Source organism: Opisthorchis viverrini (assembly GCF_000715545.1).
Source record: "Opisthorchis viverrini unplaced genomic scaffold opera_v5_526, whole genome shotgun sequence".
NCBI classification, from domain to species: domain Eukaryota; kingdom Metazoa; phylum Platyhelminthes; class Trematoda; order Opisthorchiida; family Opisthorchiidae; genus Opisthorchis; species Opisthorchis viverrini.
In genome coordinates, this window is record NW_008752187.1 from 12,943 (window position 1) to 85,031 (window position 72,089).

Here is a 72,089-nt window from a genome sequence, read left to right on the forward strand (position 1 = left end):
CGAAAATCTCTAAAATCTGCCTTACCCGGGATAAAATGCGTTTCAGTTAAGCCCCCTCCGAAATTTTGGCTTCCGCTCAGTTTCAAATTTGCACTGCTACGATTCAGCAACTTGTGGACTTGGCTTCAGGTGTGATTGTTGAAAAATTAACACCTGTCTGGTATTTATTTTTGGCAGCACTTGAAAAAGTTTCAAATGAACGCAGGGGGTTTGATCGTGTTGCATTTGTTCGTGAAACGCGTGAAGACGCTCTAATAGGTTTTGCTTTACGAGTGGGTTTGCCACAAATGCAACAAGTAACTCCAGAAATCAAGCAAAAGTTAAGAAATCAGAATTGTTCAATAAGCTGAGCACATTTGATAATGACAGACGGAACGCGGATCACCGGCACCCAGTCCAATTTTGTCTAAGGAGGCGCGGAAACCACCTATCGGTGACTTCTTATTGTCTCAGGCGTACTCGTATAATGACTAAATATTTGTTCGGTAGACTTTTTGTAAATCGATCTCTAACCGAAAGCAGCTGGGCAGCTACGATGCACTGCTGAAATATGAAACGCCTCAGTATGAGTTGCGGCAGTTTGTGTTCGACGAACTTTCCACGGTTCCAACCACTGGGGAAATCCTAATCCCTCACCAGGAGTGTCGGCCTGCTCATTCGCGTATATTTATGGTTTGTTACGGCAGATGATGTGCCTTCGGTCCTGGCGAAACTGCACGAGTCCGGAAGAATAATTGTGTTTAAGTTATGGGAAGGACCACGCATCCACATATATTTCGCCGGAAGTTAACATATAGCGCTGTCTCGATACCTCTCAGATGTAATGAATTTAGATTTAACACACACGGCGAACGAATTTGGGTGTGCATTCTAATCAACTAATATGCGGTTCGCAGACGCAGATATTGAACATTCCTAATCGCAGATGGCTTGGGAACCGGGCTTTCGGGCATGTATATCTGCGTAGAAAGTGGGCAGTTTTCCTACATATGTAAGTCGTTCAGCGTGTTAAGGGAGATACTGGTCAAATATCATCGGGTGAAAACAGACTGGCGGCACAAATGCGGGCGGTCGTAGTAGTGGCCGGCCGAGCAGGTATGTTGTACTATTTCCATGTCCGCCAAGTTCTCGAGATAATACGAGATGCGCATGTCGTATGACTGTGGCCGCAGGGAAATCCCGGAATGTGGCGGCTGCGTTGTACAAGTTTGCTGCCAAAACACTACGTATACGTCCAACCTCATTTTGCGGCTGGGACCAGGACTCACAGGACCACATTAACCTCATGCTAGAACTCACAAGGTGAGGTAACTCAGCCTATGGTTCTCAGTGAAAGCAGGTTATTTTGCTCCCGGTGGGCAAAGCCCGTTTCCCTCACACCGGGCGATGTGGCTTCTTTGTATTTATTTGCTCGCGGTACTCAGAGATGGATCCGTCCTAAGCGGCAAGATGCACTATTCACAGATATTTTCTGGATCTTTTCCCCACCCACCAACTGTAGTTGTCTGCCCAAAAACCACATGATAAAAATGTCGCTCATTTTTGTTTCCAAGCCACCGCCATCATCTTCTGATCGCCTTCGTAAAGAACTTGAACGCGTGGCAATAAAACCCCAGCTGCTAGAAATAATGAAATCCACTAGTATCATTAGGCGGTGGGTTGTGCAGGGGCAAATCCTACCGCGCATACGTTCACCATCCGTGATGGACCACCTACCGCCGGTTAACGTGGACGCATACCTCAATTCAGGTAGGATGTTTTGGGATTCGCAACCCACCTAAATTGCAGTGACCGTTGGTGTCCAAGGGATTGCTCATTATATTACATCAAAGGCCGCGATAATGATTACAAAACTTGATAAACAAATACTCGTTTATCGTTTTATATTTCTGGACTTCAACAGCTCAAAGAAAACTACACACCGTGGAAACCGGGTCTTGATCACTTTTAACTAATTAAAATTCAACTTTTTATCTCGCTTACTTTGGACCATTGACTTTTTCGGTCAAAGTGGGTGGGAGCGTGCTGTTTGTATGCATCAGCTACTTTTGCTTATCTGGCCGCTATGATAGAAGTGGGTTTGTTGGTAGTGTGAGGTTAAATCTTAATTGCTGATTAGGCATTTTGGACTCCTAGCCATCTGCCCCTCAGCTGAGTTCAAATCCCTGTATTGTTCAAGCAACGTGGAGCATACGCAACTGAGAATTTCAGGATCTCCCTTGAACTAAAATGGATAGATTGTTATTAAATTCAATAGATTGTGTTATTATTGGCAGCTTGCTATGTAAATCTCCAGCTTCCAGCTATCTTGCAACCCCCCCTGGAGGCTACGGAAAGCTCGTATTCTTTGCCGTTTGTAATGGAGGGTTTTGCTGCCGATAAACAGGACCTGAATATTTACAGGGCCACATAGGATACCTTACCGAAAATATCGGCCTACGAGCATATGTCGTCTGTAACTGGTGACATCCAACTTTTCTGTCCATTGAAGAGAAATGATGTTGGTACGGGTTATATGTTGCTAGTCTCACGTTTTTCGTAGCCGGCACGGGTTATCGGGGGTTAATGAATGTTTATAACCAGGACGAATACTGGCAGTAACGCTTCGCAAGATAAAAGGATGGGCTCCCGCGTTCGTCCACTCAAGCACAGGCTACCGGATGAAATCTAGAAACGGAGTGATTTTTTCGCGTATTTTTATCAGCAAGCGTACCATTGGCTCTTGCAAGTTTCACAAATTATTGTGCCTGTGGAAATCCCCGCAATTTTTGTCCATTTTAAGAGGGCTACATTTCCCGGCAAGTCTGGTAATTATGTTTTATTAGGTATTGATTTCAAATTTCGGAACTTTTGACATTAAAATTTTGCTCATTCAAACAAACCATAAACACGGGCAATTTTCAGAACGCATCGGACACATAGTTTAACTATGATTTGATAAACACGAGAAGTTCGTAATTTCTGAAACATCATTTCCGTTTGCCGGATGCCGATTGTCTTTCACGACGAGGAGAAGAGCGCCGTGCCCCAACTGCTCGTCTCCGATTTGCTGAGATTCTGACCAAACAGGGTATGTCTTTTCTCACTGTGTAACCGCACCGTGGTGCTTTCTTCTACCCGACAAGTTTTAGAGCGGCCAAAAAGGCTTGCCCCCGGACACATCAGTCTCAGCAGCGCAGTCCATCCGACCACCGCCCTGATTTGCTTTGTGGCAGCTCAACAGGGTGCCGGAGCCGATGGTTCTGGCTCAACTCACGACTTGAAAGGCTTGTGATGGCTTTCCGGTGATTTAATTGACAAAATACTTTGTAAAGTAGATTTGTTCGGTGCGAGTGTGCCTAGCATCAAACTTTTACCGTGAGCTTCACGTGGCCTACGACCCGCTTCCACCTGCGTGACTCGTACGATATCTCAGGGGCGGTATATAGTTTTCATGGGACTGGTGTGGTGTTCTTCTTTCCGATGGTCTTGAATTTCTGGGCAGCAGTGGAATGCTCTGTGTGCTAATCAGACCGCGGACTAAATGGGTGAGACCGTATATGTCAAACTGCAGTTTATTAGCTGAAACAAAATAGAACATATATCGGTGTCGGATGTCAAGTGCTGAGTGGACACTGTATCGTATTTTCTACCACTTGCCTCCGGTGTGGCCAGACCCGCGGTAACCATGAAATCCACAAGGCGTGGTGTACCTCACCGTGAACTTACTTTAGTCACCTGTAGTCGAGGGGACGTTCCAAGAGTTGGAACCCATCATTCCAACACTTGTCACGAAGAGTATATCCTGCATCTTTGGCGAGCTAGAAAGAATTCCTTAATTAAACTCCATTGAAAAGTTCACCTTTCTGGCTAGTTTGAAGCATACACCAGGAGTCAAACGGAAGGTGCAACTTGTGTGGTAAAACTTAACGCTTTCAACCGCCTTTCACGTTCACATTGAAATCGGGGTGGGGTCAGAATCTGCACCAGTTGGAAGATGACCACACTACTGTTGATTCACACTGTGACGAAGGCGCTTGAGTCAAGCTGTCAATGAGTACGAGCACTCTCGTTACACAAGAGGAATTGAAAGTCGTCCACGTCGTGCTCAGAATATCAAGCTGCGGCAAATCAGGAGGTCCGGATGGCCCTTTCCGGAATGTGTTCCATCAAATTGCACGTTAGGCCGGTAAACATTTGAAGGCGGGGCGGAAAGTTTGTCACTAGTGTCACTATTAGCGTGATAGTTGCCCCCTTCCAAGTAGAGGAACGTTTGCCTTCGTCGGGTGGCCAGCAGAACACCAGGTATAAGTGCTTTGCCAGTGTAAGCGACGTTCCCTCCAGGATTCCCGGACCCGGGCCTCAACTGACCTAAACGCCCTGAAAGGACTTTCACATATTCATGGATTCATGGATTCATTTAGCAATACCCAGGTTCCTGGACTTCGCCCAAGTCCTTCTTGGTTTCGTCCTTCCTGTTCAGTGGCTGCAGTTCACCTGAAAGGCACTATCGCAAAAGTGTGTAACACTGCTCATTAAGTTCTCAACGCAGTGCAGTAAGCTTGCCAGCGCGGGAATTCGCATGAAAAATTGTCTAATAATGCTACAAACTGGGTACTAGAAGTAGCGTGGAGAACGGTCGGTCATTGTACGCAGCATTTACCGGAAAAGAGAAAAAATTGCCCAATGAAAGTGTGCGCTTTGAGCTTGAAAATCTTTTTACTATGTTCACTGGTGGTAAACCTGTTGGCCAAACATGGTTCAAACAGGGCACAAGTGAGTACTAGTTCTCCTCGGGGACAGCGTTACCCCGGAAGAAAGAGGCCAAGCACCGCGAGACACGTTTTATCGTCCCCGGATTTAAGGCTAGCAAACATTTTCGTAGCAGCTCACTGGACACGCCAGATAAGGGTTACGTCTTCGTGCTTCCTGAGTAGATAACTTGGTTGGCATATTCAGGAGGCGGTTTGACATAGGCTGCGTGGAGTATTTGTAAGTCCATGCGAGTAGTATTAATCGCGTATAGAAGTTGTGCCGAAACATCCGCAGAGCAACGACTGCATTTTGACCGATTTTCCATGATGCGGCGGGAAAAACACGTCAGGAGAGAGCCAGACGTCCAAATCCTTTTCTTAATCCATGTCTTCTGGTTCATTCTGACAAAGCTTGATTAAGACGTTTGCTGAGTCTCTCCCCGAATGTCATACGGACGCGTTTTCCGTCGTCAAAAGGCGGGTGCTGTTCAATCGACCAACGGTTCTCAGCGTCTACGTTCAGTTGGGGGATACTAGCATTGAAAGTCCAGAATTTCAAGTCGTCGGCGAAGCGTAGAAATGGATTTGCAAGAACATCTGGTTGATCGTTGACGTATACAATAAACAGCAGTGGTTTCAAAACGGAGTCTTCAGGAAATTTTATGGAAACCGGCGCCGGAGGAGAATAGGTCGAACCTACTTTCACCTCAAATATTCTGTCTGATAGAAACACACTTATCCATCGTAGAATTTTCCCCAAATCCTGTAATACTTGGGTTTTTGGACCAGCGAGGCTTCTAAGACCTTCTCTGGATGCTTCCGAGAGATCGAAAAATGTGGCATCCTTGGCCTGGGTTAAGCTGTCCATAAATACTATCATGTTCGTCATGCAATTCTGGCTGAGCTGAAGGTATCAACTTATTGGTGGTAAGGTGATCTAGGATGGCTTGACTCAGAATGCGTTCTATTACCTTGCACGGCTTGCTAGTGAGGCTAGTGATCCTGTAGCCTTTGGGAGATATTCGGTCATCAGCTTTGTAGATTGGTTAACAACCGCTTCCTTCTAGACAAGAGGGCGACATTCGTTGAGCGACTGGCGAAACATCGAATGGAAACGTTGTGCTACTGTGAACAGAGTTTTCTTCAGGATCTTGGGATTTTTATCGTCCCGGTGCCAACGCGCACAAACGGTTTGTCTCGTGCAAGAGTTCACGAAGGTCCTCCTCCGTGAAGAGCATGTTGGTTAGCGACCGGTGGCAGTCACGCCTTGATAAGTTTGTGTGACGAAGTTGCTGGGAAAGAATAAAGACCTGCAAATTCGTTGCTCGAGAAGCCAGTCAACGCGTGTGACCGTGTGATGGGGATCCAGTGATTGAAGGATGAGCGGCGCTATATCCTGTCTAAATGCGAGCTAATCACACCGCTGATCAGCCGCCCGTGGCCGAACGGTTAAGTGTTCAAACTGCTAGCCAGGAGGTCGCGGGTTCCAGACTCTCCGGAGTTTCGTGAGATGAGCACTGCTGATGATTCCCAATAAGGATGAAACAGCTGTACAGTGCTTCTCATCATTTCAGCATAGATTGGCTTCACTTACAGGACGAATTCTCCACAAAAATCCCACATCTCCTCACACTACCAACAGACCTGCATAGTGTTCTCTGTAGACTTCAGATATCGCTAACAGGTCACCCGTGAAGTCACCGTTCCTGTCCACCAAGGAGAACGCTGTTCTCTTATTTCTGTGACAAATCCTCCCGTTCATGAAAAGCACATTTTTTTAGTGAGATCTAGTATGGTGGCTTGTTTTCGCATGTTCTATTGGAAGATATCTTATTTACAGCTGTTCCGCACCTTACGAAACGCCATTTCATCGTCTGCCGCCTGTGGCCAACTTTGTGAAAAATAGTCGAAACCTCTTCCAGAAGACACCGAACCTTTCTAGGTGACTTGCGGCCCATCCGACTACGTGCTGCTTATTCGGAACGAACTTTGCCTTATCCTCGTGAATTTTCTGGACGACGGTCCTGTATAACACTTCTACTGATGCTGGTTATCCGTAGGTTTGAGGTCGGCTGATATGTTGCCAAGAGGAAGCTTGTTTTTGCATTCTAGCTTGGACTGCTGTGGCTCACTTTTGGCGCCTCGAGGGGTGGTTTTCTGATATAGGGTTGATCTTTGGGTAGAACGTTTGAATGCTGGCAGGTCGCTCTAAGGTCCCCCGTACAGGAATTGAGGAGAAAATGTCAGCTAGAAGCCTAAATATTTGCTTTTTTCACTCAGAGTAACAACTCAGCTTGGAGCAATTTGTATTCAGACTATCATGAAACCAACAAGGAGCGACGATTTTGTTGACACGCTTATTCTGGAGAGCGATGCCAAAATAATCAGTTTGATATCTTTCACGCGCCCGTCCGCTAGAGAGGCCGCGGCGGTCGTGATTACCGCATCAGAGACATGAATAATCGTCTTTGCATTTAAATTACCCAGGATGGAGAGCGCTAGTTACTCGTTCAGAGAGGAAAGTTCACAATCGTCTCTCGTCCAGGCCGCTTCGTTCTTCGTGTTTGCAACTTCCAGAGTTTTATTAGAAAACACGTTTTTCCCCGAGTGTCGCCATCAAAATTAAAATCCACACTGGCCTTTCGGATTTGGAAGGTTATGGGCAGCCGTCTTGATAGTCGTGGAGTGCATAGCTCCCAATATTGAAGCAGCTGGCACAGACAAGCGGGTCGGGATTGTTAAATAATTAGCTTATCTGGTCAGGCTACAAAATTGCATGTGTAAAATGCCACCAGGCTGGGCAAGCTTGACACTGAATTCAGAGTTTTACACTCGATGGACATTCATTTTGTTGAAACCTGTGGTTGTCCACTGATAGACAGATGGAGTCGTCTGCAGTAATCTGGATCGTGCTTGGGTGCATGTGGGTGCACTGCAGTAAATATGGGCGGCATGACAGGGAATTCCACGTACAGGTTACATTACAGTAGGAAATTCAACAAAACGACACGTGTTACGTCTGTAAATAAATTAAACAACGGAAGAACTCTTTCACAGCTTTGCACGAGAGAAAAAACGGAACCAATTTCGATAGTTTCTAAACTCCTCTTCCACTCACTGTGGTATGTCAACAGTCTTGGCAACCTCAGGCAAATTTTTTGGGCCCGAAGAGAAATTATTCATTTGTAGAGGGTTAGTACAGAATTTTCCGCAACCTGAAGCAAGGATCTTTGTGAGGGGGCGAGAAGCGGCGCGCCCCAACTACTCGGTTCTGATTGGTCGAGATTCTGACTGATCAGACCATGCCTCCGCTCGCTGCGTAGCCTGCTCGTGGTACGACGAGGTGTTTGGTTTTTACTACTGCATTCCCAAGACCATGGTCCAATAGCTGAGGATTGGCTGCAACCACCAGCACATCATTCCGTGTGGTCAAAATACTTTTGAAACCAAAGAGTCCGGTGATGCTGAAAGGACACTTGTTGTGCACAGACTCATTAGGATTTGGACGTTTATGCCTCACTCCCTGTGTCCCAGGGCCAGGCCATCCCCCTGTGATCAGTTGTGTCAATTTGTTAAGCCGTTGGGTCCAGGAAAAGTTTCTGAAGGAAACCAAATAATAGTTATTTGGTCGTTCAGATTTGAGCGAGAGGCTAGCGGCAGGCCCCCCTATTAAAACCCTGCATTCCCCCAGTCTTATGGGTCAGGCTTCTGTGCGAAAACTCTAGGTAGGGTACCTCAACCAAAATCCATTCTTAGACCTGGGGAAACGGGACATCGTCCGGCCTCATAACTCCTTAATCAATGACATCCACGTTTTGAACCGAAGCTAGCAGGATCCTGGTGCAGTTAGCTGTCAATTACCCAGCCGTTGCTCCGCATATGAGCTTCTTTCCAGTAAAACAAATAAACAAGGCCTTTATTTATTACAGGGTCTGATCCACATGTTGGTTTTTGCCTGCATACTTTGTCAAATCAGCCAACAGACCTTGTTCGCTCTCTTAACCGATGTATTCTGTCTACAAAACATCCTTACAAGACCCCATTTCGGTCCTGCACCTCGAACCTCAAACGAACCCGTTTTCCTCGCACGTTACCCACCAGACACTCGTCTGATGCACTGTCTCGTCGTACCTGCATGTGGGCGTTGTGCTTAGTCTCAAAGCTGAATGCGCTTAACTAGACTGGATTTTAGTAAACCACTGTCACTTCACAGTCGGGTTGCTTGGTTCAATCAAGACCAGTGCATCTCGACGGGGTAAACATTGTTCACTGTGTCAGCATACTCCAATATAGACATTGTTCTAAGGCTGAGAAAGAGCTTCCGTCGAGATTTGATACGGTTGTCGTGGTCGCAAGAAGTACAGATATAGTGGTTCTGGCAGGTGATATGACATCTGAGTTTGGCCGACTAAGTTCTGAAAAATCCCACCTTGATGGCCGATTCGGAGTTGAAGCTCATCGCACGAACAGTTGGGAGCGATTTCCCCGGTTGTGTGCTCAACATAGCTTATTCTAGACAGAAAATGCGCGCACCCCGTGTGACTTGGAGGCCATCAACTGGAAACTAGCCGCGTCCTCATTTGCATCATGCCGTAACCAGTTACCGGTGGAGAGCCTCTATACAACCGTGTCGTCCATTTGTGAGTACACCACTGGACTCCGATTACTGCAATGTACGGGTACGCTTATCTGTTCGCCTCCCCCTTAGGACACGTCGGTTGGTGCGAAGGCATTCATTTCACTGCCTGTAAAACGTCTCTGCAGCCAAACGTTATCGAGCCGAGTTGTATGAGGGGCTTATGGAACTTGACTGTGATTGTGATTTTCATAACGATTGGAGGAAGGTAAAAGAAGCCATGCCGATGGCTTTTACTACTGTTCTAGGTCGTCTGCAAACTCCGATGAACACGAAGAATGGCTCTTCTTGAAGCCAACAACAAGCGACTGTGACCGTGTACTCCGGATCCCTGGAAGGAATGGCATAAGATGCTGGTTTGTCGTGAATCCCGGGAGGTGGAGAAAGCCTTTGTAGCAGGAAACAGTCGCAAACTGCTCTAGCTAATCCGACCAACTGGTTTGTGATGTTAGTGAAGTAGTCTTCGAGAAAGATGGGGCCTAAATTAATCCTCGGAAACGTCTTGAAAAACAGTTCAGCTGACCCCCATCAACTTACCTTCTGAAAAGATGAAACGAACCCGAGTGGGATGTCGATACCAGTACGCCATCGACGAAGTCCAAATGCAATCTTGTTGCTTCAGCGCAACAGTCCATCTAGTCCAGATGAGTTGTTTCCTTCAGTGTTCAAAGCTGGTAAGTCCCTCATGGCCATCTCGGCGACTTCACTCCAAAGAATCTGGAACGTGGAAAGAAGAGAGCGCCCCGACGGTGTCCTATATTTGGAAAGGGTGTAAGGGCATCGTGTGAAGACCTCCAAGGTATCAGTTTATTGGCCATAGCTTCTCAGGTACTTTTTCCTATTATCTCTCACAGGGGCAAGATGGCTCAGTGGTTAGGGCGCGAATTTACTGACCGGAAGCTCCGTGGTTCGAACCCGACCTCTGCCTCTCGACTTCCCCTGTCTAAGCTTGGGCAACCTGGCAGTATCCCAGCCCTCGTGCTTCTTTTGGATGGCATGGCAGCTAGGCACCGAAAGGGCGTTACAGCTGAACAATTACCTATCTTATTTGTAAAACGGATATTTGGTTATTCAGCAGCAATAACCGGTGGAAGAAATCGAGAGACATCAACTGAGGCGGCCCGGCCATGTGCATGGCATGCCAAAATATCGTCTACCGAGATGGGTTTTATTCTCCGCGACCCTTTCACAGTGGCGCAAATCTCGAGGTGGACAACATGCGACTTGGCAGAAGAAAGTGAAAAAGGGTAAAAGGAGTTTAAGTGTTTTTGGTGCGGTCCGCTTTTCAGGATTGGGTCCCCGTAATACAACTATGCTTAACTGTCGAAGTCTGAGCGCGCTGGTAGTATCGCAGCCCACGTACAACCGATTTTGGTGTGGTCCGTACTGTCGGTTTTTTCTAGATAGTCTGTCCGAGCGCTTGGAGGTGTAGGCAACTCAAAATACTTGCGATAGACCAGCACCAGGTCTCTCACACTTTTCTCTTTCACTTTAAGCCTTAGATGGGTCAAACAAGCTTTATGGTTGTGTGCCAATGTAGCATCAGTGACAACATTTTCTGTCTCTGGTGCTAATGATTATGATGGTGCGGATTTTGTGGCTAAAATGATGTCCTCGTTCACGATGTCCTGCTTTATGGGATAGGTAGATGAGTAACAGAATTCCAAAGCACTTGTGAATTCAAACTCGCTAAGCATCATCTGGGTCTACGCTTGTTCCGTCACCTTAGTATTTCCAGTTGCTGCAGCATCCAACCTCTTGCCCCGGACCATTTTTTGATTCCAGACTTTGGTTGATACTGGTAGTTATTTCAGTTACGTTTCTCGATTTTTCTATAATTCGGACCTTCAGACATCTAATTTTTGCGGAACTACGACATGTACATCAATCTCGTGCTTCAACTTTGGCCATTGTTTTATGCCACTACTACACGGACCCACAGTGTATCAAAACTTTAACCTCTTGGGGTTTTGTGATCCATGCACAGATTTGGTGCTCAGACATGATTTTTTCCGCCTCCCTGAGATCTGTTTTCCCATCGCGTGGACAGCGCGGCAACTCCCCTCTTTGGAGAATATTAGCAAAATTATGATCACCACCACTGTTTGTCAACCATTTACCAGACTGCAAACCGGTTCAGATGCTTCATTTCCGGAAGTGAGAATTTTTTACTCACCGAAGCCAGAGTTAGTATTACTGAGCCTATAACATCCCAGTGAATGGCATAGGTATTAGCCACCAATAATGTGAGTCACAAAAGGCATACGGAGATTGGATACAGTCGACCCATCAACAGATCCACCTATGTTGAAGCATGCCCTTCGTCAGAGTCGATTCGGTTCAATTCATCACCTGTAAACATTGTGACATGGGTACATTGGTTCCACCTGCTACAGTTCACATCACTGGCAGGTGGGAGAGCGTGAATGATTGGACGCACTTCCAGCTGTGAAATATTCAGGACAGTCGACCTGAAGAGTGCTTACCACCAGATTCCTATAACACTACACGAGAGATACTGAACTGTCTCAACAACATCTAGAAATTTCGCTCAATTTTGTCTCATTTGACTAGTGTCGTTGTGCGTTTCAGATGCACAATCGATAACACTCAGAAGGGAAACTTTGATATATTTGCAAAGTAGCCGTACGCTACCGAAACCACAGAATGATCTTTGGCCATCCTTTTCAGTTTGATTAGATCATTGCGATTCATACGTCCGGCGAGACAGTTTCTTCTTTGGGAGCCCCCTTTTCATCCAAGGCTGACCGTATTACAATACGTCGTGTCGCCTTGATCGGTGCTGTATCTCTAGGTACGGTGTCCACGCGTGAACACAGTGTTTCGAATGAGGTGAGAAAAGCGCAGTGCATATTTGTCGGAATATAGGTAAACCGAGTGTGTTTACTGGTGGTTGATCGGATGGCAGTTGATCCTTTCGCCAAGCTTGACAGTTGGCTTGCAAACGTCAGTGCGCACTGACGATGTCTCGTCGAACAGATCAACTGCAATCCGATCAACCACCAGCGCAGTGCATACCTTGGGGTGCCTACTTGTGACCATTCCTTTCAATACAACTATCATGGAGGACCTGAGGTGTCTCGGTCCCTTACTACCGGTGCCGCAAACTGCGGCTGTTCGGTCATAAACAATACACCGAGGCTTCCAGAACGACGCAACGTGCTTGTTGGACCTGGTAAAACTGTGAGGCAGTCTAAGAAACTTTCGGATGCTTTTGATGTTGTTTGCATCTCCCAAGTACCGTTATTCCCCCCTCGCTGCGCGTGACTAGAGACAGTGTAACATATGGCTTATCGATATCCGGTGGCCACCATGTTCTACAATAGTCCCAGTGAGAACTTAGAGGTGTAGGCACCCCAGGATGATTGTGACAAGTTTTTGTCAGGTTTCTATCTTGTCCACTCTTTCCTCACGTCAGCTTGAGAGTCATAACAAACCTAACATTCTTTTTTCATGCGCATCGTCTTTAAATATCTATTCATTGTCAGTGGTGTTTGCCATTTCAATAGTTCTGAAGATTTACTCTGCCATTACATCGCCTTTCGTTTTAGGTGCCTATTTGAGACACTTCTTTTCACGGCTCCCACCCACTGCTTTGTTTGACGAGTGAAAATCAGTAAATCTCTTCTATTACACGTCAACCGTATCAGTAATGGCTCCCGGGAGTTGGGGTGTGGATTTATGGGTAAGTCTGGCGATTGCAACGCGTCAGGTTATGAGAAGAAGTGGATGGGTGTCACCAAGAACGCGAATGCCGTTGCGTTGCCTGTGGTCAGCGATAAGCCTGTTTTCAGGTTGGAGGTAATGTCGAATTTCGTGCCATGGCATGTGTAGCTATAGGGTACTCGCCTAATGTACCGGAAACAGTGAAACGAATTGATATCACGGATGGCATAATAATTCATATTGATGCTTGTTTATATAACGAACTTTCCATCTAGTTCCCGATCGGAATTTTGTCTCCTTCGTTTGTACGACCGGTCCCGATCTCCGATTGACCGCTAAAATAGACGTCCATAGCTTCCATTAGCCGCTGCACTCGATTGATACCTTTTTGTCAGCCTTTTATGCAATACTCTCTTTTGAGCGTAATAAAGAATCGCTCGTTTGTTATGCTAATCAACGGAGGTTGAATGTTTCCGTGCTACGCAGGCGAGCTTCTGGGTTTGGGTTGTACCCACAGTTGTAAGCCTCCTGTCTTTTCCTCATTTGTTATCCTTACTAATTATTTTCGGCTATGGGTCCTCTCTTCCTGTGTGACTGTCTATGTGAGTGATTAAAAAAATTATCGACAACGCAAGTGTGTTCCACCTCATACTTCCATCTCCAAAATATAGCACCACTATCCCTCCGAAGGAGAGACCAAATAGCCAATCTATGCTGATCATTATTGTGGGAAATAACGGTGCCGTCGTTGTGGAGGTGATCGCTTATGTGGACTAAATTCATGAGGTTAATAAGGTAAAACACGTTATTAATGTCGGTGTAGGGTTGTGTCAGCTGTCCGGAGCTGTCACGACTAGTGTTGTTCACGACCACTGAGGATATCCGAGAAGGTTAGTTATTCTCCGGAGATTAGCTCGTAGCGTTCAGTTGCAAAACTGGTACTGGTCTGTTTTTCGTCATTAAAAAGGAAATAAAAAATATGTAGTAGTCCTTGATACGGTTTCGCTCTTGAGTACTTGACAGAACCCTATATATTTAGCCGTTTTAATAGCACATTGCATAGTTTCGAGCAACGGGGTTGCAGCCGATGGTTATTGCTTTCATTCCTCTCCGCTAAGCCATATGTTGACATTTGCATGACATCCGTATGACTCTTGGTTATGCCCCAACTATTCTTCATGGGTTTCGGTTCGCTGACACTAAGCACATTTTAAGCTCACTTCAAAAGCTACTCTACAGTCATCTGCCATATATGGACTACTCTCTTTCTCAGCCATTGGCGTATTCACTGAGATTGAGGCAGCGATCCGTAGACATGGATATCCAGACATAACAATCAGGTTTTTATGGACGAAGCTATACTGATTTAGCTGCGGTATTATGAACTCTACTGATGCCAAGCAATCCGACTCTATGTGGGCAGCATTAATGTTTGATGGTAAAAGCCACCCGGTGTACCTCTATTTGAGGGTCAGGTTCTTAAAATTGTCTGAATCAGTGCTCAACCTTTGCAACCATGATCCTGTTTAGTTTTACTTTCTGTACACAAAACCACTCTGCAAAACGGATGCACGATTTGTACTGAATGGCAGAATTGTTTTAGATCTGTCGCCGCTATTCACGTTTGCCATCCGCGAATTCGGTGTGACTTTGATGTCTTGTTGCTCCACAGGAGGTTTCTCGTGAGGATAACTTCATGACATACTAAAGAAGCACTGGCTTGACTTTCGGAAGTATTGAAAATGTTTTATTCTTTTGCGTTCTCCTACTCGAGCATTCTTTTATCCTCCTTCTCTTCTCAGGATCAGTGTGATGCGGTATTTAGGCATTCATCCGATCAGATCACTTCCACGGACATGTTGCTTCGATTACTAATTGAAGTTCAGAAGCTGCAACATGATTTTGGGAAGAAACTTCGGTATGTTATTATTTGTTTAAATATCAGTTGCTTTTTTATAAAAACAGGAAAACCGTAACCTCTTACGTACCAAAGAAGAAAGCCGTTCCAGAGGAAACCACCTACAACACATCTCTGGCCAACATAATTCAGAGTTTTGGTAACGTTGGCGCAATGTACGAGAAAGGATCGAAAGACCTGGCGGATTGTGTGATCGGCGGATTGAAGGAATTATACGATAACGAAAGGAAGCTGTTTGATACTCACCGCTCGGCTCACTCTAGACTAAATAGCACTCTGGAACAGAGTCGAAAACAGCTGGACGCAGCGTGGCAGAAGTATGTGTTGGCCTATAAGGAGAAGCAGAAGGCCTTTGATAATTCGATTAAAGCTGACAATGACATGCAGCTCCCGCGAGCAGAACAACTGAAGGTGAGTTGGTGCTGCTACGCTATGGCTAGACCGGAAATGTGGCAAGCTGTTTGAGTTCCGATCATCCCCCGAGAGAGTATCCTTCAGAGAGAGTGGGTACTAAGCACAGCGTTCTCCATCAACTTTGCCTAGTTTGTGTTCTCCCTTCCTCCGAAAAAAGTGAACTCTAGAAAATTCAAATTTTTTGCTAGTGGGAGGAACAGGTACTATACAATCATTTGAATGTTACTTTGAACGGCTTCTAAAGTCGCTAGGGATGCTTTTCCTACCGTGCATAATATTGGGTAAAATCAAGAGGTTTCTTTTTAGAAAACACCGCTCGTTTAGTACAGCCATCTGTGTGTAATGTAACGCAGTCTGTTTTCAACAAACAAGACGAGGATATGGTGTATGGATCTGCACTCTTGTCTGGTACTGCTTACACCTTCAGTTGACCCGATAGTCTCACTCGAGCAACAGAAAAAGGACAATATGACCCAATTGTGGTTTTGCATTTTCGCCTACACCTAGTTCCTTGAATTTTCCTCTGGATTTCCTTCCTATTTTGTTGGAAATTAGGGTTTTCGGCCACCCTTTGGTTTAGCTTATTTTATGCGGCTATCAGACAATGTGCCCACTGTTTTTCATCTGTCTTGAATGAGGAAATCGTTCAGCTTTAGCACACTCTCGGTGCCTAACTGCCATGCCACTCGAAGGTTGCACTAGGGCTGGGCTACTGTCAGGTTACCCAAGCCTAGACAGGGGAAGTCGAGAGGCAGGCGCCCGGTTCGAACCACGAACCTTCTGGTCAGTAAATCCGTGCTCCAACCACTTGGGCCATCTCGAATGAGATAAATAATGATAATAGTAATTCAGCTGTAGCACCCTTTCGGTGCCTAACTGCCATGCCACCAGAAGAGAGCACGAGGGATGAGATACTGCCAGGTTACCCAACCGTAGACAGAGGAAGTCGAGAGGCGGAGGTCGGGTTCGAACCACGGTCCTTCCGATCAGTGAATTCGCGCTCTAACCACTTGAGCCATCTCATCCCATCTCGGATGAGACAGGACGACGATTCGGAAGATCAAATGATGAAGGGAGCTTCTAATGCTGTAGACCTCTACCAGTGACGGCTGTCCATTTATCGTGAGGACAGTGTGTTTCTTAGAAGCACTGCGAAACAGAAAAGCAGGTTGAACATTCATCTTTGAACGATTCAATTTTGTATCACGGAGAATCGTAAATGGGGCTCGGACGTTCAGATAGTTTGTAATTGGAGGTGAGCGGCTCCAGATCCTCGTAGAATCTTTGTACCCATTTAAGCTGCTCCACAGGAGCAAGTAATTTAATGAGTACACAAGGAGATGACTTGGTGAAGGTCTACTGATCATTCTACAAGTGTTTTATTTAGTCAGTATCGTCGTAAGGCTTGTGGGAAAAATCGTCCAGCTGTGACACCCTTTTGATGCCTATCTGCCATACCACCAGAAGGAATCTCGAGGGCTGGGGTATTTCCAGGTTGCCCAAGCTAAGACAGAGGAAGTTGAGATGCAGGAGTCGGGTTAGAACCACGAGCCTTCCTATCAGTAAATTCGCGCTTTAACCACTGAGCTCGACCGGAAAGACAGAGTAGCAGTCCTGGATGTTCTATTTCATACTATTTCTTATTTCTATCGTTAGGCGGCAGGTACGATCACACGTTTGTGGATCTGCGTATGCCCCTTTATGATGGAGCTTTCGTTTTCACATGAAGACAGCATTGCTGCTTAACATAGCAGCATTATCTTTACGTGGTCGAGTAGCTTGACATGATTGGGAGCATTCGACAGGCACAAGTTAGCTTAAGTGACCTAAGAAAACGTCTCAGGATCCCTACACATTCGTCGTCAATTTCGGGACGTGTAATTTTGTGTGCCTTGATTCAAGCGAATTAGGTCATTTGACAAGGATGTGAAGAGCTATCATATCCAACTTCATTGTAAGAACCGTGATTACGGAATATAAAACATCGATGCTTCGTCGAATGGTCTCTATGGAGCGTAAGAACGGAGTTCTGTTCGAGGTGAACTTTTGCCCAATTTGTACCAGTTTTCTTGTGTATTCGTGCAAAGTGGATTTCCGTATGGGTGTACGCCGACGAAGAGATACCTCCAAAATCGTTCACATTGCTTGTGCCACAAAATAGTAGAAAATGATCTTCCGAAAACTATTTCGTGTGCGTTTGCGGATGCCGGATAACGACTTCAATCCTCCTCTAATCGACTACAATCATCCTGTTGCACAACAGCCGAAAAGGCAATTAAATAAGCTCAAAATAACTCTTTGTCTATCTGTGGGAGCACACACCAGAGTGGCAATTAGTCCATCAGAATGTCTGTCCGGTCTTCCTAGAAGTTATTGAGTTTCAAACATATCATACCACCTCAAGGCGTTGGAGTTGAGGAAACTGGAGACTTACTTATATTTTTACGCACAACTCTGAAATCCTTTGGCAGTTCGCACACGAACTCTCCAATCCGTACGCAATGCATTCAGTACACTTCGACTTTCGATTCTAGCGAGATGCTTGACCTTACTGGCTGTCCGACCAACGGAACGGTAGGATTGTTTCGTCGAAAAACGAGGGATACACATTGGTTTATCTGGCTGAATCGCTGTGGTTCTTCGTAAACGTGGATTACGTGAGTGCAATGGGCGCTCATAACAAGCGTCCAACGACAATGTGCGCCCTCCTTTGTTGCGGATCTTCAAAATCCGGCCTGGGAATTCTGGACAAAACGAGTGTTTTGCGTTAGTTTTCCCAACGTTTTACTTCGACGCGCCTTGAAGGAAATACCACTCAGAATCGATTTGAGTGAAAACTTTCCAAATCGATCGAAAGTCTTCCCTCAAAGAGATATTGAACAGGGAAGTAACTGGTCCCTTTTGAGAATCCTACCTCGGCTGATGATAAACGCTCTTTTAGACTTCTTTCCTACCATATCTCTGGGATGGAACTGTGATTGTTATCTGAGAACTGTTCTTGTGCTTCCTTTGTCAGAGATCCAACGCGCTCCAAGTGAAAGCCGATCTCTGTATGCAGTGATGTGCAACGTTGTATGTCGTAGCAGCGTTCTTCCGTTTTCTTAATAGTTCGCTTCAGTGGAGGAGACCTCCTGTCGTTAACCTCCGTAACCTCTGAGACAGTGTGTGTGTGTGTGTGTGCACTAAGCGATCCAGTCTCTCCCGTTTTAAGATATTTCACAGCACAATTAGAGGCACTTGTCCGAAAATACAGATCATTTGTAATTCTCCAAAGTGAACCACCTCGTTATTCCTGCAAATCTTTATGAACCACTCGATCCGTCCAACGTTTGCTTTTATTTCTTGCTCTTGTCAGTTACTTTAAGCGATTGTTGTTGACGTTTTCAGGCTCGCAAGGCCTACACGGATAAGAGTAGGCTGTTTGACCAAGTCCAGGGGCAGTATGCTGAGGAGTTGTCCAAATACAATTCCAACCTTCGTCAGCATTACAACAAAGGAGTGGTTCAGCTCCTGGAAGACATCCAACTGAAAGCCCAAGATCGTACAGACCGGACCAAAGAATTGCTCACCAAAATGTGCGATATACGCGATGATTTATCCAAACAACTGATGGAAGCGAATCGCATGGCTCGTGAAGCCATTCAAGTGATGGATCCACTTAAGGTCAGTTTGGATTTGTATCTTGCTCTCATCTGATATTTTAGTTTCCTATACGTCTGATTCGCACATCACGACAGACCCTTAGAACAAAGTATTAGATCAACATCATCATCATCATCATTCTCAGCTGTAATAACCGTGTACCCGTCGTACAGTGGTTGTAGCTGCCGCAGTTTCGTTCACCGGTGATTTGGGGGGAGGGGTAGGTAGCTGCGCATTGCAGGCGGGAGCTGATAAATTGGTGCATACATCCAGCACTGTCAGTGGGCTGTCAAGTGGGGGGGGGTTGAAAAGGAGCTATGCATTGAAGGCAATAGCTTTGATGCATGAGCGTCATTGAGGGCGCGACTGGGCCATGTCTGACAATGTCTCTAGCCATTGATGTGGCCCGCCTCGGGGTCCCCATCCAGGAAGACGGCAATTACCAGCGCAGCTGAGTTTGCTGGTAATGGCTTTTATACTTCGCTGCCAAGTCATTGTTTGACCACCTCTGGCTCTCTTTCACCCTTCACGTGGTTTTGCGAAAAGAGCCCTTCGAGGAAGTCGGTCGACTGGCATATGCAGCACGTGGCCAAGCCAGCCCAACCTGTGCAGTGTGATCAGTTCATCTATCGAGGGTGAGTTATTTCTCCCGAATACCATTCGACGTACTTCAGAATTGCTGATCCGGTGATCCGGCGCGCAGCGGCCAGGTTTCTAGATCAACAACTTGGGTTTCGTAATTTCATCTGTTGAGGCTACGTAGTAGGTAGTTGGTGTAATAGCGGCTAAGGCTTTCTTTTTAGTCCGCCCCCTTGCATAGTTTTGTCTTTTCTTTCACGCGCCTTTCCCTGTTTGCCGATGGCGTGAATAGGTCGCATTTACTGCACAATTTTCTCCATTGTCCATCCAACAGGACAACGAAGTTTTGATTAGACGATACAAAAGTGGAGAGATTCCGCCCGTCGATTTACCCTTCCTAGACTTGGCGCGTTGTCAGCCTGCTCTGTTTGACGGTCCCATACAATCAATGGGCGCCTACCTGCTTGGCATCGATCCATCACAGTCATGCTCTCAGCTTTCCGCTTCGGGAATTAACTCCACTGGCTCCACAGCCGGTGGTGGTTCTGGTGGGATGCTCGGAGGATTGAAGTTGGGGAAAGGAGCAAAAGAGGAGTATGCCAACCTTAAGACTCCGTTCGTCTGCGACATCAGCACCCGAGGTGTCAAAGTAAGTGTTAGATTTTTTGGTTCAACTATTATTCCTCTTACTCATCATAAACTGTCTCAACTTGGTCGTTGGTTTGTTCGCTTAGCTGGGCAATTTGAGATAAATTTAAGGCAATGGAGGTAAAGGAGGCGACAATGAGAGAGAAGTTCAGTCAAAGCTGTCTCAGTCACATGGGTCGAGAAATTAGGTGTTTCACTATTTCGGCTCGGACTTCTTCTTCGTTTTGTTCCATACGATTCCACAATTTAGACACAGTGCTCCGCCACCCACGAGATAAGGTTTGGTATAACGAAATGTCTCGTAGGCCTGGACGTTTCATTATTGGACAGGGTGAATTATAAGTATCGTATCGCTTCATCTGTACTGGTTATTCATATATTAGAGATCTGTAACAGTCGTGCTCGTGCGAGGAGTTGCTTCCCTTGCCACCTCCCCATTTTCGGTTGAAATACAGCGGCGAAGACGTGTTCCACTATAGCAATGCAGACAGCAGTACTTATTGGTAACACTACAAGTATTAGGTTGTCCTGCGTCGCCTCATTCCGCTTTTCAGTTCGTTTACGTTACTATCCACATTGGATCTGTAACACATTCCGGTGACTGGTATTATGGGACTATCCTAAGCTAAATTATTGGCCAACACAGGCCAGAAAACGCTGGGTTGACCGGATAGGATATCAACATCCCTGAGGACTTCAGCTGTTTGCGGTGATAGTCGACTGACGACTCTGCGTCATTAACATGAACACCTTTATTATGGTGTCTGCTCTTGGCTCAACGGTTTCATGAGGTGGACATGCAATTCGTAGCAGTATTTTCCAGTCCTAGCTTGGCAGCACGTTGGGCAGTGCGGTTCAGTAGACGTTGGATGACACTAGCACTACTGCCTAGAACCACAATGTCATCGGCATATCCTTGGTCTTAGACCTGGATAGTTCAGCAACGATTTCCGCACAATCCGGTCAATCACGTGCTTGATTGAAGATAGCCTTGTCGTACGCCGGCGGTTGCCGGTGTAGATAGGGAGGCGTGCGATCTAGTTCGGAAGAGTTTTAATGGTATTCGGTTAAATTGCTTGATTTTTCATGGTGAATTTCCCGTCTGGCGGATCGAAAGCAGCACGAAAGTCAATGGAGCTGGCTCTTTCGGCTGTTGGTACTCGATGCGATACTCACTCAATTGGACGGGTATGCACAAATTCGGCCTTGGTGATATGGCAAGAGACGTGCAAGTATCTTTGCAACAGCTCCAAGAAAATTGATACCGCGGTTGTTTCGCACTTGTTTCGGCCATGCTTTAGCAGTGGTGCTAGAATATAAATGCGCCTAATCACCGAAAACTTTTCCCCCAGATGGTCACTAGTCCTTTTTGACATATACGGGTATTATCACTCCATATCTGTGTTAATCAGCAGTACGCTCAAATGAGATATCGACCGTTTCACCTGCCGTTGGAGTGGCCTGTGTTTAGACATCAAGCTATGTCACATTGCCTTGATGTGTGAGCAAAACTCCTACTGTCAAACTGCTAATTCAGGTAAGGAGAAATAGCGTCAGAGCTGGTTTTGTACCCTTCTGAACCTTGAAACTTATCTGTACACGGATCAAGGTGTGTGTAAACATGCGACGTGACCGTGAAATCTGCTGGTCACGGGAAGCCAAGGAAATAGAAGAGGCCCAGAAAGCCGGTAATCACCGAATGTTATTTCAGTTGATCCGCGGCCTCCGAAAACATCCTTTGAGGGAAACCATCAAGGATCGGAATGGAGTGAATAAAGAAGAACGCCTCGACCGGTGGGTCGAATACATCGAACAACAGCTACCGTGGCCACCAACTACCACCCTTATGGAGCCCATAGTCGATGTAGAACCCTGCACAGTGAATTTGTAACCCCCTTTGGTCTCGCAGGCTTATGATCGCGTATGTTCCCTCAAGCACCACTGAGCTTCTAGTCCGGATGACCTCCAACCGTCATTGTTCAGAGATGGTGTGGGATCCTCAGTGAGCGCTTGTCTGATCTGTTTGCGTGCATTTGGGTAGAGTAGACTGTCCCAGACAAGTGGAGAGAGTCTGTGATAATACCCATTTTCAAAAGAAGAAGCCTCAGGTGTTTTTGGATGAATTGACGAAAGTCATTCCGTCCTTTGGTATGCACTTTGCACCAGTAAGTGTAAGATCATGTTCGTGGACATGCAGTCATTGAACACGCCACTTACAATCCAGGGAGAGGCACTCGAAGCTGCGGAACGTTTTGCTTACCTTGGAAGTTGTATTAGTTCCTAGTGTACTGTTTCGGATGGGGTCAGTGCACGAGTCTGCTAATTTGAGACACCTATGGCGTTAAAGTGGTATGTCTCCGAGTCTCAAGGCCGCAGTGTGGACTGTTTTGTTGTATGGCTGTGAAACTGGGCTTGATCGAGCAGCCAAACTGAGACATCTTCATGTGTTCGACAATCGTTATCTCAGCACCATTGCTTGTGTGGATTGGTGTTGGCGTATGCGTAACGAGACAGTTAGAAAGCGAGTGTTCGGTTGTACAACGAGAACTTCCACTGAAGAATGTGTCCAGCACCAGAAGATGCATTTGTTGGGCCATTTGTTGCGTATGCCGAACAATCGTTTGCCGCGGAGAGTTTTGTTTTCTGTGCCCAATTCAGAGTGGCGCAAGCAGAGAGGTTGCCAACCGCAAAGGTGCATAAAGGAGATCACGAAACGCTTGGGTGCTGTCGGTGCTACTCGCCTTTCAGGATGGGGACCGCGTGATCCCCACTGCGCCTGGCTGGAGACGCTGCAACTCCATGTCAGTGGCGTTCTTGTTGTCCGTTTCTATCCAGAAAGAGTGTCTGGAGGTGTAGGTACCTCAGAATGATTATAATAAACTAGTCTTAAGTCCCTTCCTTGTTCACTTTTATCCTTTTCTTCACAATAAGACTCAAATTAATCATGGTTGGACGACAGCGAAGCATCATTGTTGAACACTGATGTACTGTTCATGATGATAATGATGAAGCGTGACCCCTGAGCAGTGAATCGAGCGTCCTATTTGTTAACTTAGATTTGTATCAACAAATGAACTGAGTGCGCTATCATCTTGTATTGCTTGCTTCACTGCTTACTGGGAGGCTATCGCATGCTGGTAAGGTTTCAGAAAGTCCCACTAAGTTAGTCTTTCTCAGGTGTTCATCTTTTAACCAGTGGACTAATAAACGTTTATATTCCAACGCGTTTGTCGCGGAAAGTCATATTTTGCAATATCAACTGACAGCGACCGTACGTCTGCGATATGTGGGGAAATATTTCTATCTTCAAAACCGACCCAACTTAACGCAAGGCCTCTGCATCGCATACGTGGTTGAAGAACATCACAAACGAAAGTTCTATTAGAAATGCGCTCGAATCAGCAGACATGTGAGTGATTTTTTTTGAATCTCAGTGACTGTTGGAATGATTCGCGAATGCGTTACTTCGGCTGGCGGGAACAATATGCAGAAGTCATACACGGCTTACACATCCAGATGATCGATGCTGTGTACGACGACCTACCACCTTTTTGTAACGACTACACACAATCCGGACAATTTTCATCAGGTGGTGTACGATTGCTTATAGCTTTCCAGTCGTGAGGGCTGACTGTCGAATGCAGCGACTGAGCATCTTAATTCCACCAGATAGTGTGAAAGTTACCCTCGGTTCTAGACCCAGACAAGCTTGTGTCAGAAGCTAAAGACACTTTCGAAGATACAAGTAAATAAGAAAAAATCATTCAGCTATAGCACCCTCTTGCTGCCCAACTGCCATGCCACCAAAAGGATGCACGAGGGCTGGGATACTGCCAGGTTGCCCAAGCCTATACGGGGAAGTCTAGAGACAGATGCAGATGTCGGTTTTGAACCATGGACCTTCCAGCTGGTAAATTCGTGCTCTAACCATTGAGCAATCTCGCCTCCGAAGATGCGAGTAACTGGACGGTGACAGTATGAGGACAGTATGAAAAATAGCCACTGTTGCCACCAATTCATTTATTGTTTGAGCCAGGTGAGCTACTCTGTAGTTTTACCCAACAAGCCTAGTGGGCGTTTGTTGTGCATCGAATATCAACCGGATCTGTGATCGATCGAAAAACAGCCGTGGCAGTTTCCCCTTGGTCAGCATTCACAGATAAGTTAATTAGTCCACTTAGTTTCACTTTGCTCCGTGGTTTTCCGCAGTTTTACTTTGACAGTTATGGAAAGGGAACAGGGTTACCTCCCACGTAGTCACTATCTGAGTTTGTGACTTTGGACAAGGAATGGAAATCTCTCCTTTTGAGGGAGAGAGCAAGTAAAACATTCCTTGTGGGACATTTCTTGTTGCATTTTGGGAATTCTTTGTTGCCTTCTTAGGTGATTCTCATGCAGTAGAGTCTATGATTCGCCAAGATTTCTATCTTTGAAGTTTCAACTTCGAAACTACGAAATCTTTCCGGTTATCTACGGATTGGTCTTTGTTCCGCTTTGGTTAACACGATAAACCTGAACCGTGTTGTTAGAGTGCTTTTTTTCTCAACCGGGAAACATGTTTTCTCTCGTTTGTTGCTTTTTCTCAGAAAGACCTAGGGTTAGTGTCATACTTTTTGTTTCAGGTTTTGACCAAGCAATCTGTGAGATTGTTTCTTTGGTCTAACTGGTCAATCAATTTTATGGGTTATTGAATAAATTAGGCAAGTTGTTTGAGGTCGTCTAAGATGGAGACTTGTGGCTGAATGACCGATGAGAGCAATTATCACTACTAATTTATTGAAGTCGATCGATGCAAACAATGATTGTTGCCAATTTATTGAAATGACAAGTTGTCGTCACGCTAATTCTTCAACTAGTCGATTTTTTAGCGGAGAATTTTTATCGGAGAATTTTCAGCAACCTTATGAGTAGTGCATTACGAATAGTCTATTTTTGTTCGGTGGCCTTATATTCATCCGAGATTTAGGAGGATTTGTGGAACTGAGTTCAAGGTAGGAGATCCAGGAGTTCCTACACGTGGTCTCGCTGCCCGATTTTTAAGAGTCGACTGACAGTATGTTGGCCCTCATGTATGCGTTGCATCTACTCGCCGGAAGTAGGACTGACGATCGTATACTCAGGGGACGAACAAGTTTCAGGTGCTCACTTGAATAAGTGCGATGTTGATCCAGAAGTCATTCGACACCTTGCGGATCAACAATATGAAGCCACTCATCCAATGAATTCTGAAATCGGGATAGAAAGTGAAGTCGCAGTGATTCTTTTGCACGGCGATCACACCAAACGACATCTAGCTAGCACTATGGTCAAGTCCTGTTCAAATCTTGATGACCTGAATATGTGGCTGTGTGTTAGGAACCGGTATTGAAGTTCGTGTTGGGAAACAAGCGTAGGCTGAAGAAACCACTTGGGTGGGAAAATGTAAGGTTGACGAAATTCTCAACACCAGCTATGAGTTCAACTGACGCTTACACACAACACCAAATAGAGTACTGTGTGATAGGAGTTATGTAGAACCAACTCCACATGTCGTTGTTGCTTAGGGTTGAATTACTATCGCATACAATATCCGTTTTCTGTTGGCTGCGCCTCACTGTACGATTTCTGATTCACATGACTGCGATAGCGCTATTGTGAAAACGTTCAGATGAAGGCATCCCAATATGAGCGAAAAACGAACCAGAGCTAATTGACTCCCATCGCGCCGCGGACTTTACACCTTGGGTGAACAACTCATATGGTTAGCAATCAATTACTTAGAGTTCTCAGTCTTGCTGCGTTCGTCACCCATATTCGATTTTTCTCGAAAGGTGTTGGAGCAGTCCTAATGCTTTTTTTATATCTCGCATTACTTTTCCAACTCTAGCACGCGAGACATCTCGTGTGACTCACATCCTGATGGTCATCCTGAGGTTAAGAGACAGGCCGTTTCACATCTCCAACACGATGTAACAGTTGTTACCCTCGGTATAACTGTAAATGAACAGCGAATGTGTTGTGTACCGTTTGTTGTCATCCGGTCGATCGATCGCACATGTTGCTGACACATTCAGGTCGATATACCGAACGGGCTGTCGAAACTTGACAGACTGAGACGGTGAGACTTCACCGTGTGTTTCGCCTCGTACGTGTATTGACTGAACCAATACAAAACAAACATCGGTCGGTGCCAAACCATGATCGTACAGTCCAACACACTTGATTCGGATATCAGCTGATTTGAATACTGTTGGTTCACTGATGAGTCGGCTCGCTTTCGGAAGTTTTTACCCCACCGTACCTCACACGGATTTTGTTTCTGGAATTATAACACTGGCTTTACCTTAGTTCTTCATGTTCATCGTTGTACTTTGCAACAGTGCACAGAATGGTCCTCTGTAGAACCAATAAAGCAGGTGTAAAGGTGTTTCGTCGTTTATTGGGAATATCAGCAGTAACTCCGTTTTTGAAGACTCACAAGTTATGGGGGTTTGGGACGATGGAGGCTTTTAAAGACGGACTTTTGCGGGAAGGAAGTAACAAGCAACGATTTGAATCCCACACCGAGATGGCGAAATGTGAAGATGCACGCTGCAGGGCTTGGAAATTTAGGTAGATGGATAGACGTCTGTTGTGATGTCAGTAGACTCAGCGACCTGAGCATTTTAAAATTTCCAACGGGAAAATGTGATTCATCCGGACTTACTACTTAAGCCGGATAAAATAGACAGATGAAAGGTCTGTATCTTCAAACCTAGTGGCAGTTTCACTGGTTAGGGTGAAATCAAGGTCTTCAAAGGGACACAACTAAGCTAGGATGCAGTATTTGCGTGTTCGAGGTAGGAGACTTACCCTTTCAGAAGTCCATGTCTCGAAGGGTTTGAAATTACCAAACCTGGATAGATTTTTCAGAACAGTGTTATGACGACAAGGGTTGGTGGGGAGACGCTAGTAGTCCGGGTCAGTCAGCAGTCGACGCAGGGGGTTGATTGTGAAATGGTTTGGCCCGAAATAAACCTTGTAGCCCCAACGACGAATGTCAGCAAGTTCGATATTACACGCACTGATGTTCTCAGCACGCCACAACGGTTCTATATCAGTATTAAGACTGAAAAAGTGTTTGGTAGGATACTGGTCCTTGATGAACTTCTTTGTTCTCGTTCTGGGCCCGACGAACAACGTCTTCAGAATGTCCTTGAATTAGTTGACTGCACAAACGGCTTCCGGTGCCGTTGATCAATTTTGGACACCACACTTCACTGTGTACACACTGTATGATGCCAAGCAAAACTTGTCTCATCAGTTAAGCCGAATCACTGCTGAAATGTAGGCACTCAAACTGACACTCAAAACAGTTCTTCTGGACGACGAGGAAGATTCCAGAACGTTGGATACAATTGAACCACTGGAAATCAGAGGACAATTATCGGTGACTAATAGGGCGAAAATTTTTTAAACAGGTACTCCACTGTGGTTTTTGAAGACTATAAAAATTGTGGGAATGATCAGCGAATATAGAACCTCCGAGATCGGCACCGTCAGCGCTATGTGAAGTGATTCGGTCTTCACCGTGCACTAGATTTGGGTCACAATTCGTGCGAACTTGGCCTCCAACTGTTGTTCGTATGGCACGTCATGAAACCGCCTCCTTTGTCATAGGAACTTGTCGTCGTAAATTGCATAGCTGGACGTATGTTTTCGGTAAATGCTATGCCAGCTAGTTTAGGAACCTCAGTGGACAACGAATAACACATAGGGATTTTGCAGATTACTCGTCAAAGTAGGTTGAACACATTCTTCCAGATTTTCACCTATTCTGTAATTTTCAAGGCTTTGATGTAGACCAGTACAGCCCTCACGTCGAAATTGGTCAGCTAACAAGTACAGCTATTCAAAATCGAACGGACTACGGCAAATCCCCCTTGGTTATCTCAAACTCCTAAAATAATGACTGCTCACCTGCTCCCAAGCCTTTTCTACTTTTGTAGAGTGTAACCATTTGACTTTTTCCTCACTGCTACTTGTTTGTTCCTCGCACCTGATCTGCCTTATTGATCGGTTCCTTTTTGCTAGGAAAGTGACTTGACGGTGCTTCAACTAACGGAACGGCTCAGGGATCTGGCCGATTGTGTACAAAAGGCAAACGCGGAGATGTAAGTTTAGCACCGCTAACATGGTGCCTGTCAAGACTTGATTGGTTTTCAGTTTTCTCTTCACTTTTGTGTGATGGTCAGACGGGTACAGTAACCAACCCCTATATGGAGGCTCGTCGAAAAAATTCACCCTGTGACTTCACGTATCCTTTGGATCGAGGAGTCTGGACAAAACGTCCCGTACCAGGCTAACCTGGTACACAGGTGCGCGTGGTCACAAGAAAGCACAAATAAGGGTTCGACTGATGTTGCTGTCTTCCATAGGGACAAGATGGCTCAAATGGCTAGAGCGCGGATTTACTGACCGGAAGGTCTGTGGTTCGAACCCGACCTCTGCTTCTCGACTTCCCCTGTCTAGGCTTGGGCAACCTGGCAGTATCCCAGCCCTCATGCTTCCTTTGGATGGCATGACAGTTAGACACCGAAATAGTGTTAATGCTAAACGATCTTCCATATGTTGTCCGTACCCATCGTCAGATTAGATCAATAGTTGAAACTAAATGCAGAGACAGTGATGCGACCAGGAGAATAGCTTTAATCCTCTCTGAAACTGAGGATATAGTTTGATGGTCCTCCTAGGCATTTTCTGTATATCACTCTTTGGTTTACGACCAATCGATTGACGTTTGATTTATCGGTCTTTTGAGTCATTTACACCCTGGTTTTTTATGGGAGGATATCCAGCACCACAGTTGTCCACGTTTGGTGTTCTGCGGAGTGTGTGTTCGCAATCCCTGTCGAGCACAGCTGTCTTGTGCTCGTTTTCTAATGGTCACCATCATCATCCTCTCGCCTAGGTTTTCCTTTATTCTCCTAATCATTCAATGGTGCTCTCTTTATGGACCCATCCAATATAGCTAGTGTCCCTATTAGTCTTGCATTGACATCTACGCGCTGGTCGACGTAAACAGCGACAGACGCTTCGATACTAATGTTTAGCATTTCTTTGGTGTTCGCACTCTGAAGCAAGCTAGAAAGCAAACCGACCTTGTTTGCGCATTGAACTCGCTTGCATGTTGGAAATAAGAATTTGAGAATTTAAGACTCTACTGTCGCTTCGGATAGCTCAACTTCAGTGATTCAGTGACTGCTGAGAGGGGTTGTATTAGGTTCGGTATTCTTAGTAACCGAGCTGGAGGGTCCGTCCGTCTCCTGTGTACAGTTTATTTGGTAACGTCTGCAAAAACTCAAATGACAGGTTGATCGTTTGTGGGCTGTTGATCAAGCGCTGGTTAGTCTGTTCGCCGAGCTTTACGATTAGCTTGCAAGCGTTTCGTCACCACGCGGCGAGACGTCATCAATGGGTGGTTGGGTGAGTTGTCAGAACACCAGCCATGGAGGACCAGTATGCGTTGATTCCTCCCACAGAGACATGACCCGAGGGCTGGGATACTACCAGACAGAGGAAGTTGAGAAGCAGAGGTCAGATTCGAACCACGGATTCTCTGGTTAGTAAATTCATGCTCTAACCACTGAGCCATCCTCCCGCTACATATTTCCCATCCGGCTTTTTGATTGCCTATCCTTGTACGCAGAACTGGACATCCTACATGAACTGCTGACATAGTCACGCCTGCCAATAGTCGTTTATACCTTCCAAAGATTTCTAGTCAAATTGTAGTCCGTTCTTCAGCCATTTACTCTTTTCAGTACCTGAATAATGGGCTCAGTTATAGTGGTTTGAAGCGCTCAGTTTATGTCTGTGTTCCCGTGGTTACCTCTGCATAAGTTCTGACCTAGCTGTTGCTCATTTGGTAAGGTAAACAATTAGTAGGTAACACAGTGAACTATTTTATCTATTTCTTTAAATTTCAGTCAAGGGACGCAACGCCTGATGGATGCCTACCGAAACAACCCCGCCCTGGGAAGTAGCAAGACAGTTGAGCCCAAGATTGACGTGCTGAAACAGCGAATACACTCACTCCAAGAACTGATCAAGCAACTCGAGGTAAGAGCTGGCTTCCAAGAACTCAACCACCAGATGTCTGTTTACTCTGATTGGGAACAAGTTCCAGCCATTCACGCGTTTGCCAGACTCAATAAGATATGCTAGTCGATCAGCTGTAACAATCTTATGGAGTCTAGCTGCCATGCCACTCAAAGAAACCACGAGGACTATGGTACCACCAAGTAATATCATCACCGAAATAGTCGAGATGTTGAGGTTGGGTTTGAACCGCGGGCCTTCCGGGCAGTAATTTTGCGCCTTGACCGCATATCTCTCTCGAGCTCTGTCGAACTGAGTAGTCTCCAAAGCTCTCTGGATTATCTCAACTTTATCAGACAGTTCGATTCATCACTATGAGGCTACCAAATTCTTCGGATTTATCCCATCCTGTCAGACGTATAACTCCATTTCTACACACAGATGCATCAGAGAATAGGAAGCCAAAACTTAGCTGTTTCTTGATTGTGATCAGTGGTCGAAAAAGAGCGAGCAACTACGAGTTTTGTGGATCGTTGTGGTAGTTTTGAGTACTACTCACAGTAGCTGGTAACTACTCACTGCTTGGTGGGAAAGTACTAACTCCATTGGTTTTGGCCTTCGAGATGGTTATCTTGATTAACCAGACCTAGAGGCACGCAAATGAAGATTGATGGAAGACGCTATATTTCAGCGCTCAATAGGATGTGACATTTTCTCGGCGAGGTTTCAACGCAATATATTATTTACTACTTAGTGGGACTCGGTCCGTATTGCTCCACTAAACGGACGGGAGTCGTGAGAGTAGTCTGAGAAACGGCTAGCTAGAAATGATGACACCTGGTCATTAGCTCATCTTATAAACAATGACGTACACAACATAAGCAAAAAATCGTTCATCTGTAACATCCTTTCGGTGTCTAGCTGTCATGCCAGCCAAAGGAACCACGAAGGCTGGGATACTGCCAGGTTGTCCAAGCCTAGACAGGGGAAGTCGAGATGCGGAGGTCAGGTTCGAACCACAGGCTTCCTGGTCAGTAACTTTGCGCTCTAACCACTGAGCCATCTCGCCCCAACATAACCAACAGCGTCTACATTTGAAACTCAGGAATGTGAAACCAACAGCAATGAGTCGTCACTCTGGTCAGTTTGCATTCGTTGAAGAGTAGGAAGTTGAGGACTTTCAACGGGGGAAACGTACAAGTAACCGGTAGAAGGTCTCAACTGTTTCATCAGGTTCGATTGAACCCAGAGTTCACCTGGGTTTTTATCCCTTGGATAACCCACCGTAAAGACTGCTAATCCCATCTGACTCCATGCGCAAGAGGACCAATCAATGACAATAAGCTTCGTCGATTGGTGGAAGGTTTCAATGGATCGATTGGTGCAGTATTGACTTGAATAAAAAATCCATTTATCGGATTAAATGTGATCTAGTAATGATCTGAACCACCTCCAGCTGTGGCGGGAAGTGTAGGTTGGTATTTCTCAATGGAGCAGACGAACTGCTGCGACCACGAATTGAAAGACTTATAACCCTTATGTGCAAGCTAACATGACGTATCTTGAAGGTCGTCATCACTCCTGTTGTCACATTGCACGTAGTGGATCAGATGCTTGGTGTTATTTAATACGCGTGCTGATTAGTGTTCGGTTTTGGCTAGCAAATTTCAGCAAAACGGAGCAAGTTGAAGTTACGTTTGGCTTCGGACCGAGGTGGAGCCAGAATTGTTTCGTCTCTCCTGGACATGTTATGAACTCTTTCGAGTGAAGCCCATTGTCCAATACATTGGTTGGTCCAATACATTAAAACCTTATCAGATGATGGCCTGTTATCTACTGAGAAATAGCCACCACAGGCCGTGGAGTTTTGTGTTCGTCAGAGTTTACTGAGACAGTATTGGTTGTCCGTGTTCAGTTTCTCGCTCGAGGGTTCTGTTGTGTACGGTGACCTCTCCGAAGGTGACTCAAGATTACGAAGGAAGCCAGGACAAATCCTTATCTCTTTCTTCGAAGGGCAATTCACTGTGATTGGATGTCTTGATCAGGTTAATGTTCAGAGGTTAAGTTGCGAACCTGCTGAATTGATGGACCGTGGTTCGAGTCCAACCCCGGCGTCTTAGCTGCTCCTGTTGAGGCTCGGACAACCTGACAGCATCTCGCGGTCTCTTCTTGTTACATGGCAGTTATGCACCGAAAGGGCAATAGAGTTGAACGATAAGACAGGGATTTGTCAGCACAGCTAGCGAGTGGCAGTAAGTACGACCCGATACGAGATTCATCTTCTCACCATTGGTGTGACACCAGGTCATACTCTTTTGACCAGTGCGTCAACAACGCGTGTTGGAAATATCCCAAACAACAGCATGGTCCAATACATCAATCGATTGTCACCCGTGTCATAATCACTCTTTCTCCACATATGATTGTAATCTTTTGTCTACTGACATGACCACATTATCGCCCTTATTTTGTCCTGGTACTCTCACATCGCTCTCGTCCTCTTGATAAACTACATCCGGCAGCAATCGCTGACAAACAGCTGTGGATCAACTGCTCAGAGTCTGTCTGAGAGTAAAAAAATCCTTCAGTTGTAGCATCGTTTCGGTGCCTAGCTGCCATACCACACAAAGGAGGCACGAGGGCTGGGATACTGCCAGGTCGCCCAAGCCTGGACAGGGGAAGTCGAGAGACAGAGGTCGGGTTCGAACCACGGACCTTTTGGTCAGTAAATTCGCGCTGTAACCACTTGGTCCGTCTCGCTCCCTGTCTGAGACTACCCACTGTAGATTACGGTGCTCTCCATCAAGTAGGTATTTTTCGTAGTACGCTGGCAGTCAGTCAGGCTTCCTCGTGCACTGGCTCTTAGTTGGCTGAGAGAGCGGCTGCCATCATTATGACACAGACCGGGCAGTGCCTGGTGAGGAAGAGTAAATTCGGCTGTAACCACTTGGTCCGTCTCGCTCCCTGTCTGAGACTACCCACTGTAGATTACGGTGCTCTCCATCAAGTAGGTATTTTTCGTAGTACGCTGGCAGTCAGTCAGGCTTCCTCGTGCACTGGCTCTTAGTTGGCTGAGAGAGCGGCTGCCATCATTATGACACAGACCGGGCAGTGCCTGGTGAGGAAGAATAACTCCGACAAATGTAATACAAGGCGCTTGAGAGACGGCAATGTCCAATACAGCTGGGTTTGCTGGTAGTAGCTTTCATTCTTCATTTCCAAGTCTTGCTTGGCTTCCCGCTGCTCTTTCCCGACAGACATCGATGGCCAAAAACTGAAGTAGAATTATTTCGATTATTTGATGTTTTCTCCATTATAGTGTCCTCGCACCCCTTTTAAATGATCGTCGACGTGTCCCATTCTGCAGACACTTTCTCTATGCTCCATATCGCACCAATGAGCTTTGTTAAATAAGTCACCATGGATTCTCCGCATTCTTTTAAGAGGCCTGGATGCAGACCATCCGCTTCTGGTGCCTTCTCACGTTTCAGTACCGATATTTCTGACTTTATTTCTTCCGACAGCCGATTAAGATTTGTACTCCATTCGCCCGTATTCAGACCATCCGTGGTGCCTTCTCACGTTTCAGTACCGATATTTCTGACTTTATTTCTTCCGACAGCCGATTAAGATTTGTACTCCATTCGCCCGTATTCATTATCTCCAGTGGCTATGTTACAGGATTGCAGCTAAACCGTTCTTCGAATTGCTTGGCCCATCTTTCTAGTCGATATTTTTGCTACTGAATTGATGAGCCATCGTTTTACAGATCGTCATTGTCCTTGGGCCCGTCGGTCGTAACAGGGCATGGCTGTTTCCGGTAGCAAAAGCTTTATCCATCTCCCGAACTTTCAATATGCACCAGAGCTCTCGGTCTTAGGCTCTTCACTCTTTTACGCTGGAGAGATTCGCGTGCGCCATCGTACTTGTTGTCCGCTAGTGTGGATTTTCTGGCATCAGTCAGGACTGGCGATCTCGACGATATCCAGCGATCGAATAGAAGTCGGAGAGACAGCTTTGAATACCACTATCATAGCTCCTTTCACATCATTTTTCCATACTTCATCCACCTGCTCGCCACCTGTTTGAAACGTGGAGGATTTTGTAACACCTGATGGAGAAGCCTGACCTTCAAATACAGATTTAGTTACTTGTTATATGATTATGTGAGTCAGTTGCACCTCTTTTTGTTAGGTAGATTTTACCTTCACCCTCCGGTTTTCTTAGAACTCTCCCCAGAGGATCTAACTGGCGTCCCCGACCAACCTTATTTGGTTGCAAGTCATCTGGTCTCAATGCTCATTATTCCACCCCCCACCGCTGACTCAAATCAATCCCTCTTGGTTTTATGATCGATAACGGTGTTTGTGACTCCCGAACAACACTGGCTTTGTCCCTGCGCGTTTGGCATGTTTAGTCTTGGGTCAGTTGTCCGTTAGATCAACTAAGTGACCTTTGTAGCATGTATCGTTGTCCTAGGAAAGTACTTGATATCTTAGGAGTCCTGACCGGATCGAACTCAATCGAGAATTTAGTAAAAAAAATTTGATGTCTTAGGTTGAGTGGAGAAAGTCATACAAAACAGTTACCCACTTTTTCACTCTACACAATCAGAATATTGGCTTACAGTGTTGCGAGCGCTCGGTCATACCAATGTCATTCTCACCGTATTCATCACCCTTAAACCAGAGTGGGAACTCATGCATGAGGATCTATTTTCGTGGATGGATGGCGACTTGACAGCTCGGACTCATTGTTCATCTACCAACCAAGTCCATCAGACTCAACACTTGTTTGAATCACACCTACGCGATTCATGCTCCAGTCAGCCCCATCCTGGTTCTCCAGAATTCGTACTGAGACTATTTCCGATTCCTGAGTTGACTAGCCGTAGCTTGTGCGCCTCTGTTACCACAACGCACATGTGCGGGTGCCATCATTTAAGGGGGCGATTTAAATCTATCGATCGTGCCTTTGTTTGTGATCTCGTGATTCTCACTGCCGTCGCACGCGCACATCTTAGTCACGTGATGAGACTGGAAAGTGGATAATCTCGTGGCTGTTCTCCATCGGTCGATAGTATTGACGAATCATGAACTCATGTGTGGAGACGTATCTATTTTGTCTCCCGCCTCCAGTTTCTGCAAATACTCTAGGTCATTGTGCTCCAGACGATTTGAAGTCTTGGTTTATTCTTTCCTGTCATACCTGTAGCACCAAAACTACAATGAAACTGAGTAATCTAAGTCCTGGATTAGGCTCATTTCTTGTACACTCGCTCCTTACTCCTTACTCCATTGTGAAGGACACTTCGTTCGATGCAGGTTAGTGCTTCCTGATGGTATTCGGCCGGCAGTACTGCTCCAATGAATGGAACCAAGCATGCTTAAACAGGAATTCCGAATCTTCAATTGAGTTCGGCGTCAGCCCGTAGCTTACTCTGCCGTTTGGCTACTGTGTTAAACAGAATTTCAGAACACGCAGCATACATGACTGCAGCTGCCTACCCCTAACTTGATTCGCACATGGAAGCTACATTACTTGCTCCCCTGTGTCGGTCGGGCTTCCCCCAATAATCTACCGCTGGCCGTTCTGTCGAGTGTACACTACAAAAAAATCGATCGCACCACTCTTCTCTGCCGAGGGAAGCTGAGCACGTCGCTCTGACCTATCATCGGAGTGGTTCACAGTGCTTGGAGATGAATTCATTCCAAAGTCATTCAGTCAACACGGTCCGTTCGCATTAAGTTGATAATGCAAACAAACAGTAAAAACACTGTCACCAAACGACAGTCAACTTGCACGCTAGTAACTCAAGAAGCACGCACAGTCCAGTGCCGAGTTCATAACGGCGTCCAGAGGTATTGTTTTTACTCTTACAAAAGAGCGTTACTTTTCCTCAATAATAACTTTTTTCCTTGAAACCAACCGAAACTTTTTCCCCACTTGATTTCCCGAGCCACGACACGCATATACATATTTCTACCAATGGATGAGCTCAATGTGTTGAAACAGTATTATCGCAAAGTTGTCTTGTCACACAAGCTCAGGACTGAGTGAAGGGTGTAAGGTCGGCTCACACAGCGCCATCAATCCTGCTTTTCTATTTGTGGAAAATGTATTGTTTACATGCTTAATATCATATTGATGTCTGATCAGTCAGTACACTAAACGGGCTGAGTTTTCAGTTTCTCAAAGAATTAACTCATCGAATTATCGTCAAAAAGTGGCCAGGTGTGGTGGCCAAAGTGGCCGAAAACATCGAACGGCTTCTCGAACAGACCGCTTGGGTACTCTGAAAGTTGGGATGTGTTAGTATGTATCCCATCAAGATTATCAGGTCATTAGCATGAAATCTAACGGTCTGTTTACTTCTTTCGAAGTGCAACCTCTGCAAGAGAGATTACCTGTGAGAGACTATTTTCGGTGGGTATTTGAAACTGCTCTCTTTGCTCTTTTTGAAGAGGCCGACCTTTTCGAGTGATCTCTCACCTCTTCCGGGAAGCCAGCTGCAAGCACTCATCAGAGCTGGTCTCTCTTAAGTGTCTCAATAGTTAAACGAACGGGCTATTCACCTTCGGTTCACTTGAGTTTCTCGTTAAAACCAGGTTGATATGGTACAATTGGGGCTCAGACAGACCTAATGAGCCCCAAGAAAGTAAAACCGGTTGTGGACTATCGAAGATTCTTCAATGACCTGATGAGTAGTGGTCCTTTTGGAAAAAAAGCATACAAACCACCAACTGCAGCCTTTTTCATCTCGGAGCATGTCCCTGCAAGGTGGGAAACTCACACTTGTGTGTGACTGTGTGCCTTACAAATCCAAATAGGGTTATAGGATCCCGATTCATTTGAAAGGACAGTGTGTTTCCATGCCATTGTTCATATTTCTGGTTGGTGGGAGGATACATGAAGGGTCAGTGCACGAATTTCACATCCTGTTTCTTGTTGGGGGGAAGGTGAATTCCATCCCACAGAAACCTTTTAACTGGTCTTTTTGAGGTTTGATAGGTGGTCTCTCAACAGACCAAATGTCTGTATTAGAGGCACTGCTGTATTAGGAGGAACTGCTGTGATTGTACTGAACAGTCATCTTCAAGTGTCAGCTGACTTGGATTAAGACTCGCGTCATGTAAGAACATCGCTATACTAGAGTAGTCGTTGGTGGCAGAATCAAATCCAACATGGATAGGTTTGACGTATGAAATAACGACAGATTTGACTCACATAAACAGTTAATCAGTCTCCAGTTGTGGTGCTTTTTTGCGTTAGAAAGAGACTGAACCTTACCGTGGTGTGGCGGTTTGTGTACCTGGACGACCTATTGAGCTACACTAGGGGGTGTCCGCGCGACACTCACAGAGTCTCTCATACCAGGTTAGTCAGTGGGTAGAGTTCTGACGAACACAGTGTCCAGGCCCTCCAAGTTGGGGGTCGGGACATTTGTGGCGAAGTGTTCCGTGAAAATGGTGATGTACTTGTATTTCCAGTCCAACACCGCTGCCTTGCGGTCATGCCTTTGAGCCACCTCCTGTCTAGGTGTGGGCGCCCTGGAAGTATCCCAGCTCTCGTACAACCATGACATTTACAGATAACAATACTCTCATGCCACATCAACCGTCGCGTGGTGCCGTCAGCCGGGTCGCCTTACTTGCTGCATACAACAGGGCGGGTAGGCGAAAACATGTTACTGTTGACGCCTCTCTTCATAGCATAGCTGTCGCACTCCCTATCATATTGGATAAACGGAACGATTTAACTTGATATAGGCCATCCAACCCAGCTTCTGGCTGTCATTCCTTTATTGATATTTTCGGTGAGCGAAACTGTAGTATCTTGAAGCACCATACTTCGTTACACCTTTTTGGCTGAAAGACAGACTGACCGGCTTGTCCTGCAATTTCTTCCAATCCATATCTGTTCTTTTGGAGTTTCCATTATTTTGGAATGGTACCCCACGCGACACCAGTATTTAACTGCTAGTACTTATTATGCAACTCAAATACCGTTTTCTGTCACCTCGATTGGTGATGAAACGTTTGCAATCAAATTGCCCAGCTCAGCGAACAAGCCAACGACCATCTACGCCACCTGAGCTACCGACGTTTTCCTCTATAGAAAACCGTTTTCTGTGTCCAATAACTAAATCGACTTCTTCTGGAGGTAACTCATTGGTTAGATGGCGAAATTAATGGCCGGAAGGTCCGTTGTGTGAACCTAATCCCGGTATCTTGACTGCTCCCGTCTAGGCTTGGGTAACCTGGCACTATCGCAGCTCTCCTGGATCCTTCGGTTGGCACGTTAGCTAGACACCAGTGGGGTATTACAGTTGAACGACTATCGACCTCTGCGTACCTGTGTAGGGAAATTGCAACTGTTGTATCCGTCGTGCTATTGGGAATCCGTTCTTAGCTGTCCCAACTCAACTCACCAGTCACTTTAAACAATACTGATCACTCCCTTTGTCTTCTTACCCGGTTGCTTTTGTTCAAATACACATATGATTCTTTTTTCTTGGCTTTCAGGATCGTTATTCCAAAGTTGGAGGGGATCAAGCACTTAGCGAGGCTCGAACGAAACAAACCATGCTTCAGGGAGGCCAATCGGATACAGTTCCCCGGCCTCCTACACAGTAAGAAACACTGCTCTTTAACATTTGTCTTGTACATACGCTGACTCCTTGGATGAAGAAGACTAGGATCCGTTAGGATACGCATAGACCCAGATAAAGTAATCGCATTCAAGAGACCACTCATCCTACCGCTCAGTTGAAAATACTGTTTTGATTGTGTGAGGTATAGATTGAAGGTGACTCATCTGTTGTTTGTTTCTTCAGTTCCTACGAACTTGTAAACGTCATGCACTGCGAGTCAAATGGGCATAGCGGTTGTTCAGTAGCCGAATACATACGCCGTTGGGTCATCCCACACTGTTCACCACTTGCCGTCACGTTATTGATTCTCCAGGTGGGGTACCAAGTATAATCATTCGCGCTTGGGTTCGTTAGTTGTCGCGACCGCTTTGGTTTCAACTTGCTACCAACCTCGCGTAGCTCTATCTAACCGGAGGCTTATGGTTGCATTCCGCAAGCGAGGCCGAGTGTTCTATCCCTGACGGTTGCGGGTTGCTAGATCTGAAGACAATCCATGATGAATACAGACCAAATAATTATTTTGTTACTTACGTTTGGTGCGTATGTATGGTGGGCAGTCGCGTATGGAGGCGAGATGCCTCAGTGGTAGAGCGCGAATTTACTGACCGGGAGACCCGTGGTTCGAACCCGACCTCTGTATATCGACTTCTCCCGTCTAGGCTTGAGTAACCTGGTAGTATCCTAGCCCTTGTGCTTCCTTCGTTGGCATGGCGGCAAGACACCGAAAGGGGGGGTTACAGCTGAATGATTACTACTAGTCGCGTGGGCGGTGTGGCAATACCATATGGACAAGATTATCCGGTGGCTGCACCGCGAAGATCTTGCTCATTTTGACGCCATCCAGGATTATTGAGTATCTTGTTTCGTCTGCCATCGACGGGTTCCCAGTGAACCAGAGGCATCTGAAGACCGGCTGTGAGAGCATGAAAACATTTGCGGAACACAGCAGCAATGAAGAAAGCTGTCCTTCCAGACCACCTGGTAAGCGAGAAAACGCCGGAGCGCGGCACCCACTTGCTGTCTCGTCCGCCTAAACTCTGAAGCTCTAGTAGGTCAGCTTGTGCAACTAATGGTCGTGCAGGTAACCTGTACGCTCGGTTGCATACACATTCTTTCAGGTGCTAGAACGAAGTGACAAAAGTTCTGCTATGTCGGATTAAAAATTCTCCCGAACAGACGGTCAGACCAAGGATTAGTCTGCACAATGCTTACTGAGCGCGCAATATGGGTCAATAAAAAGTCGTTCTGAAGGCCAAGACCCGAGTAGCTGCATCTGTCATACGACCTGTTTTACTTTATACTTTTAAAACAAGACTGATGCATGTCTCAGGCACTCGTAAGATCGGGCGGAGAGGTGGTTGACCATCCAATTACGGCCCTAAGACCGGGTACCCAGAGAATGAGTTCGTCGACGACACTTTGGTAGTAGTCAACTTGAGTAGCCAATCCAACAGCGTCGACTCTAGTGTTTCGGACTCCTCGCTGTTGACGACGCTGAAGCTGTGCTTGCTCCGGGACTGACAATATCACCGTCGTGGTCGGCTAAAAATCTGGATCTTCGCTACCATTTGTGAAGTTGAATGCCTGGTCCTGCAGTCTGTCCATGACCGATGTCTTTTGAAACTAAGATTGGATCGACATCTGAGAGACCACTTCCCGCTGCGATTAGAGTCATTCAATGATCCTGCTCATCCTCCCTATGCGGTAAAAAGCAGCCACCAACGTCAGTGAGTTCGGTCCTAAGGGCCTTCATGCTTCGTTGCCAAGTCATGAATTGCTTGAATATTCCTATGGTTTGAAAAACAACACAGTTGCGAACATTAATGTTTTCGGGATCTCGTCATCAGGTCAGTACATATCTAATGGTTAAAATAAGAGCGAAAAATGAAATACGCTACGAAGATTGGTTAGTGAAATGCAAATACGTGGAGACACGAACGGTTGGTTGTCTGCGCCTCCCCTCATTTCGCATCTAGTTGGATGCTGTGAGACAGTGAAGAGGGCTGTTGAGTGACTTGGCCTGTTGATTCGTGTCACACGACCAAGGCAGACTTAGCGTTCGTTCGAAGTCATGAATTGACTGCTCATGAGCCATCTGTGTCCGACACAAGACCGAGCGAAGAAGGCCCTGTGAGGCAAACAGTCCTCTGGCGTACGAGTTACATGGCCGAACCAGCGTAACCAGTTGATCTATCGAAAACAGTCTGGATCACCTCCCTCCTGTTGCATTTTTCAGGGTCAATCATGTGGCTTGTTTTGGATCTTTTTTGTGCCGAACCCTCATTCGGCAGTGGTTGGATGTTTAATTTGTATCCTAGCTTGAGACTTCTGTGCCGAAGTCTTTTGGAATCTGAATGGAAACGATTCAGCAATGGCAAAAACGATAGCGGCGAGTTTGTAACCAGACCCTTTTACTTTCGATGTGGCCTTATCAAAGCCGCCAATTTCATTCTTATTTCCACCACTTTACTTTCAGAGTGGACAACTTGGACTCAGACAATTCGTTTGATTCTGACTTGGACGAAGCAGTCCCGAGTAAAGCACCTGTTTCACCTAACAAAATACCAGCAGCACCCCCTCTGGCTTCTGTGGATGAACCGGGGTCCACACCTTACGTTGGATTGGCCACGGCAATATACGAATATGCAGGTACAGTTCGAGACATTCATCTCTTTGTTCTAGTCGACGTCGCTAACTTATTGCTTCAGCAATCTCCTCCTTACTACGCTTACTTCAACTGCCGTCTCAGACGCACTTTTTAAAATCTTATTTGTTTCCAACAGAGTTTCATATGTATCCAAACATCTGCTCGATTCCCTTTCAACTCGTGACTTGCCGTAAATCATAGTCTGAGTCACGTGATAGCAGTCAGTTAGCGGAAGACAGCCCTTCGATCAGGTGTAGTTTTTACCCGGAGGAAGACTGAGTAGGATTGGCCTTATTCCACATTCGAATGCTTACCTCGCCCCTCAGCAGATTCCTTCCTTTGTTGATTCGTTAGATCGATCGTAACTTTGTTTGTGCAACACGTGATCCATCGTCTCCCATTCTTGCAAAAGTGGCATCAAATAACTGCGTTGTTTAGAACGAAATTCACCATAGCCCACGTGACCCTTGGTACTTACTGTATGCATGATAGTCCTCATGATTCACTTTGCTACTAGAGTCCATCGTTTGCGCTGCCTACGTGTATCAATCTAACATACACGTTCGTATTTACAAACCGTTTGTGGTCCTAAGATTTCATTCGTTNGTTGGTTGTCTGCGCCTCCCCTCATTTCGCATCTAGTTGGATGCTGTGAGACAGTGAAGAGGGCTGTTGAGTGACTTGGCCTGTTGATTCGTGTCACACGACCAAGGCAGACTTAGCGTTCGTTCGAAGTCATGAATTGACTGCTCATGAGCCATCTGTGTCCGACACAAGACCGAGCGAAGAAGGCCCTGTGAGGCAAACAGTCCTCTGGCGTACGAGTTACATGGCCGAACCAGCGTAACCAGTTGATCTATCGAAAACAGTCTGGATCACCTCCCTCCTGTTGCATTTTTCAGGGTCAATCATGTGGCTTGTTTTGGATCTTTTTTGTGCCGAACCCTCATTCGGCAGTGGTTGGATGTTTAATTTGTATCCTAGCTTGAGACTTCTGTGCCGAAGTCTTTTGGAATCTGAATGGAAACGATTCAGCAATGGCAAAAACGATAGCGGCGAGTTTGTAACCAGACCCTTTTACTTTCGATGTGGCCTTATCAAAGCCGCCAATTTCATTCTTATTTCCACCACTTTACTTTCAGAGTGGACAACTTGGACTCAGACAATTCGTTTGATTCTGACTTGGACGAAGCAGTCCCGAGTAAAGCACCTGTTTCACCTAACAAAATACCGGCAGCACCCCCTCTGGCTTCTGTGGATGAACCGGGGTCCACACCTTACGTTGGATTGGCCACGGCAATATACGAATATGCAGGTACAGTTCGAGACATTCATCTCTTTGTTCTAGTCGACGTCGCTAACTTATTGCTTCAGCAATCTCCTCCTTACTACGCTTACTTCAACTGCCGTCTCAGACGCACTTTTTAAAATCTTATTTGTTTCCAACAGAGTTTCATATGTATCCAAACATCTGCTCGATTCCCTTTCAACTCGTGACTTGCCGTAAATCATAGTCTGAGTCACGTGATAGCAGTCAGTTAGCGGAAGACAGCCCTTCGATCAGGTGTAGTTTTTACCCGGAGGAAGACTGAGTAGGATTGGCCTTATTCCACATTCGAATGCTTACCTCGCCCCTCAGCAGATTCCTTCCTTTGTTGATTCGTTAGATCGATCGTAACTTTGTTTGTGCAACACGTGATCCATCGTCTCCCATTCTTGCAAAAGTGGCATCAAATAACTGCGTTGTTTAGAACGAAATTCACCATAGCCCACGTGACCCTTGGTACTTACTGTATGCATGATAGTCCTCATGATTCACTTTGCTACTAGAGTCCATCGTTTGCGCTGCCTACGTGTATCAATCTAACATACACGTTCGTATTTACAAACCGTTTGTGGTCCTAAGATTTCATTCGTTTTTGAGTGATGAGTACGTGTTTCGTTAGTTCAGTTCACCATGACAGCCCTCGATCGGGGAATCTTTTCATGAGGGTGGCGAACAAGGCTTGTGTTTAGTGATTAGTCATTTTGGTGAACAGTATTATATGAAACGTACATATATGTATATACATATATGAGATATATGCGTATGAAATCAAAGGTAGCACATAAGTGCAATCCATTCTCTCCTAGTGACGGTTGGAAGACGTCGAACTTGAGTACAGTCGTGTCACATTTCACCGAAACTACTCAAGCAAGGCAATTTGCAACTCATTTACTGGGTACTTCTGAGGTAATTATGAGCTGTGCAGTTCAGGCGGCTAGCGGTCGCAAAAGTTATGGAAGCCCTACGTAAATATGAGCTCTGATCTCGAAGAAAACTCGTACGCTGCTTGAATTTGCACTGGCCTACGTTTTCACGACCTAATTTAGCTTTTTGACCCACCGGCCCATGCATCCTTTCCTTTTAACATTTGTTTCCATGACTCTTTCTAATGGTGCACACGATTTTTGTCTAGCCCCATAAGTTTGTGGAGACTTGTCCAGAATTGCCAATCCGAGGAAATAGGCCTTGTTCCCTACCCTCGTTTTCGTGCACGGGTACATTCCGTCCCTTATCTTGGGTCCCTTAGACGTCCAAGGATCTCCCCCTTAACAGAGCATTGTTTATCGATTCTGTGGCTTTTACTACTGGGCACTGGCGAAACATGAAACCCAGAAAATAAACGGGATTTCGACTTCAAATGTCACTAAATGCATATATTGGGAATGCTATGCCTTGATCGCGTGGTAAAAGCAATGAGGGTTTAGGGAGACTGAATTCCGACACAATTTGGTCGGCATGATTCAAAGGTAAGGATGACCAATACCTGTGACGTTTCCCGTAGAGATAAGTTATCTACAGAATAATATATTCCAAACGTTTTCTGCACTTTTTTTACACCTGCCGTCGAAAAATCATGTTTCACCTCACGAATTGGTATTCAAATTGGCCTGGTAATCTTTCGCACAGTATAGTTGTTCTGAATATCCAGTGCATAGGTCCCTTTCTAATTGTCTTGGTACTTGTGACGAATAAATTAACAGGGTGTCTCAGTATTGGCGTTTTTGGCCTGTTTGTTGGTCTGCCGGGCTTGACAGTCGGCTTGCAAAATTTTCACAACTTAGCGGTGAGAAGCTGACAATATCTACCCAAATACTGGCAACATATTGACACTTTTAAGGTTGATGAACACAGTTCAGCAGTTCAGAAGTACTTCTGTACCTTGAATAGTATTTCGAATGAGACGTGAGGCGACCTTCGTGCAACGTATCCAGTCGAAGAGTATGACACTTGGGCGAGTCCGTGAACACCGTCCTAAAAACAGTGTTTGACTCTACACATGTCAACTCCATTTTGTTCAGTCTCACGCAGAATGTGACTGTTAGTCTTCGCGATTTTTTTCACAACGTAGTTGCTGTCTCGTTTTTCTCCACCATCACAGGTAGTGGCTCTTCATACCTTGCTACGCGTCCAGGTGAACGTTTCCACGTCGTCCAGTTGGACACAGATAATACCGGTTGGACCTCTGTGATTTCTGAGGACGGATCCAGACAAGGCTTTGTCCCAACCTCATTCATGGACATCTCAACCTATTAATTCATGTTGTGCTTCCTCCCCAGTGGCCGTACAAAGAAACACTAGCTAAACCCATTCGTTAGTCTGTGCTATAACTTGTTCGCCATCCACGGCGCGATGCAATCCCCTCAGCCACATCGAGTTCATTTTACATACGTTCTCATCTTGTTCGAATTCAAGTACGTTCTCCTTAGACTAAAAACAGAGTTACTTGCTTACATGAATTCCGGCAACTGACTTACTCAACATTATTTTTACACTCGCTAACGTGCCTTGCTATTTCTCCGCGCCCCGTCACCTCTGTTTGTGTCCCGTTCAGTTGCGTTTACCTACCACTTTTCTATGTCAGTAATCATCATGCGACCTCCGATTTTCCCTTTACTTTGTTCTTCTATATCACCAGTCTTTCCGTCCTAATCGCACGATGCTGGTTGTCCCACTAACTTGTATCAGGCCTCACACATGCCCTGCCCTACATGATTTTCTCCTATTTTGTGCAAACTCATTCCAGGCCAAGGCCAGCACCACCGGATGAAGTTTTCCTAAAAACTGATCCGTCCTGATTTTGTCGTTCGCATGCTTTTGGTCAGTTGGTTATCCTGAACGTGGTATTTGCGTCAAACACTATTGTTCGACGCTATTGGTGGCTTTGGTGCGTTTCGGGCAATGAAGTTGTTACATCTGAACTTTCGGGAGTTTTCCTCTTATCGGTGGAGTCGCAAATCTCCCAATTATATACTACTAACGCATCATTCAATTACGTGTTGTTATAGTGTGTGAAACTCCAGCTGTTTTCCTTGGTGCTCCACGCTGCTATTCAACCTAGAATAGTTGAGTTATCAATAACTATCATTGGAAGCGATTGGTTGCCGATTATCTTGTTTCTGCTGCTGAGAAAATGCTAATCACAAGTTAGGTCAAGGACTCAGCCTCTCGGTGACCATGTATTGGACTCATGGATCCGACTACTCATGTTTCAAGGTCATGATGACCCTAGTGTTCTTAATCTTAATTAATGTCTATTCGAGACTGCGTTCTTGAAACGAGGGAAAATGGTTTGAGTTATTTAGAGAATCACATATGTGATTGGACGGTCACTTCTTAGCCTCAAAACCTGTTTTACAAGGTGGTCTGTAAGGCTTCTATATGACGCTAGACCACGAGGAACTACTCGTGATCTGGCATGATATGCTTGAGACGTCTGGATGGGCGCCAGATGTGTCCAGCGAGCCTTCCACGTTTGTAACACAAAGATGAGGAAGCTTTCATTATTTTAAAATGTGAACTGGACTGTGCAGATGATTTGGTTTGCCGGCGCCGCAATATGACCGTACACACACTGGTTGCTTCCAGGGAATGACCTACTTAGTGAACCACGAGGTCAATTGCCCTGAAGGGAATGGTCCTTTTTGGGCAGGAAACAGTGGTACTGTTTATATTTCGACTGTTCTGATGCGGGCCAATTCCACGATTGCAGCTGATGTTCTGAAGATCGTTTACTAGTGGGGTCATCTAATGGAGACTTCTGCTCTGAAGATCCCAGCAATGCATGCCGAATTTCCAGCAATCTACTGTAGAGGTTGTATCAAACGAATCTGACCACCATCGTTTTATCCCATGTTGAGGTTTTTTGTTTTGCCCTGGAGCGCGCGCTCGAAACACTTTATACCGGAATTACGATACTGAGGATGCGTATCGCTGGGTTTTCAGCTTTTCATTTGTACAGCCCCATTCTTTTGTTTTATGTGATTCAAATAACTTAACCGGACATAATCAAATCAACGTCTGTTTCTACATCGGCATTCGAGTCGTGCTACTAGCAGGTTCATCTTACAACGTAAAGCCGGACAACTAGGCAAAAAGAATCCACTTCTGACGCCGGTCTCCCTTCTGTTTCACATATCCGTTGGCCTCCCTTGTTTCTAACGTCATCCTTGTAGACTGACAAATCCGTTCGCCACCCATTGCCGTCAGCTCCAATATCTGCGGTCACCACAGCCGCCACATTCGTAGACACTTCGAAATGGTTCGTCAAACTTTGACGCTTCCGATAGTGCTTTTCTAGTAATCCAGGAGCCTATGCAATTGGTTTTTCCCGGGTTTTGAGTAGTCAAAGTGAAAGAACTCTGTTCGAATAGCAATAATCGTAGTCGTTATATCCGTTTACACTCCGAAAAAAGACAGGTAATATTCATGGCACTGAGCAGTTTGTTACGACGGGATAAGAGCTCAGATGTCGTTTTAGTTGTCGAGACCATGGAAACAAGAATAGTTAGAATTAGCGTTACTGAGACTCTATTTAATAGTCATTTTCTACTAAGATTGAGACTCACGAAAAACAGCTTCTGCAGTTTTGAGCTGACCGCAGACGGTTTTTGTGCAGTACTAATTTCTGAAACAACCGAAGCCGCTTGGCCACATGGTGCCTTTCCCCCCGCATTCGAGCTCATCTCCAACGGAGATAAATCACATCACCATTAGCAAGGGGGAGTAACTTATTTTTGCCCGTTTCTGAACAGTTACGTCGACTCGAATCACGCGCTTGCTTGTTGCCGCATGTGGCTGTGCTTTTAAGGGACGCGCAATATTCGAAAACCTAACCTGGCCATTGAGAAGCTCTTGGACCCTGATGTCAAACAAGTCTCGTCCTTTCGGAAGAGACGTCTCCTGATTTTGAGTCTTATTGGAGGGGACTTTCCGCAACCATGCACGGTGCTGAGCTCTCCACTTGTGGAATGGTTCAACCAACTAAACAGGGCACTGGATCTCGAGCAGCATCCTTAAACTGCTCGAAGTTCGAACACTTATTCATCCTGGTCGAGAGTACAGTGCCGCTCGACGAACTGTTAGACCTCAGGTGAAAAACAACCTCTGCGCGGATCGAGAAGCTTGGTGAATTCAGAAAGCTGAGATATGAGGAGGCCAGAAACTCGCAGAATGTGGACAAACTCTTCCAGCTGATGCGCGAAGCATGCCCAAAGAGGCCTTTGGTGAGCGGAACAGTGTGATAAAAATGTAGCCTGCTTATCTCTAGAAAGAGCTCTTGGATCATTTGGGTTGAACACTTTGAACAGTAATTTAACTAACCGTCTACAGTGTGCTAGCTGGAGTTCCAACCGGCCACGCAGCCCTGGACCGTGAACTTGGAACCCTCAACGACTCTGGAAATTAGCATCGCCTAGCTATTCGACCTGAGAAACTCCTATCGGCTCTATGCAGAGGTAGAGATGAAGCCCTTGTTTAGCATACTTGGGCGAAAGAAGCCTTCCAAACCCACTGGGTTGGATCGACACTAGTGACCGTTTTCATAAGAGGGTGCAGGAAGTCACAGAGGAATCAGCTTGACCCCGAACACAACAAGCAGGATTCCCATCTGCAAGGGGCTATGTGGATTAAATACTCACCCCGTCGAGCGTTGGAGCAACAACATGCATATAGGCGCCCTGCAATCTGGGTATTCCTTGACTTGAAGAATGCGTTCGAATTCGTCGACGGGTTCGTTCCTTTCGACACACCTGTGCAACAGGGCACGACCCATAAGTTTGTGAATATCATACGCACCGTGTATTCGCATAATCGTCGGTGCGTGTGAGTGTGTTGGGAGCTTTCCAGAAGATTTTCTACAAGCACTGGTGTACAACACAGATGTCCACTCTCTCCAGTTTTGCTTAGTTTCGAAGAATTGAAGCAAAATCTGGAAGTCCTCCAAAACCTCGGTGTTCAGTTCTCTCTGAGCAAAAATCTTGTCGACCTGGAATATGCAGACGAGATTGTTCCCAATTTGAAGAGCTGGAGGCGCAAACGGTACTAGGTCATCAAGTCCTTCGGCATGTTCTTCGCGCTCGCAAAGTGCAGAGTAAGGTTTCGGAACGTGCACTCTTTGAATGTGTTTCTAAATATTCAAGGATGTATATCAGAATTTTCGGAACATTATACGTATCTTGGGAGTTGCATCAGCTCAACACACGAAACTTAAAGGCCAAAATTGCATCTGCAAGTTCGCGCTACTTGTGGTATCAAAAAGGCTTATCACTGGGACCGTCACGAAGGGACTGAACCTTATCGTGGTGTGATGGCTTGTATACCTCGGCGACCCATTGAGCTATACTAGGGGGTCAATGGTCAGATGTCTGACCAACATAGTCTCTTGGTCCCTCAGGTTGAGGGTTGAAACATGTGTGGCGACTTGTTTCGTAAAAAACATCGCTGCCTTCTGGTCAGGCTTTTGAGCTAAAGGCTCTGGTTGGGTACCCTGGTCGTTTTCCTGTCCAAGTGTGGATTCAGTGAAAGCACAAAATCTCCATTGAACACTACCAAGTACCCTCACAATATCAATCATATGTAGGTTTACCGCATTGAGCAGTAGTGTCCGCAGTAGGCGGACATTTCGTGATAAGTGTTAGCTGGCAGGTCGAAGGTCAAGGCGGGGACTTACTGACCGATCCCACCCCAACATATTTTCTGCTCCAGTTTAGGCTTAGGCAACCTGGCAGAATCTCAGCCCTGGTGCTTCCTTCCGATGACGTGGAAGCTATGCACCAGGTGCTCAGCTGAAAGACGATCAACGAATATGGATGGAAGTGGATCTAATATATATTGAAATGAGAGATCTAAATACACGTTCGCTGATATCTCACTTTCTGACAGTGTGCTCTAGCGGCTGAAATACCGAGCACGCTTGCTCCCCGTCACGTTAATGCACATGGACTTCACAGCTGATGGCTACCGAACATTTCAGTTCATCACCGTTTTAGCTCTGTTTCTCTGTGTGCACGATGTCATTCTTTTGACATTTTTTCCATAAGCTGAGCAAACCGAAATCAGTGAAACAACATATTTTATGTAATACCTCCCGTGGATGGCCACCTCCCAGGAAACTGCGTGATAACGTTCTATCATCAAGAGATTCGAAACGCAAAAGTACTCCCCAGAAACATTTCAGAAATTAGCTTCACACAGTGACGCTGTCCGTTGGACTCATAAAAGTAAGAGATGAATGGAAAGTCGTTTGCAAGATCAGTGATCTCCGCAGTAACCTATCAACTGTGGGTCTGATGATACCAGAGTATACGTATTTTTGGATAAGGTATTTCGGTAACGCGCGACTCATTTGAAGGAAGCTCATTATCAAGTAAAGTGGATCGTAGGTGCACTACTTTCAGGAAGGTCAGATTCTTGAAAGCAACCACTGAATGCCCGAAATCTACTGAGGTCCTCAGTGCCGCTAGATGCTGACAGACGATGCCCCCTCAAATGCGTCGCCTCACAGCCTTGTATCGAACCCAGACAGCGCGAGTCAGCGTTGATCAAGGTCAGACATTGCCCCCGCAATGTGCAGTGCGTCATAACCTCGTACTAAAGCCAGATCGCGTGCGTCAGCACTGGACCATGTTCAGACAGTGTCCCTCCAATAAATTGCTTGGGGTCGTTGTATTTTCGCACTCGCACGCAATCACTCGTTCGGAATATGGCTGTTGTGTTCCATCTTGTGAGTCTTCTCCGGCACGAGGCACTGGAGCGGGGCTAACAGTCTGATACAACAGATTGACGAATCAGCTGATATAACAACTACAGACTTTTCAGCTACTGTTCGCTGGCACATACTGGCAGCCACCAAACAGGTGCATTTTTATGAGACAATCAGCAAGCTACGAATGAATGAACTTTATCTGTTTGTTTACATTTACTCAAGAAATTCGATCCATGTTTGTCTGGATAAACGATGAGTCATTTGGGCTACGTTACTTGGATTTGTGGGCCTGACAGCCTTAACGGGCACCTTAGTGGACGAAACAACCACAATACGGTTCCCCCCACCCGCCAGGGAAATCCTGCGCTAGTTTCACCATGACTCTTGTTTCAACGGTGAGGGACAAACTAACATGAGAGCAAGGGCGTATATCACTGAATGAACGGTTGGTTGTATTCAAACGAAGTCGGGTTTGAGATGAGTGGTGATTTGCAGTGTATCCAACTGGACACTGACAAAATCGACTACAGGCAGTATCATAAATCAAGATAAAACCTTCATCAGTCGACAGGACACTTTCAGTACGGTATCCTTGAATGACGATGGAATGTATGCAATCCAACTGCCAAGCATCACAAACAAACTAAAGTTTCAATGAGGTTTATTGAGCTATTATGCACCAATTTCCTTTGACTGTGACCAAATTTTCCCCATAGATGTGCTTTCAAAGAGCTTAGTTCACGAGAATCGCTAATTTATTTGCTGACTCGTAGCCTGGATAATTATTTTTTAAGATCTGAACTAAAGCAGACAAACGATAGATATTTGATTGGTTCGCTGTCACATGACAGTGGACAGCTAATCATCGTGATAGGATCAGCCTCGAGTACCCATCCACCCATCTTCCATAAGACAGATTTCACAATTTTTTTAATTAAAGCCTTTTTTAGTTCCCTCGTGCGGTTTTGATGTGCATCGAACATGTTACATTTGAAGCTGTCAGGACCTAGGATGAACAAGTTCACTGTACATGAATGTTCGCCCATTTTCTAATAATTTTGATCGTTTCCCTGTATTGGCTCGAACTTGACAAATTGAGTGTGTGTTCACTGATTTCCACCATCGCCTTCGTGCTCTGCTTACCCACCATACTCTGACTTGTCCTGCAGAGATCACTTGACTACTCCAGGAAGAGAGCATCGCAACCCACATCACAGCCACCACTCCCGTATTGTTACCTACTGTGTGGACTTTGAGTGTCACCGTCACTGGTGTTTTTGTTGATGACATCGACGTGGGCAAGTGCAGTTTTGCTTGCCGGTGCGTAAACAGTGCTGTCGACTTTCGGGCTAAATTCATCCTTTTGATATCCGGTATAGTCTGATCTACGTCGGACTTACCACCATCTTGGTTCTTGCTTGAACCTAGATACCAAAGACAAAACTACAGAGGCTAATTACGTTAATGTAGGTTCACCACGTTACACTTACATCTCCATCAAAGTAGAAAATCTCTGGAGAATTCACCAAGAGCGGAATAGAATATTCCAGCACACGCTAAAGAGATCTGCCTAAAAAGCCTCCATGCATGATGTTGAATGAGCTCGAAGGTGTTCCGGACGGTAACCTTTCCCAGAAATAAACGGTACCCACTTCGGTTCTCGATTTGGATCCTTTAGATGGGAAGAAAGTGGTACTACTTTTCCATCCATGGACTCTCAGTCGATGATTCCTTTCAGTGATTTATGACGCTGGTACGTATATCCATTTAAAGCATATAGGGTGGAACTGCGTAGTCGGGCCATTTTGTTCAGGGCAGGGAATATTCCAGACTGCGGTGCCTGGACAAGCTAGGGAATTTTACATAAACCCCATTTTTGAAGTTCACTATCGCGTAACTACCAGCTTCATCAGTCTGAAAGGGTTCCTACTCAGAAACTCAGAATGCTACCGCCCTTTACAGGGTGGACTAAACTCGATTTGAATAGACTCTTCCGTTCTTGACCTAACCCGGTCAAGAACTATCTTATTTCTGACTGTTCTACATAAGGAAGAATTCGGCAATTAGCGACCAATCCTATAAGACTGGGATGTAAAGGCATAGGACGCGGTGTCCTAAAACCGACCTTCTACAGAGTGAAGAGATCGACACTGAGTGCATCAGCGCTTGGACGTAAACTGACTAGTTCTGGTTAGTGTTCCTGGAATCAACGCTGGATTGTTTGACAATTCAGACGTCCAGAACAGTGCATAGCCACGTAAAAATCGTCTATGTGAAATAAAACTGAATCGGTGATGTTCAGAATCCAATTAGGCATGTCTTTCTTAAAACATACTAACTGAGGGAGGCCTCGGTATACACTTGAAGGAGTTGAGGGAAATTGTTCTCACTCCGGGGAATGCCACTTTGGATTAAGAATTACTGGCTCTGGGTCGGACATTTCCTTACTACGGAGTAGGATAAACGCATTGTTCTCTAGCGGATTTTGTTAGTTTCTACTTGTTGTTGAGAGGTAAATGTTCGGTTGCTAAATACCGCCACGACTCAGCGCTGTGGAGGATGGATCGGCCAGGAAACAATCTCATTGTCATTTCCCTTGACTCTCCGGTGAATCAATGTCATGTAAAGTCTACTTCGAACGCCATTCGAAAGCTTAAGGTCAAGTGTAACTTGAACAAAATTGTATTGCTTTACAGGTTGTCAGGATGTTGCAGTACGTCACTAAAGAGGGATTCTTGGTCTAACTTGTATTTCCCGTGACGTTCGGGGCCCAACAAATGTTCGTGTTGGGAGCCTCCGAAAATGGAAATCTCACAATCCTAAGGGGGTTCGATGTATAGATTTTCCAGTGATGAATATCAAAACTGGCAACGTATGCGTAACGCATGTTAACTTGATTATTGATCACACTAATTATCTCAGCTGCACATGTTTGAAGGTCAGGTGATTATCCAAATACCCTAGTTTGTGTAAGTGTAGGAATGCATCTGTGTAACAGTGATAATATCCAGACTATCCTCGCTCACATTTCATTCACTGACTAAATCTTCGATATGCTTCTGAATAACACAAGACGAAGCATTCCTTCGTTCCTCGAGCAATAGGTAACCTGAAAATCGGAATGTCGCTCTCCTGTCCAACCAAACCATTCGACATCTCTTCTTCCGAGAGTTAATTGCGCTGAACTAGAAGTCGAGCAGTGGTTGGCCATCTTTCAGTAGTCTGTAACTACGAGGAGTGGGCGGTCATATTGAAAACGACTGGATGTTCGATACTCACCGACCAACGTTGGACACATAACGTGGTACGGACGAACAGAGAAGAGTTTATTCGATTTTAACAAAACAGAGAGAGGAAAGAAAATGATTCATTTTCATAGCGACGTTATCACAGGAAGTATGAAAGACCATTAAGACTATGTATACATTCAACACACTACTCATGAAGTTGCTGAAAACCAAATTAGTATGCAAATGGGTGCACTTATCGTATCAGGATTATGGTTAGCTGGGTAAACTGATAAGTCAATAACAGAAGGCAAAACATTCCAACTGGTGCAAAAGGCCGGATAGGATATTGGTTTTTATGTCGACTGGGCGGATGAAAAATGCTTGGTTACGTCTACACAGTTGTGGGAGTGACGCTGCACACCCATTCTTAGTGCGGTAGTCGCTTACTCAAATGTTCGTCTTTCCTTCAGCGGATCGATCACCTCTTAGTGCTTGACTAGCGACTGAATAGTGTTAAGTTTACTACTTTCATCATTATTATTACTGAGAATGTAGAATTTAGCCACATATGAGGTGAGGAATACTGCACTAAAAATGCAACTGCCTGTTACTTGGTTCCCTCTGACAGCGCTTTGTTATCTTGATGATATGTGTCGCATATTCCGCTCTGAGCTGTGGCGAGTACCGGCATTTTACTACGGACACGCAGATCACCACCGTGGGGAGTTGGCATAAATGCAAACGTCAGAAATACGAACACAAAGGTGGTCTGATTCGGTAGCTGCCAGATATATTTACAAGGTTACTTTTATGAAATATCACCACCATTTTCCTGACAGAACACACTACTCACAATTTTTCTGAAAGTCCTTTGACAGCTCAGGACCGGTTTTACACTTTTGGGGGCTCATCGAATAACCCCATTTAGCGATTTTATGTCAAACTTATGTTCCGTTTGAACACCAACTTGTATGCAGTTGACGAACTACGCTCATTTGTAAATTAAGTCAGTGTTAATAAGAGGCTAAACAGAATCCCACTTGAATCTCTCGTCTATGACATTTTTTCAGCTGAATATGCTACAGATTCTGGTCTCAGCTGGCACGATATTCGGGATGTCGCATTACACTAAGAAATTTGCAAGTATCTATTTCGTCGATACTTCCTACCCTCGTAGGACTACCTTCTATACCCTTTTTTCCACTTTTCAGATCCGGAGTCTGTCCTATTGGGATCGGAAACAGGGTCTCCTTGTAATGTGTGGTAACACTAGACCGAGGCACCTCGCCCACTTCTTTGGGAGTGTAACTCTAGGGACAGGTCAATATTTGGGGGAATAACGAACATTTCCCCGTCATCTTGACGCAGCACCGAATAGATTTGGGATGAGGTTCTTCTGAACAAAGCTGATGTACAGCTGACTCAGGAGCTTGTCACTGTAATGTAGGAACAAAGTATGAGTAAAAACTTACGCAAAAAGACCACACCTTGGTATTCGAAATGAATTCGAACATACACGCTATAGAGAATTTGTACAAGAGGAACAAGCAAACGTCCATGCCGTTCGCCTAAATGATGGCTGATATACATTCAAACACAGACAACCACATAAAGCTCTTTCACATATTCTTGCGAGAATCAGAGCGTAAATGGGACGAGGTGACACAAGTGATTAGAGCGCGAATTTACTGACCGGAAGGTCCTTGGTTCGAACCCTACATCTGCCTCTCGACTTCCTCCGTCAAGGCTTAAGCAATCTGGCAGTATCCCAGCCCTCGTCCTTCCTTCTGGTAGCAAGGCAGTTAAGCACCGAGAGGGTGCTAAAGCTGAACGATTATCTTATCCTATTATTTATAATATGAGGGTAAAACTGCTGAATAGCTGTCTATCACACTGCAACCTGAGTGAAATGACACGTTTCAGATGTAAAAATAATGCGGCACGGAAATCCGGCGTTTTACAACGGAGTCTTGCATTTTCACAAGTGATCCTACAAGACGATGGATAATGAAACAATTCCATGGTTGAGCATACATTTACACTACAATACAGCTTCGCTTTCTTGACACAGTACACAACTCGAAAGGCGGCTGAAAACTCAGAAGATGAGTCGATATCGCAGCTTTTTGTTCCCCGCGGTTCAACGAGCAAATCTCTCATAATGGGCGAAATGTGTCAAGTACCATTTGTGCTCTGTTTCTGGGCGTTATATTATCGGACAGTTCTCCCTAGTTTCGCTTTATTCACTTGCAAACCAGGCCTGAAGTATGTGCCATTTGAATATTTACTGACGCCACTCTCATTTAAACAATCATCTTTTGCTGAGTCCAAATCAGAAGGGAAATATCTGAACTCGAACTTCGTTCTTATAAGAGTTCATCAGTGCTCCATGTACTTGGCCGCTGGATGCTTGGCGTACATGAGTTACCACGTCTGAACGGACGAGTGTACGGTCTAGCGGTTTGCTCAGTGACTTAAAAGATGACATTGTAGCTCCCCTGATTGTGTCGATCGGTCATCTTGCTTGTCAGGACTTCGCAGTTTTTTCACTGACTTCTCAGTGCATTTATTTCTGGGACATTCAGTGTCCTTGTCCTAACAAGCTGTTAACTAAATGAAAGATTTTCCGTTTTTCAAAACTAATATAGTTTCACTTTCTGTTGTCACTCAAATCAACTCAGCTGAATCAAAGTCTAAAATTTGAAATCAGGGGACATATCGACAAATTACAAGCCTGACTTCAGGTCCCATAGGACAACATCGAGCTCACCCTTCTTCTCTGTGTTACTGGTGTTCGTACTGGTGTTCGTGTTCTGGTGTCGTACACCAATTGAAGAAGATAATTATTTCAATGAATCATTAACCGACCACTACTGCTGCTGTTACAGACAGATGCAGGCCTATAATCCTTTAAGTCAAATAGATTTATGTTACACTTGTACTATGCAACTGCTTAGTGTAAGCCTGCATTAAATAATACTGTAGCTGATCCGGGTGACATCGGTGCCTTCAAGTTGGTTGCCTGCTCCTCTTCAAGTTTGCTTTCACATGTGATTTCCTCAATAACATGCGTAAAAGTGTACTTCAAGATACACGCATCCTGCGGCGTCAAACGTATATTGCGCTAACCAAACCATCTAAGTTGGTCTTCTGTACACTAGGTGGGCTTTAAGCTATACGTTCACGAGTTCCGTTAGCTTATGATGTCGGTTCGTCTTTTGGACCGATCTTTGCAAATCACGCGCGCACAGAAACCACCGACTGCCGTCTTTGGTTGGCTTCTTACGGTCGCTAGGTTCCTCAGTGTAATATAATCCGCAGCACCATGTAAAACGCTCCCTCTTCTTAACTTCTCCTTTTCACACCTGGTTCTCTTATCACGCCGCACATTATTACATCATCGAGCTTGCTGGGTATGCCGTTGGTGTCTTGCTCCCGAGCAGTACACCGGTGAACCCAATTGCTAAGTTGTTTCTCGAGAGACTGTTAAGCATGTAATCTGGGAACTATCTGCAACTGCGATGCAATCCAAAACTAGAGTGTGACTAGTTTCTCAATATTTTGTCGATTTCTATCACTAGTCGATGCAAAATGTAGATAACAGTGTCACCCGCCCTCTGACTAATTTGACGGTATACAAAGATCTCAGTTAATTCATCTGGTAAACAAAACACTGGCAGATAAAACCCACATATAGCGAGGATATAATTACGGTACAAATTCATGTCATACATTCTCGACCACCACAAAACATGAAAAACAGTAAACCAGGCAAAATAATTCAGAGGACTTGCAATGAGATTCTCAGATAAGTCTCACGTGATCCGACCCATTCAATAAGACTATGGTGGTCTCGGGGTCACGCTCATTTCTTTCTGAGCGCATAGCGCCGGTGCCTTATCGATAAATCAATAACGTATCGATATATTTCAGTCTATTTGAGGGATCACAATGCCCTGGAATGATGAGTGACCACCAAAACTATGTCCAGTTTCAGAAGAGCGTGATAAACAATCGGTAGTTTTTGTTTGCGAAACGTCTCGCTTTTGACACAGAAGCCTCATCAGGCCAAGTGAGCAGGTCACCAAATTGGCCAGGTTATAAGGCAGACGAGGAACCAGTCAGTAAGTCAGTCCTCTTCAAAGTGTCATACTACATCAGTGTTGAGTGTCAGTTAACGGCTGTTCTCGGTTAGTGAGGTTGTCAAAATCTTGCTTTGGTGAATTGGGGGAGTTTCAAATTAGCGAATATGCATTCATTTGCAAACTAATTTGGTTCTTTCGAGAGACTCACCTGGAACCCAGCTGAATCCCTCATTTATGATGTTCTCAGGCAACTGAATGTGCTGCACCAGGCCACCTCATATTTCAGTCGCTACGATATTTGAAATATCGCGATACATGTAATATCTTTGTATATACTACTCGTAAGGTTGCTGAAAACCCATCGATGCCCACGACCGGTTTCGCCCCTCTCGAAAGAACCAACTTAGTTTGCAAATGAGTGTATATTCGCTAACTTCGTGCAATCTGGTATCAAGTAGAACATAAGGTTGACGGAAACTCGGGGACTGCGCCTACCTGATGAGCCCCAACAAAGGCGAAACCGGTCGTGGGCTGCCGATGGATTTTCAGCAACCTTATGAGTAGTACATTACAAAGAGTTTCAAATTAATTCTGATCGGGTTTGGTCCGTTAATCGTCCAATTCAGGGTGCTTCATTTGATGATTTACCTGGGTAGCCACTGGTAGATTTTCCCTGGTCTTTGTGGGGGTTGTGAGTGCTCCGACAATTTAGCTTGAGGGGGGGCTGAGTTCAGTTAGAATTCAGATGATGTCTACTTTTCCTTCTGATGACCGCACACCGACACTTGTCAGCTCGACTGATCCGGAACTGTTCTCCACACGCTGTCCAATTTCAACCAAGTGATCGATGGTGATGTTGCTAAAGTCAATTTGCATTCCGCGCCACGATTTAGTGGACCAAAACAGTTAGGCGAAGGTTCCCTGACCCGCATCTCAAGCATCACATCAGTTCTTGCGATATAAACTTTACGGCAACTCCGGGTGCGATGAATGTTTTCTGACGGATGGTGCACGAAATAAAAGCGTTGTTCTCAGTAACGTGTTCGAATTGAGAGTGGAACACATTGCCTTAAATGTGAGTATAGGTCTACTGGTTCAAGATGCTCGTTTTGACGCAATCGTAATATCTGGTGAAGATCAGTGAACCATAGTACGAGTTGCATCAGATGGTTGGCAGTCAGAGAGGACAGAATAGTTTCTCAAAAACTCCCATATTGTTTGAATTTCTTTCCAATTTCGTTGTACTGATATGAGTCAAATAGCTTAGTCCCTTGAAGAGTCTCCCTTCCATTGAAGAGGTCAAACTGACCCTGTTCTCGTAGTCACCTCCTTTGGTGGAGATTTCTGCATGCACATGAAGACCATGGTAAGTTACGATGATGAGCTTTGTGACTAGGTCTCAAGTGCCGTCATTACACATTCGTCACCTTGAACAATGACTCTTCTTTGTCGCCAGCTGCAAAGTGATTTCCCATTATTTGCGAGTGCACAACCGGCATCTCTCGCTTCATTTCGACACTTGTAAGCACAGAATCTTCGCACATCAACCTATCTTCCTTCTACGGACCGTTCCACGTAGTCTCCCCGTCGTCCGTATCACGTGGTCTGGTATGATAAAGCTGATCTGCACACGGTGTATGTACCGTGCGAGCAAGCTGATTGACCCAAGACCCATAGGCTGTTTCAGTTTGCAGCCGGACCTACTGCTCTCCATCCTACTGTTCCACGATAAATCTGATGGTTAATTTCATCCATACAACGTGTCGGTTTAGCCCCAGAACAATGACTTCACCACAAAGAAAAANTACGGACCGTTCCACGTAGTCTCCCCGTCGTCCGTATCACGTGGTCTGGTATGATAAAGCTGATCTGCACACGGTGTATGTACCGTGCGAGCAAGCTGATTGACCCAAGACCCATAGGCTGTTTCAGTTTGCAGCCGGACCTACTGCTCTCCATCCTGCTGTTCCACGATAAATCTGGTGGTTAATTTCATCCATACAACGTGTCGGTTTAGCCCCAGAACAATGACTTCACCACAAGGAAAAAAGCGCGGTTCAGCAGAACAATTGGAAATTTCACAGTATCATAAACTGCATCAGGCTGATGTTGCCCCTCCCTTGGACTGGCTTATTTCTCAGGCAGTCTTCGTGTCTCACAAACAGACAAACGACTGGCATTATACAACGATGATTTACAGGCGTATACCACTTGTAAGGTGCAATAATTGCTCAACAAAAGTCATTTTATGTTTGAATTTCGAGAAACTTGAACAGGGCAGTTGAAAAATACACACCTGTTTGGGCGCATTCCCACTAATCTCTAAAGTCAAGCAGCAAACCTAGTCTTCATACTTCTCTCACGAACTATTTAGTTATCTCATTTATAATATTTCGGTCAGTGATTCAGTCATTCCGCGGCGTTAAAATGTGTCTTGCATTCTATTAATATATACATCTATATCGTATAATATACGTTGTTGCATGTCAATAAAATCGTGAGATTTATACGTTGTTTATATGATCGTGGAACGACAAAGCAGGTATTGATTTAAGAACCTGCTGATGGTGGAGCTAGTTTACCCAGTGATGAGCGCAAAAAGTTTGTTGGATGCGCAAGTCTCTTGGTAGCAGGAGGAGATTTGGGATATCCAAAAATATTTGCGCCTATGATCTTTCTGCCAGTAGTTAAATGCTAAACCGTTTGGCCACAAGTGGCTGATCAGGACGTCGTGGATTGAAATCATCAAGTTCATTAGATTAAGGCCATTAAGTTCCACATAAGGGCGGTCTTTCGGTATAGAATGAATTCACTAACGACCGAAACCACGTAAGCATATGATTAATTGTCATGTGCAACAATGGACCAATAGGAATACTGGGTATCCTACAGTCCGCGGATTGCTTCCTTTACGTTCACTGTTGATCGCTTTTGGTATGTAACCCACCCACCCCCCAATTCATCTTTGAGTAGTAAACACGTGGGAAGTTTCTTCTCATAGTTGACAGTTCCTACAGTTCTGTTTCTTCTTTTCCAGCTGCCTTCTTTTTTCCGCAAGTTCACGACCCACCACCTTATTTCCCGAAGACTTCACGTTACACAATCTTCCACAGCCCTCCGAGTGACTACAGCTCACTATTGTGAATAAGTCTGTTATCTTTTTCTGTTGACTGTAGCCATCCACTGCCCATAGTGTAGACTCTCTTACCCAATGGCTCTTTCGACTTCATTTATGTGCAGCGTGAAAAAGCAACACAAACCTCCACTTGTCTCAGTTTGTCTTACTTCCCCAGATCATACGGGGACTAAAAGAAGACTGGATGTTGTCTGTGTTCTTCGCTTTCCACGATGGGGTCCACGTGACCTCCCTATGCTTGGCTGGAGACATCGAAAAAAGTGATGGCTAAAGGATGTCAGTGGTACCCATGCTCTGATTTGGGGTTGTTGGCACCAAAGATCTTTGTAGTAGTTTTACTCTCTTGTTCTGTTCCTCTTAGCTCAATTGGGAAGTTTTTTAAAATGCCATGGTTGTACGACACTGAAGCACCGACGTTCTGCACTAGTGTTGCTGTTGGTGATGATGATAATGCGGTCAGCTTACACCATTCGGCATGTGGATTTCAGTTATGGAGGAGGTTCACTTGCATGCTACTGAATTACGAGGGTCACACCGAAAGCTTTTGCCAGAATTCGACAAATACTGTCCTTATAACTAACGTCAATAAGATTAGAGTATCCGCTCTTGTAGTTCATGCACGAAATCCCCGTTCCCTACATCAATGTAGAAGCAAAATCGTCCCTTCCGGCGAGAATCCCTGAGCCGCGAAACGATGAATTTATGACTTCAGCGCACAAAAATTATACCGTACCCCCAAGAGTTCATTTATTGTTTCGTTCCGTTACGTAATGAATCAAGTGTTCCTTGACGTTATCGTCCAGGAACTCTTCTGACCCGATAATGTCAACCAGCAGCCTTCTATTTAAGACGATGGCTTTAAATACTGTATAAATTACCACCAGTTGGAATGTTTGCAACAATGCATTCCTTTCGATTTTACGAGAAAAATTCCAGACTTTCTATTTCCTACTTGTCTAGGCCGCAGAAAGGTTTCTCCAAACTATTTTGAACATTACTTCCGCCACCCCTCCTATGTTTACAGTGAACAGCCCACGAAACGTTGCAAAACATCGACCGCGGAAAGTTTCATTCTGGCAATACATGCTGGATAACTGAGAAATTTAGTGATTCATTCTAAGTCGAAGAAATTTTCTCAAAACTCTGTTGCAGGAAAGAAAGGAACTTGAAATAGCCGATGGTCTGTGAAGATCATCGGTTCTGTCAATATAGTTGAATTTGTCCTCAGTGATTAATATAGTTTTCCTGTTGCTAATAGACCTGAGCATGAGAAAAAGTGGGTCCAACTGACCTCCTTGATGACTTATGCTTAAAAAAACGAGTCAAATAGACTCTCCATGGGACGCGAAAGATTCATATCTTATCACAACACAGTTGTCTCAGTGTGGCTCGATCAAACTTCGGAAGAAAACACTTCTGGTCGGTGCATTGTGTGGTCTTCAAAACTGGGGCTGAACACGAACAGGTCTAAGCTAACAGTAAATAGCAGTGGAAAATGGACTAATTATTTAAATTCGGAAGCCATTTTGGAGGTCAGAATAATCTTTTCGTGTGCTTGGAGGTCTAATAAGTTGATTTTCCCACTACTTATGAGTAGTCGAGAAATCAACATCATCGGTGTTTGCATCCGTCGTGCCGCCCACATTCCATCAAGAGTAGGGGAGGCTGTCGTACTTTCTTATTTTCGGATGTTTCTTGGTGAAATAAAACGAACAAAGGAGGGTTTTTACTCATTATCCAACAGAAAATAAGTGAATAGTCACCAAAAAAGCCTTCAGATATCCAAATTTATGTCCACATTTGACCCTATCGTGAGAGGATTCTGGTCACATTCTCATTAAGGAATGTTGGTGGAAATGAGAACGCCAGAATTCAGTAGTCCTCCTTGAGCTCAGGAAGACTTATCGGCGGGTGATGTCATATTAATTCTGGTCCGTTGTTGGGCCAGGTACACCATGAATGTCATAACCATCTTCAAAGTCTAGTCTTTCGTAGTTTTCGGCCAGGTGGTATATTTACCACATATATGTAGTTGCAATGCGACATCAGTAGGATGCACCACAGAGATTAGTTCAGGGATAGAAGTCCTCGAATGACCTCTTGAAATGGTCATTGCAGATAGCTACATGCAGTTCTAACTAGAATTCGAGTGATGTTTGATGGCAAGTTTGAGAGAAATGCCCGCCCTCCTTTGCCGGAATGTTTCTGGCCTCAGAAAATAAACAAACACCTTACCAGAGATTTGCTATCCTCTGGGATCTTACTGTATCTGAAGGCGGGCATTTTGATCCCCTGGGTAACCTTAGGCATCTGTGTTGAATGACAGGTTCCATGTTAGTGTGAAGCAGGGGGTAAAAACAATCTCCCCTATTACTATGTTGAGACTATCGACCGGCATACTGTGCCTTGCTAGCTTTGTGTAAAGTCAGAAGGACAGACCACGAGGGAGTCACTGCCTCACCTATTCAAAAATTCTGTCAATTCGGCTGCCAGTCTGCGGTTGGACCTGTCACCTAAAGGCTCGCGACGGTAGGGTGTTAACAATAATCTAGAAATTACTGAAGGACCGATAAACCGTGACTTCCCCAAGAGATCCAGAAAGGAAAATCTGGAAACCAACGACATGGTATTCAAGATATGGTAGAGGTCCACTCACAGAAAACCATGAACCACCGACTTTGAAGCGCTGGTTGTACTTAGTGAGTGACTGTAAACAATTCCATGACAAATGCACTTACATGCATAACACTTTGGTTTTCATGAGACTCAGGTGATCTTCGAGTGTGTTGCACCAGGCCGCCTCATGTTTCAGTTGTTATCACTTTTTCGGTTACAGTCCAGCCAAACGTCCCTGCAACCCTACCAACTAAATATTCATGTCTTCTACTGTGCACCAGACGAGCTGAACACTGTTGAAGAACATCTGACTGAAAATGCCCTGAGATTTTGTGTAGCAGTACATTACTCACGAGGTTGCTGAGAACTCTGGCTTGCCACCAAAACTGTTTTTTTTCACTTTGGGTGCGTGTTCTTTGTGGAACACAATAATGATGAAAACCTTGACAGCCTACTCTCCACTGCGTCCTACTAGGGGTTCACCAGGTCTGTTCGCCGAGCTTGGGAGTTAGATTGCAAACGTTTCATCACCAATCGAGGTGACATCGTCAGTGCAGGGTTGAGTGGGCCTCACCAGGTAGATGTCGTCTCATAGTTTTCGCCACTATTATGCCCCGTATGGACCCGAATTGTTTACAATTGGTAGAATACACTCATCTGCAAGCTAATTTCATGTTAACGGTCGAATCCCAGCTCAGTCGCTCTTCCATATTATTCAATTGTCTGAGAAACTTCATCGACCTGTCAAGAAGACATACTGTGTTACCTTGAGTACCTGATCAACTGAAAAATGAGGCGGTCCCTTGCAGCACTTTCAGTTAGGAATATCATAAACCAGGGATTCTGATGGGATTCAGTTGAGTCTAGCAAACTAGGTTGTATATGTACTTCCCTAATGTAGGTTCTTCTCTGAAGGTCAATCGGAACTCTTCAGTGTTTCTTAGCGAATTGTATGAAAAAAGACCTCTCCCGTCCGAGTGTCATCACGTTCATGTAATCAATGCCACAATCTAGCGGGAGGCTCGAAGTGTTCACAAATTAACTGATGCCGCTTCAAAATTTCGGCAATTCTACTTCCAGCGCAGCTCAAAACATCCATGTTTTACCGCCAAACAAGTGTGGTGGCGTAAAAAAGCGACAACCTGTGCCTGGGGGGTATCCATTTGATTTATACGCTCGTTGAAATTCGATCAATAGGGGTCTACGGGATTTGCAGTCACCGATTGGACGGTAGCCAATCAAATAAAGTACGAACGGATGCATGTAGTCCACGAAATACAGTACCTTTTCTTTGGAAGAACACTCCTTATAGTGACGGCTCACTGCCTAATGAAGACTCAAAATTTCAACGCACTTCTTGCCCAGGTGGACAGCTTCTAGATCACTGGGTTCGCTAGTGGCAGCCATCCTGGAATGGATGTGTAAAGTGACACATTTCACAGACAGACGGTGGATAAAAGAAACCTCACGACCTGTGCACCAAAGAAAATTAAATAGCATAGATGACTGTGTCAGTCCTTATCCAAGGTGTATTGCTTTCAACTCATGACCCATGATCAAAGGCGATCATGGGTAGCATCGAGGTTGTATGTGAGCGATCGATCTCAGTGACGTTTTCATGCAGAGCTGATGCACTCAGTTGCAAACTAATTCGATAGTGAGAGGCTGAAATGAGTGACAGTAGTAGTGGGAGTTAGCTGAAATATTCTGGCGACTTTCAAATGAGCCTCCGTCAGCACTTAGGTTGCGAATGAATGTTTATTGCAACATACGTGCCAATGGCATTCAAAAAAGAAATATGCATGATCAGTTTTTGGGGGCTATGCCTATAGGACGAGACCCGAAAAAGGATAAAGGGCTAGTGGGCCGCCTTATGAGTAGTATGGATGCATGTATGCAAGTCACCCTGGTGCAAGGTTGATGACAGGAATAAAACAAGTGTTCGGTGTGTTCAGAATGTAACATAATAGGGCCCATGGTCATTTCAATGGGGCGACCAAACAGGGTTTTGGATCAGGAGTTCACAAACGAATCAATATAACTCGGCACAGCCGGCAACAATACGAACATTGACAATCGTCACTAAAAGCACATGTTGGCTGGTTGCGAATGAAGTATGTTCACAAGTTCTCGTCAGTCCACTAATGCCAAGTCGATGGTGAACAAATGAAAAGCTAGAGCAGCGACAGACTAAACAGCTATTGCCACTTTTCCTGATATACGCAAAACACAAGTGTAAAATGAGCCGAAGCGGAACCTCAGCGGAAGAGTGGTGTTTTCATTGAAACGGTGTTTCAGCGCCTCCGTGTCCACAGACAGGCAAATGACCAAGTTGACTAGTGGTTACCGAGTGTTCGCAGCAGAACAATAACGGTTGTGTGGTCAGAGGAGGGGAACGAAATCTTGTGCAGAAATCTTGAGTACAGAGCATTCCGGATGAGTAACGGGTGTTTAGTTAAAAAAACATTATCGGCTGAGACTGACTAAAGCGACTGAAGTCTGCTTGCTGTGTGCTGAGCAAGGCGCGAAGTGTACTCCCAAAAAGTTATATTGAACTGAGGTGGAATGGGGTTGCTTTACCATATAATTCCAAGAACATAGTGTCCAAAGGAAATAGCTGTGGCGGTGCTTAACGCCTGTAAGAAAGATGCGCAACTTTGCTTGCGGATGGAGCGAGGGTGATACCAGTTGTTGATGGGGGAAATCCTAATCAAACACATTAAAAAAAAACAACTTTTGAAACTCGAACACATATTCAATGGGAAAACATCATTCAGCTGTAGCACCTTTCCGGTGCCTAACTGCCATGCCACCAGAAGGAAGCACGCAGTTTGGAATAATGCCAGGTCGCCCAAGCGTAGACAGGGGAATTCGAGAGGCAGAGATCGGGTTCAAACTACGGACCTTCCGGCCAGTAAATTCGCGCTCTAACAAGTGAGCCACTAGGAAGGCCGGAGACGTTTTTATTGGCTGGTCCAAGCACTTTAACAGCTGTACAGATCTTCGCGGTGTTTCGTCTGCTGATGTTCAGTACTACCAGACACTTCACTTTGCTTACAACCGCTGGATATAGGCGTCATTCAGACGGTCAAGTTAATGTAGACACTTGTTGCGCCACGCTTCTAAAATGATCGACTCACTTTGGTCAGTGAATACAACAGAATACAACACAATACAATTCAATATAATACTGTGAGTGAATACATACTATCCGTAAATCACGTTATTAAAACGGAGAGTCTATGTTGCAGAAATCTGTAATTCCGGGTCCTCCTCGTAAATTTGATCAAAACAAAAAGGCACACAGAGAAAAACACTAAATGACTTTCATCAATCGCAGGGGTGAAACATTCTGAATCTATGAGTAAAAGGCATAGTAACAAAAACCTAGCCTCGGACGTTGCATGTGTTCTTGTGACAAAATTTGGGGTGGAATGGCCTCAGTCAATAATTTAGGTACGCACTGGATGCTCACTATGATCTGGCTACTGTGCAAACGGGCTAAAAAAATGAAAGGTTCATCTATAGCACTCTTTCAATACCTAGCTGCCATGCCACCCGAAGGAACACGAGGACTGATATACTGTCCAGTTGCCCAAGCCTAGACAGAAGCAGCTGAGACGCAAAAGTTGGGTTCGAACCACGGACTTCGAGCTATCTCAGGCTCGGACTAGAAATACGAGGAGCAAACTCTTGATGATTAGCTGATCAGAAAGCAACGACAAAACATGCGATTTAAAAGAATCATTTCGAACATGCGATTTAAAAGAATCATTTCGAACATTTGCGGGTGGACTGTTACCAAACGTGACAATTCATCATGGCGACGCTCCCCCCTGGAGCGACTATTTGCTATCTTCCTTGGGGTAGAGGACACGGCATAAAACGGTTAAAGTGCAATAATCATTTAACGAATCATCCCATCCCGTTTAGTTCAGTTCCGATCCGAATCAATACACATGAGTATCGACCTTACCCCGGAATGCCAAGAAGTCTAGCGAAACCCGCCATCACAGAAGAAGAAGATACATTCCGTTCTGTTGCATTAAACCAAGGAAATAAACCCAGAAGTAAAAGGGAAAAGTTCTGTCGAGTGTGTACCGGTGCAACGTGCCATGAATGATAAAAAATAGACAGTTGAAGAAGAAACGGTCAGGTGAATACGGCGGAGAAACATTGCACCACCGAATAAGTGAAACGGAATGGTTCGACGCATCTGCATGCCCATAAGAAGAAGCAGGGGAAAGTAGAAAATAAATCATTGTGAAATGTATTCAAAGAGACAGACAGGGGTGTCCAGGATCTCCTCAAAAAGTCGGTCAGCAAACGCTGAGGATGGATTGTTGTAGAGGCGAACAAAGATGAAAACACTAGTCTAAAATGCGTAGAAAAAATAAGGACCGAAAGTACTGGTTGTGAATTTGAATATACATCAGCAATACTGGTTGAACCAACATATGGTAACGACCGCATAATACAGGAAGCTGGAAGAATAAAGTCAGTGAGCGATCAGAGTAGAGTTGAAATGCACAGGAAGCACGAGCATTTTCATCCGAATCGCAATACGGCGACGACCTATTCTAACGACAAATCCGAGCGGTTAGTTCTTTCTGTGGGAGGTAAACGAGAGGAAATCGATGGGTGTAGAACAAGTGATCAGCATCAACCAATCGGCTCAGCCGACAGATCTGAATATAAGTAGACCGTTTGTGAAGTATAAATACGAAACAGGAGTTACCAGGGTAGGTATGAAGACGGAACAAAATTTCCAGGAAGGCTAGCGTCGGGCCATATTGAGACTCATAGGACGGGCACAGGGAGATCAGTCACGTGGTTAACATTCACGTGATCAACAGTCTCCGGTTGTCTACCTCAGGACAATGATTGAAACCCGGAACGCATTAAGCTGACCGTTTATCTAGCGCAATTTAACCAAGCAGTTACTACAAGATGGCTAGGTGATGAGATGATATTGAAAGAACCAGATAGCAGCAGGAGCACAGTTCCTGAATAGATACCCTGACAGCTTTATTGAGGTTCACAAGAATAGAAAACACAGCTCAGCGAACAGCGTTCAAGAGTGACTAGGTTGGCAGCAAGGTTGAGCACAAGGTGAGAGCCACTTCAAATCTCGTTTATCTTTGTTTCACGATCTTGCTTCGTGGTCATCAGTGAAGTACTACTCGACAAGACAGTAAATACCTCGTGCGCTCTTTCTGCTATCCAGACACACTACCTGTTCACGTGCAACTGCAGTTACACACACAGCAACTTCTACCATTACACGTGTCTAAACATTCCTTGAAAAATCTGATTCGCTTAGTATCGCAACTAAATCCCACGGGTTAAGGGCAAAACCGATTGGTAGACAGACACCCTGAAACCAGATATCCCGGTGACCCACAAGCGGGTCAAGCTCAAGTGGCTAGCACGTGCCAAGGTCATCTTAATCAAGACTTATCGACCCTGCTTACGTGCGCAAAAGGCTTTGAGTCAGAAGTTGTGGGTACCATGGCACTGAGCACTTGACCAGTTGTATACCGCCAATAAATGCCCGATCCACCATTGCTGTTTTTGGTCTTGTGCGTCACACGCCCACAACTGCAGACAACAATAGAAGTGTTACCACACCAAAATGTGTGTTATTCCTCTGATGTTTTGGACTGACAAAACATTCATATCCGAGGAAATTTGTTTAAGCGTTGCGCAGATATAAGTATCGCAAACTTACAGGAAGTATTGCTGGTGTGAAGTGTTCATTGTGTGTTAGCTTCTCATGGGATGTGACAATTGTCTTGCAAAACATTTATTACCAACAGAAAATACAACATTCCGAAGCTGAGATAGTCTAGCGGATGAAATCATGAATGTGAATTTCGTTCGACGCCCACCGAGTCCTTGAGACTGGCGACCAGTTCCCGGCTGCACAAGCTGTTCAATTGTTCATCGATAATGAATTGCTTGGGGTTTTCGTAAATGTGACTCGTTTGAAGTATGCGGAATACACTGTCATCTTCACAGCAATTTGATTTTCAGGGGAGACCCAACTGAATCTCTCGTTTATGACGTTTTTCTTGTTGTTTTTGAAGTACGGATGTCCTAAGCGCAAAGAACACTCTTGGAGAACGTCGAAAGTGATCATTCTCTGGGAATGGAGCATTAACCTTGTTTTAATTTAGTTACTTATTTTGTAGAAACTGAATAAATACAAAGCCGTTCAAGCAGGCTTAGCGATTGATTATTTCGATCTCCCCTCCCCCCCCCCCCCCCCNAGCAGGAATTCCACGAGTGAAAAATGGTACAGACTCTGGTTTGGAATTCAAACAACTCATCCAAAAAAGTAAAAATCAAGATTATTTTACTTACACAGAGATATTCATTTAGGTTCCGCTCGTTTAAGCCATCATCACACTTGATTCCCACGAAACTTTTGAAATGGCAATAAAGATTCGAACTTATCTGATTCCAAACGCGTTGCGATAGACCTAAACGATATGATTTTTTTCACCCACCTGAAGGAACAACTCATTCTGTCCTAAAGTCAGACACAAACTTGGTTCTATTGCACACCTTCAGTCATACATGCCACAGAGTACTAAAGTGCATACGCCGAAGTGAATAACTGTGAAACCGTTGGACGTAACGTCATCTAAAGCATCCCTATTAGGAGAAAGGTAGACGAAGGTCAGAGCACCGCAGCTAGCGAGCGGGCTCCATTCTTAAATTGAGATAACCAACGTTGAAATAAATAGTGTCAAACAGTGATGATAATTGACCACCTTCAAGATTCACGCGTCTGTGCTTGTCTACATCTGGGAACTGTGTGTGTGTGTGTGTGAATTTGTTGAAAACGCCTCACGTTCTGCTGATGTGTGATTTCGATGAACTGCTGAAGCAATTGCAGCCCGACCGCTTGACGTTTTCACATTTTTCCGTGACCTTACCCCTGACCCCGTTACGAAGAGCCTAGAAATTACCGCCGTGTGACGGTTTGTGCACCTCTATAACCCAATCAGGTATTCCGATGACTGACAGATGTGCTCGTCGCCCATTCCCATCAGCTACAATATCTACGGTCGACACGGCTGAAGATGCTTCTAACTCATCGTTTAGACGCTGACGCTCATTTGTTCTGACAGTTCGCCCTTTGAAACATGGCGGAAGAAAGGCTCCTCCGGCACGCACACTTGACTCGCTTCCTATTGATGTATGCTCTGAAACGGGGATTCAAGACTCAAGTACGGTTGTTGAAATGGCCTCCACATCAGTTATGCCTCACTTGCGGTTGTGCACTTCTGATTATTCAGAAACTCCTGCGTCTGGTTCTGTCGTTTGGCATTATTTTAGACCTATGAGCTGAACTTTCCCTGATAGAATGGTTATCCGCTGACAGTCGCCTCTGTTCGGTTCATCGGGCAATGTTTATGGGTGTCCCGTAAGCGCGTCCGTAATCATAGCCTGTTCATTTATCTGCTTACGCCTGGATGAGGAATATTAGGAGCACCGATAATGTTGCGGTTGAAGGGGCTATGAAAGCACGGCTAGGCAGAATTATCGCCGCCAACACTCAGTTGCATGGTAGTTTCGGACTGCAGTCGAGAAGCGCGGATAACAGCTAAAGGCTGTTGAAGTTGTGCTGACCAAATTGTTTCTGTGCAGCAGTAACTATCGAAGTCGTTCGGCCACATGGTGCGAGTGTTCGATGTCGCACAGAGGTTAAAGCGTGAATCTACTGACCGGAAGGTCCGTGGTTCGAACTCGACCTCTGCCTCTCGACTTCCCCTGTCTAGGCTTGGGTAACCTGGCAGTATCCCAGCCGTCATGCCTCCTAATGGTTGCGTGGCAGTTAGGTACTGGAAGACGTCAAGGAAGAAAGTGAACATCTTGGGTAGGTGGCGGGAAATCCACCAAATACGAGCAGCTAACGATAGGGGAAAGGTTGATGAGAAATAAGCACCAGTTGTTCAGATGCACGTATTCGATTTCGACAACCCAAAATGACTGTAAAATGTGTGTAACACAAACAGGAAAACTAACATTAAATGGTTAAGTGACAGAAAAGATTAGTTGGTAACTGGAAGTGACGGTAATTTCCTAACAGATCGATCGATCTGTCAACACATTCGCTTATTCAATGATGGCAAGTTGTTGAGGACACAAGACGGAGTTGGCATGTGCGTACAGTAATGGGTGACTGCGTAAACTGTAAATTATTAATTGGTATAGCTGACCTTCTTGTCAGCGTGTGCACATCATCCGTTATTTCTGCCTCTCCAACACAACACTGACTGTGTAAAGCATAAAGCATGTGTCCTCACTTTGATGGATTTGCTCAGTGCAGTGAAGGTGTGCACAACTCTACAGACTTACATTCGCA

At 45.2% G+C, this 72,089-nt stretch overlaps 1 protein-coding gene across 1 annotated transcript; it reads left to right on the forward strand.

Moving 5' to 3' along the window:
• Positions 1–12,941: 12,941 nt before the first annotated feature.
• Positions 12,942–45,906, forward strand: T265_11579 (hypothetical protein; the record flags this gene model as incomplete). The annotated part of the gene is made up of 10 exons (XM_009178266.1): positions 12,942–13,075; positions 14,859–15,385; positions 18,776–19,051; positions 19,944–20,258; positions 28,310–28,389; positions 30,205–30,337; positions 38,842–38,948; positions 41,446–41,618; positions 42,779–42,931; positions 45,042–45,906. 9 exons carry the CDS (start codon positions 15,128–15,130, stop codon positions 45,194–45,196), a joined length of 1,650 nt encoding a protein of 549 aa, XP_009176530.1.
• Positions 45,907–72,089: the final 26,183 nt, after the last annotated feature.